The sequence below is a fragment of the Piliocolobus tephrosceles genome, chromosome 5 (genome assembly GCF_002776525.5).
Source record: "Piliocolobus tephrosceles isolate RC106 chromosome 5, ASM277652v3, whole genome shotgun sequence".
NCBI classification, from domain to species: Eukaryota; Metazoa; Chordata; class Mammalia; order Primates; family Cercopithecidae; genus Piliocolobus; species Piliocolobus tephrosceles.
In genome coordinates, this window is record NC_045438.1 from 54,155,210 (window position 1) to 54,227,298 (window position 72,089).

At 37.9% G+C, this 72,089-nt stretch overlaps 3 protein-coding genes across 8 annotated transcripts in view; all 3 read right to left on the reverse strand.

Annotated features, from left to right (window-relative positions):
* Positions 1-19,647: 19,647 nt before the first annotated feature.
* On the reverse strand, positions 19,648-33,285 carry FBXO5 (F-box protein 5). 3 transcript variants are annotated; one of them, XM_023206118.3, is made up of 5 exons: positions 32,662-33,285; positions 24,344-25,061; positions 22,389-22,479; positions 21,292-21,474; positions 19,648-20,439 (listed from the first exon to the last, which is right to left on the reverse strand). In XM_023206118.3, exons 2-5 carry the CDS (start codon positions 25,021-25,023, stop codon positions 20,188-20,190), a joined length of 1,206 nt encoding a protein of 401 aa, XP_023061886.1. In that variant the 5' UTR covers positions 25,024-25,061; positions 32,662-33,285; the 3' UTR covers positions 19,648-20,187. The 3 variants fall into 3 exon arrangements, with proteins under 3 accessions (XP_023061886.1, XP_023061887.1, XP_023061885.1); XM_023206119.2 differs by having other exon boundaries at positions 32,564-33,285; XM_023206117.3 differs by having other exon boundaries at positions 32,285-33,285.
* A 3,374-nt stretch (positions 33,286-36,659) lies between these two features.
* Positions 36,660-52,972, reverse strand: MTRF1L (mitochondrial translational release factor 1 like). 4 transcript variants are annotated; one of them, XM_023206120.1, is made up of 7 exons: positions 52,584-52,972; positions 47,872-47,951; positions 44,473-44,656; positions 43,793-43,956; positions 42,108-42,225; positions 40,459-40,595; positions 36,660-39,371 (listed from the first exon to the last, which is right to left on the reverse strand). In XM_023206120.1, the coding sequence occupies exons 1-7, from the start codon at positions 52,840-52,842 to the stop codon at positions 39,171-39,173; spliced, it is 1,143 nt and encodes a 380-aa protein (XP_023061888.1). In that variant the 5' UTR covers positions 52,843-52,972; the 3' UTR covers positions 36,660-39,170. The 4 variants fall into 4 exon arrangements, with proteins under 4 accessions (XP_023061888.1, XP_023061889.1, XP_023061891.1 ...); XM_023206123.2 differs by having other exon boundaries at positions 36,668-39,371; positions 44,473-44,631; positions 52,584-52,890; XM_023206124.1 differs by lacking the exon at positions 52,584-52,972 and adding an exon at positions 50,157-50,179 and having other exon boundaries at positions 38,690-39,371; positions 44,473-44,631.
* An 8,197-nt stretch (positions 52,973-61,169) lies between these two features.
* The window catches only part of RGS17 (regulator of G protein signaling 17), a 120,572-nt gene continuing 109,652 nt past the window's right edge, over positions 61,170-72,089 (reverse strand). The window contains exon 5 of the mRNA XM_023206125.1: positions 61,170-62,211. Coding sequence (XP_023061893.1) covers positions 62,023-62,211 — 189 coding nt within the window. The 3' untranslated portion in view covers positions 61,170-62,022. The remainder of the gene's footprint in view (positions 62,212-72,089) is intronic.

The window sequence follows — 72,089 nt, forward strand, 5'->3', positions numbered from 1 at the left end:
TCATTTTAAGAAATGCCCTCAAATCTCCATATCTGGAACTTGTCTTTTAAAATTAGGAGAGATCTGGGTATTAGGTTACTATTAGGTTACCATACCATGACATATTTAGGTTTTGGTGCCAGAAAAGACTCCTCTGGTAATTATTTATTGTGTGATCTTAGACCAACACTGTCCAATAGAAACATAAAGTGAGTCATATATAATTCAAAATTTTCCTGTAGTCCCAGCACTTTGGGAGGCCAAATTGGGCGGATCACCTGAGGTCAGGAGTTTGAGACCAGCTGGGTCAACATGGTGAAAATTCAGGAGAATTGCTCGAACCTAGGAGGTGGAGGCTGCAGTGAGCTGAGATCATGCCATTGCACTGGAGCCTGGGCGACAGAGTGAAACTCCGTCTCAAAAAAAAAAAATTCTAATTGCCACACACAAAAAAGTAAAAATAAACAGGTATAATTAATCCTCATAGTATTTTTTTTTACTCCACTATATCCAACATATCGTTATTTCAACATGTAGTCGATGTAAAATTACTGAGATTTTGCTTTTCTTGATTCCGTGTGTGCAGTATGTAGTGTTTATTTTACACTTACAGCACATCTCAGTTTGGCTTTGAAAGAGTCACAGTTCAAGTGTGTGGTAGCCACATGTTGCTACTGCATTGCATAGTGCAGATTTAGACTTTAAATATAAGCAGTGGATAAAAATGTTGAAGAGAAATAAGATTTGTGTCTTTCGTACTCAAGAACAAAAAGCAAATTGTTTATATCTTCCTATCATAGCTTAACACTTCATACAGACTTCAGTTTATATTCTGACAGTATACATTGAATAGAATAGCGGTAATATTGTTTCATCCCTTTTTACAGTCAACTTCACATGAATAGACAAATTCAAAAGTATGATGTTATAACAGCACCATCTTGTGGTGTTGCATTTACATTGCTGAAGCAGAATTGGGGAAAAAGGGAATAATGCCAAATAATCAAGGTAGAATTAGGAGTTTAAGAAATTAGTAGAGGTACTACCATTTTTCTTTCTCTTATACGCAGTCTTTTTGTTTTGTTTTGTTTTGTTTTGTTTTGTTTTGTTTTGTTTTTGAGGCGGAATTTCACTCTTGTTGCCCAGGCTGGAGGCCAGTGGCGCGATCTCGGCTCACCACAACCTCCACCTCCCAGGTTCAAGTGAGTCTCCTGCCTCAGCCTCCTAAGTAGCTGGAATTATAAGCCTGCGCCACCATGCAAGACTAATTTTCTACTTCTAGTGGAGATGGGGTTTCTCCATGTTGGTCAGGCTGGTCTCCAACTCCTGACCTCAGGTGATCCACCCGCCTCAGCCTCCCAAAGTGCTGGGATTACAGGTATGAGGCACCGCACCAGACCTTATACGCAGTCTTTATGGCAGGTCTTCAAGCTGTATATACTGGGTATGACACACTTTCTGGACATAGGACGCGAAAATGCTAATTTCTGAATTCCAGATAACACTCCAACATGAGCCTTGGAGAATGGCAAGCAGGCTTCAGTGCTAATATGTTAATATGGTATTTGTTTCACTGAATTGTGTGAGACGAAAGCTGAGAACACCCACAAAACACCAGTGCATATGAACACATTGAGATTTTAACACTAAAATATAATCCCTGCCACTTATAAATACCAACTGAGCTACTACAGGGCTGCCAACCCTAAACTTTCTTCATTAGAATAAAGGCTTCAATGAAGCTGCATCTGCCATTAAATAATCACTCAACCAATCTGAAATTCTAGTCGATCCCATACTATGTTAGGATGGCCAGATATTACCATGTGAGAATATAGCCTGATAAATGGTTTGATCAGAAGTCACTCCAGAGCTGGCCTTCAAGCTCAGCCCATATTTGGCCAGAGTAGGCTTAAGGATCTTTCTGAATCTTGTCATGTATTCTTGCCACAACGTAAGCCATCTAATGAATCTTTCGAAATAGACTTTATCTAATTCAATCTAGAAAACATATAAGTCTTCTTTGGTTGCTGGAATACAAAGAAAGAAGTTTCAGTAACCTTAAAGCTAGTACAGGGACTTTCTGTGAAGAATGAATAATTTTTAAAAGTAGCATATATATCACAGGAACCATGAAAATACATCTATACGTTATCCATTCTCCCTTATGTAACAGGCTCAAAATAGTCCATTTTTGTGATTAGACCAGTCTTAAACCTATTTTGGCCTGGGGAGAGTGAGGTCTTTTTTTGAAGAACACTCTATACAGCCACAACGTGGCTGTCATTCTGTACCTAAGCCAGTATCAATTACATGTCAAACAATGGCATGTCTCAGAGTCCTGGGGAAGACCTAGTCTTTTCAATATTAGTTACTAGCAAATCAATAGATGTGAGACAGCTGCTCATCTTTCTCTTGCCCAATCCTCCTAGAAGGGTGGGCCCACTCCTATCATTTATTACTGCATAACAAGTTATTCCAAAACTTAGAAGCTTAAAACAAGAAATGTTGGTTGGGCACAGTGGCTCACACCTATAATCCCAGCACTTTGGGAGGCTGAGGTGAGTGAATTACTTGAGGTTAGGAGTTTGAGACCATCTTGGCCAACACAGTGAAAATCCATCTTTACTAAAATTACAAAAATTACCTGGCATGGTGGTGCATGCCTGTAATCCCTGCAACTTGGAAGGCTGAGGTTGCAGTGAGCCTAGATTGTCCCACTGCACTCCAGCCTAGGCAACAGAACGAGATTCTGTCTCAAAAGTCAGGAATTTGGGAGCAGTTCATCTTTGTAGTTCAGGTTGCACTCAGGATGTCAGCAGGGACTAAAGTTGCCAAAAGGCTTGCCTGGCACTAGAGAATCTGCTTTTAAGAAGACTCACAGACCTAGTAACTGGCAGGAAGCCTCAGTTTTTCTCTACTCAGGACCTTCCAAAGACCTCAGTTTCTCATAGTGTGGGCCTCTCCATAGGCTGCTCATAATTGACAGCTACTTTCCTGCAGAGTGAGTGATCCAAAAGAGAAAAAGAGAGGCAGAAATCACAAGGTCTGTTATAATCTAGTCTCAGAAGTGGCATGCCATCCCACAGACCAAACATGATGCCGCATGGGACGGGATTACACAAAGATGTGAATACCAAGAGGTTGGAATCTTTGGAGACCATTTCAGAAGCTGACTGCCACAGTCTCCTCTGGTCCTTAGTGACTCACATCCTTCTCACAGGAAAAATACACTTACCCTTTTCCCATACTCTCAAAGGTTTGGAAAAATATGTATCCCATTAGAGCTTCAGCCCAAAAGGCAGAATCATATTTAAATTAGGTCCTGGCATAGATGAGGCTCTTCGGGTATGTTCCTCACATACAATTCCTCAAGTATGGTTCCTCTCAATTTAAAAATCTATTAACTAAAGGGATAATTTATCTGTCCTTCAAATACCCAATATACAATGGTGGCACAGCCAGAGGAGTGCCCTATGGTCAGGAACAAGTCAAAGATGTCCACTGTTATCACTTAGATTCAACATTGTATTTGAAGTTCCAGGTAAGGCAATTAGACAAGAAAAATAAATAAAACTCATCCAAACTGCAAAGGAAGAATTGGAATCCTTATACATTGCTGGTGGAAATGTAAAATAATGTGCTGCTGTGAAAAACAGTTCAGCAGTTCCTCAAAAACTTAGACAAAGAGTTACCAGATGCCCCAGAAATTCCACTCCTAGATAAACCCAAGAGAAGTGAAAACATATGTTTACATAAAAAACTTGTATATGAATTTTCTTACAAGCAATATTCATAATAGCCAAAATGTGGAAACAAGCCAAACATCTATCAACTGCTGAATGTATAAACAAAATGTGGCATATCTTTACAGTGGACTATTGTTTAGTTAGAAAAACAAATGATGTACTTACAGATGCCACAACATGGATGACCTTGAAGACATTATGTTAAGTGAAAGAAATCAGGCAGGGTGTGGTGGCTCACACCTGTAATCCTAGCACTTTGAGAGGTCAAAGCAGACGGATCACCTGAGGTCAGGAGTTCGAGACCAGCCTGAACAAGATAATAAAACCCCGTCTCTACTAAAGACACAAAAAATTAGCTGGGTGTGGTGGTGCACGCCTGTAATCCCAGCTACTACAGAGGCTGAGGCAGGAGAATCACTTGAACCTGACAGGCGGAGGTTGCAGTGAGCCAAGATTGCCCCATGGCACCAGCCTGCGTGACAGAGCAAGACTCTGTCTCAAAAAAAAAAAAAGAAGCCAGACACAAAAGGCCACCTATTGCATAATTCCATTCATATGAAATGTCTTGAATAGGCAAATCTATGGAGACAGAAAGTAGATTAGTGAATGCCAGGAGGTGGAGGTAGCAAGAAATAGAATTACAATTTCTTTTGTGGATGAAGAAAATGTGGAATTAAGTAGTGGTGATGCTTGCAAAATTCTGTGAATATACTTTTAAAAACCTGGCATTTTGCAATTAAAAATAGTAGATTTTGTGGTAAATGCATTATATCTCCAAAAAATACACACTACTTAACACATAATAAAGCTCTCTGATATAAAAAAATTAACTCATTTATTAGTTCTAATTGTTTTTGAGGGAATCTTTAGGATTTTCTATATATAAGATCATGTTGTCTGCAAACAGAGAAATAATTTAACCTCTTCCTTTCTGATTTGGAAGCCTTTTATTTCTTTTTTCTTGCCTAATTTCTCTAGCTAGTACTTCCAGTACTACATCAAATAGAAGAGGTGAGAGTGGGTATTCTTGTGTTGTTTGTGACTGTAGAGGAAAACTTTCAACTTTTCACCATTGACTCTGATGTTAGCTGTGAGTTTGCCATATATGGCCTTTATTGTGTTGAGTTAAACTCCTTCTATACATAATTTGTTGAGAATTTTTATCATGAAAAGATGTTGGATTTCGTGAAATATTTTTTCAACATCTATTGAAAAGATCATGTAGTTTTGTCTTTACTCTTTAATGTGGTGTAACACATTTACAAATTTGCCTGTGTTGAACCATTCTTGCATCCCAGGGATCAATCCCACTTGATTCACAGTGTTATGGTTTGAATGTATGTGCCCCCACAAAAGCACATGTTGGAAACTCAATTTCCAATGCAATAGTGTTGGAAGGTAGGGGCTAATGGGAGGTGCTTAACTCATGAGGGCTTCACCCTCTTAAATGGATTAATGCTGATTATTAAAAGTCTTGAGGCTGCAAATTGAATCTCTTGTTCTTTCTTCTGCTCTCTTTGTCCTTGGGAGGCTGCAGCAAAAAGGCCCTTGGCAGATGCTGCTACCTTGATCTTGGATTTCCCAGCCTCCAGAAGCATCAGCCAATAAATTTCTGCTTATTATAAACTACCCAGTATCAGGTATTCTGTTTTAGCAGCACAAAGTAGACAAAGACGTAAAATTGGTACCTAGAAGTGGGGTTGTTGCTATAACAAATATTTGAAAATGCAGAAGTAGATTTGGAACACGGTAATGGGTGGAGGCTAGAAGAATTTGAAGGAGCAGGCTCTAAAAATCATAGATTGCAGTGAACTAGTGCATTAAGTGTGATTCTAGTGATGGCTTAGCAGAGGAGAGCTATAGGAGAAGTCTGAAACTTCTTAGAGATTATTTAAGTGGTCGTAATCAGAATGTTGGTAGGAATATGGAGAGTAAAGATCATTTTGATGAAGCCTCAGACAAGAAAAAGGAATATTTTCTTGGAAACTGGTGTAAATGCTATTTTTGTTAACAAACTGTAAAAAAAAAAACAAAACTTGACTGCATTGTGTCATGCACTAAAGTTTTATAAATGGTAGAATTTAAGAGCGATGAACTAGGATATCTGGTAGGAGAAACCTCTGAGCAAAACATTGAAAATGTGTGGCTTCTTTTAAATTCAGTGAAATAAGAGAAGACAGGAAATTATTTAAATATAAAATTTATCATTTAAAAAAAACAGGCCTGGCCCAGTGGCTCACACCTGTAATCCCAGCACTTTGGAGGGCCCAGGCGGGCGGATCATGAGGTCAAGAGTTCAAGACCAGCCTGGCCAACATGGTGAAACTCTGTCTCTACTAAAAAAAAAAAAAAAAATACAAAAATTAGCTGGGCATGGTGGCACGCACCTGTAGTCCCAGCTACTCGGGAGACTGAGGCAGGAGAATTGCTTGAACCAGAGAGGTGGAGGTTGCAGTGAGCTGAGATTGCGCCACTGTACTTTAGCCTGGAGACAGAGCGAGACTCAAAACAAAACAAAGCTTAGGAATTTGTCTCAAACAAAACAAAACTTAGGAATTTGAAGAATTCTCAGGCTGGCCATGCATGTCATAGAGACTGATAGAATATTTTCAGGAAAGGGAACCAAGAGTGTGGCCAAGTAACTGATTGATAAGGAGATCAGTATGGATAGAATGAAGCCAGAGCTATTAATTAGGACAATGGGAGAATAACCTCAAAGGTACTTTGGAAGGCCGGGCGCGGTGGCTCAAGCCTGTAATCCCAGCACTTTGGGAGGCCGAGACGGGCGGATCACGAGGTCAGGAGATCGAGACCATCCTGGCTAACACGGTGAAACCCCGTCTCTACTAACACACAAAAAAAAAACTAGCCGGGCGAGGTGGCGGGTGCCTGTAGTCCCAGCTACTCGGGAGGCTGAGGCAGGAGAATGGCGGGAACCCGGGAGGCGGAGCTTGCAGTGAGCTGAGATCCGGCCACTGCACTCCAGCCTGGGCGACAGAGCGAGACTCCGCCTCAAAAAAAAAAAAAAAAAAAAAAAAAAAAAAAGGTACTTTGGAGATTACTAGCATAGTCCCTCCCATTATAGGCCCAAAGTGTCATGATCTGAGGGAAGGAAATCCTGCAAAAGAGAGCCTAGGGTGCCCTCAAGGTCTTGGGGTTTACTTCCCAGGGCTGCCTCAAGCCTCTGCTTCCCACATTCTGATGCAGAACTCCTTGACCACCCCAGGTATGGTTTAAAGGGGTTCAAGTGTGGCTTTGGCTCCAGCTTCAGAAGGTGTAAGTGACAATATCCACATGATGTTATGTCTGTAGGTATGCAGAATGCAAAAGCTGTGGGGGAATTGTTTCCTCCACCTAGATTTCAATGAATGTCAGGGCAGTAGACTGTTGAGGGTCTGGAGCCACCACGAGAGCCCCTACTAGGGCAATGGCTAGTAGAGCTATAAAGGTAAGTCCACCCCCAAGATACAGAGCTACAATGTGCAACACCGGCCTGGGAGAGCTGCAGTCACCCAACTTTAACCCATATATCCAGCAAAGCCATAGGAGCGGGACTAGCTGAGGCTTTAGGGGCTCAACTCCCACCCTAGTGTGCCCAGAAGGTGGGACATAAAGTCAAGGGGGATTATTCTTGGAGCTTTAAAATTCAGTGTTGTTGGCCTGGCTCAGTGACACTCATTCCTATAATCCCAGCACTTTGGGAGGCAGAGGTGGGTGGATTGCTTGAGCCCAGGAGTTTGAGACTAGCCTGGGCAACATAGCACAAACTCCTATCCTTATATAAAGCAAACAAACAAACAAAAATTGTCGGGCTGAACAGCTTTTTCTTCCGCTGGGTTCGACGTCAGTTGATTGTTCCCCCGAGATTCCCCACGGTCGCTCCACGACGTCAATAGGCGGTCCGCACTTCCGCCTGGGGTTTGTTGTGTTGGTGTGGTTTTCACGTCCCGAAGACATGGTTGTGGGGCTTGTGTTGATGGTGCAGTCGCTGAGTCCCAAAGACATGGTTACTTCCTTGACTACCTATCATGCCTCAGGAATGTCTATGCCATGCCTGTCCCACCACTGCATTTTGGAAGCACATAACTTGCTTGATTCCACAGGCTCATGCCTGAAGGAAATTGCCTCCTTGCCATCCTGCCTTGACTTTCACCTATATCTGATTTAGATGAGACTCTGGGCTTTGGACTTTCGATGTCCAAATGCATTAGATGAAATGCATATATTTTGTGAGAAAGACATGAATTTTGGGGCCCAGGGGCCAAAAAGAATGCTATGGTTTGAATGTGTCCTCAAAAAAGCAAGTGTGGGCTGGGCACCGTTGCTTACACCTGTAATCTCAACATTTTGGGAGGCCAACGTGGGAGGATTGCTTTAGCCCAGGGATTCAAGACCAGCCTGAGTAACATGGTGAGACTCTGTCTCTACCAAAAAAAAGGTAATCGTAACAAAAAATTAGCTGGGCATGATGGTGTACACCTGTAGTCCCAGCTACTGGGGAGGCTGAGGTGAGAGGGTCAGTTGAGTCTGGGAGATTGAGGTTGCAGTGAACCATGATGAACCATGATCATACCACTGTACTGCAGCCTGGATAACAGAGTGAGATCCTCTCTCAAAAATAAATAAATTAATTGAAAGCATTTGTTAGAAACTTAATTTCCAATCTAATAGTGTTGAAAAGTAGAACCTAACAGAAGATGTTTAGTCTGTAAGTAAGGGCTCCACACTTACTTGGATTAAGGTTGATTATAAAGGGGCTTGAAGCTGCAAGTTCAATCTCTTGACCTTTTTTTTGGAGATGGAGTCTAGCTCTGTCACGCAGGCTGGAGTGCAGTGGTACTCTCTCGGCTCACTGAACTTCCACCTCCCAGGCTCAAGCATTTCTCCTGCCTCAGCCTCTGGAGTAGCTGGGATTACAGGCACATACCACCACACCCAGCTAATTATTGTATTTTAGTAGAGATGGGGTTTCACCAGGTTGCCCAGGCTGGTCTCGAACTCCTGACCTCAGGTGACCTGCCCGCCTCGGCCTCCCAAAGTGCTGGGATTACAGATGTGAGCCACCGCACCCAGCCTTTTTGCCCTTTCTTTGCCCTTTTGTCACAAAATGATGCAGCAAAAAAGATCCCTGTCAGATGTCAGCCCCTTGATCTTGGACTTCTCAGCCTTCTGAACTGTGAGCCAATAAATTTCTGTTCATTATAAATTACCCCGTTTCAGATATTCTGTTACAGCAGCACAAAATCAAGTGAGAAACTTGGTGAATAACCCTATTAATGTCTTATTGAATTCAGTTTACTAGTATTTTGTTGAGGATTTTTACATGTGTGTTCACCAGAGATTTTGGCCTATAATTGTCTTTTTTTGTAATGTCCTTGACTGGCTTTGATTTCAGTATAAGTTGCAGGATACAAAATGACATATTAAAATTAGTATCATTGCTATACACTAACAACAAATTATTCACAAAATAAATCAAGAAAACAATCCTATTTGTCATAGCATTAATGAAAAACTTAGAAATACATTTAACCAAGAATACAATTAACTAAATACATTCAGTGTATGAGAGATCCATATACTGAATACTATAAAACATTGATGAAATAAACTTAAGGGAAAAACAAATGAAAATATATACAGTGTTCATGGATTGGAGGAATTAACATTGTTAAATTGCCCGTATTACCCAGTGATCTACAGATTCAACGCAATCCCTGTCAAAATTGAAATGACATTTTTCACAGAAATAGAAAAGAACAACCCTAAAGTTTGTCTAGAAAAACAAAAGATCTCAAATAGTCAAAGCAATTTTTAGCAAAACAAAGCAGGAGGCATCATACTACCTGACTTGAAAATGTACCGAAAAGCTATAATAATCAAAACAACCCATACTGTCATAAAAGCAGACATATAGACCAAGGAAATAGAAAACAGAGCCCACACATCTACAGTCAACTGATTTTCAGCAAAGCTGTCAAGGACATACAATGAGGAAAGGACATTCTCTTCAGTAAGCTGGGAAAATTAGATATTAACACACAGAGGAATGAACTTAGACCCTTACCTTGTCCCATGTACACAAGTCAAATCATAATGGGTTAATGTCTTAAATATAAGATCTGAAACTATAAAACCACTAGGGGAAAACACAAGGAAAGAGCTTCTTAACATTGGATTTGGCAAAAACTTTTGGATACAACTCCAAAAACACATGCAACAAAAGCAAAATTAGACTAATTGGATTGCGCCAAACTAAAGCGCTTCTGCACACCAAAGGCAACAATCAACAGAGTGAAGAGACTATGTATGAGATGGGGAGAAAACATTTGCAAACCGTGCATCCGATTAAGGGGCCAATATCCAAAATATCTAAGAAACTCAAACAACTCAATAGCAAGAAAGCAACCAGTTTAAAAAATGGGTAGGAACCTGTATAGATATTTCTCAAAAGAAGACATGTGAATCGCCAACAGGTTTGTGAAAAGGTGTTCAACATCACTAATAATCAATCAGGGAAATGCAAATGAAAGCCACAATGAGATATCATCTCACATGTGTTATAATAGTCTTTATCAAAAAAAAAAAGATAACAAGTGTTAACAAAAATGTGGAGGACAGGGAACCCTAGTACATTGTTGGTGGGAATGTGAATTTGTATAGCTATTTTGGAAAACAGTATGGAGGTTCCCCCCAAAATTAAAATTAAAACTATTGTATGATTCAACAATTCTCTTTCTCAGTATATAACCAAAGGAAAGGAAGAAATATTCCCTCATCCATGTTCATTTCAGTATTACTCACAACGGTAAAGATATGGAGTCAACCTAAGTGTTTATCAACCTAAGTGTTTGTCTACTGATAAATGGATAAAGAAAATGTGATATATATATATATATATATATACACACACACAGCATGATACTATTCAGCCTTATGAAAAGAAAGATATCTTGCCTTCCACGTGGCAGTCTTGCAACAACATGGATGAATGTGGAAGACATCATCCTAAGTGAAATAAACCAGGCACAGAAAGACTAAAGACAAACTGAATGATCTCACTTTTATGTGAAATCAAGAGTAGAATGGAGGTAACCAGGGACTGGGGTGGGTGGTAGTGAGGTGGGAAATGGAGATATATTGGTTAAAGTAAAAAGCTTAGTTAGACAAGAGGAATAAGTTCTGGAAATTCACTGTGAAGCATGGAGGCAGTTGTGAATAATAACGTATTGTATATTTGAAGACTGCTAAGAACATAGATTTTAGATGTTCTCGCCACACATAAAAACTGGTAAGTATGTGAGTTGAGGGATATGTTAAATCATACTACAGTTGTATGTGTGTGTATATATACATCATGAACCCCATAAATGTATGGAATCATTTGTTAATTAAAAATAAACTTTAAAATGTCAAAAATAAAGATGTTTTCACATGTACAAAAGCTGAAAAAAATCAAAGACCAGCAGATCTATATTATAAGAAAAATTAAAGGAGTCTTTCAAGTATAAGGAAAGTTTTATCAGATAGAAATATATTTACTTCTACCCAAAGGAATAAAGATACCAGAAATGGTAACTGTGTGGGCAAATACAAGTATAAGAAAACTTTCTCATTACATAATTCTCTTAGATAATAAACAAAGAAACAAACAAAAAAAAATGTAGAGTGGGAGTGAATATGTATATATTTGTGTATATATATATACACACACATATATTGCACTAACATGTATGATAATAGCACAAAGCTTAGAGAGAAGAAATAGTATGGCAGTTTTATACTATATATAAATGGATACAATAATATTTGAAGCTAGACTCAAACAAGTTAAAGACAAATACTATAAATCCAAAAGTAATAACTAGAATCACAAAATAGAATTATACCTAATTAGCTAATAAACTAGATATAAAGGAACATAAAAATAATCAAAAGATGGAAAAAAAAAGAGGGAAAAAAATGGAACAAAGAACAATTGGACCAAATAGAAAACAAATATTAAGGAGATAGGTTTAAATCCAAACATATCAATAATCCCATCAAGTGAAAATTGTCTAATTGTCTCAATTAAAAGACAAACATTTTTGAAGTAGATTTAAAAAAATAAATGAATCCTTCACTATATGCTGTCTATAAGAAACACACTATCATGGAAAACTACAAAAAAGTTAAAAGTAAATGGATGAAAAAATATACTATGCCAATATTAATTTCAAAAAAACCAATACTGGAGTGCTTATTTTAATACAAAACAATGTAGATTCCATAGAAAAGCCATATCCAGGGATAAAAAGGTCATTTAAAAATGATAAAGTGTTCATTTTACTAAGAGAACATAATAATTTTAATATTTATGCAACTAATGACAGAGCTTCAAAATACAAACAGCTTCTGACTTACAAATTTTCAACTTTACAGTGTACAGAAGGGATACACATTCAGTATGCTTTTTGACTTATGAAGTTGTGCACAGATAAACACACTGTGAGTTCAAACAGTGGGTGTGTCCAGACATAACCACATTGTTGAGGAGCATCTGTACTTAAAAGCAAAAACTGATAGAATTACAAGAAGAAATAGACAAATCCACAATTATAGCTAGGGAGCTGAATACTTCTCACTCAATAATAGCAGGAATAGATAGACATCAGTAAGGATATAGAAGATATGGAGAGCACTATCAACCAAGTTGACCCAATTGATACTTATAGGTCATTATACCAAAGAAGAGCAAAACACACCATATTCCCTTCCTAGACCATATTATAGGCCATAAAAAAATACTCAATAAATTTGTAAGAATTGAGTCATACAACTGTTTTCTCTGACCACCATGAAATTAGAAATTAATAAAAATATATGTGAAAAATTCCAGAATGTTGCAGAAGTAAATAACAGACTTATACATAACCTACATGTCAAAGAAGAAATCAAAATGAAAATTATAAAACACTTATAAATGAAAAAAAGGAAAGGAAAAAATACCAGATTTAGAGGTATGCTGCTAGAATAGAATTTGGAGGAAACTTTAAGGACTAAATATTTATATTAGGAAAGAATAAGGGTCTGAAATCAATGAACTCAACATTTACACTAAGAATCCAGAAAAATAATGTAGAAAAGGGACAAATTAAAGTCCTTCAGGTACAAGGAAACAGAAGAAATAAAACAAAAAATCAATTATAAGGAAAAATAGGGAAAAATCTGAGACCAAAAATGAGTTATTTGAGATCCATCTAAGTGATAAACCTGTAGTTAGACTGATCAGTATAAGGGGAGAAAAGACAGAATTTATCAATATTGGAATGTAAGAGATGACATTAGTAACAGTCTATAAATATTAAAGATACTAGAATATTGTGATGACTTTATTCCAATAAATACAATAAATTAAATTAAAAATGCATTGAAAGATACAAACTACTAAGCTCACTCAAGAAGAAATAGATAACCTGAATAGACCTTTATCTATTAAAAAGCTGTATTTCAAACACCTTTTCACAAAGAAAATGACAGACTCAGACGGCTCCCTTGTAGAATTCCAGCAATAGTAAGGGAAGAAATAATACCAATTCTACACAAACATCCAGAAAATTGAAAAGAAAATAATATGTCCCAAAGGCATTGCATGAAAACTACAGACCAATATTCCTCATAAATATAAATACAAATTAACAAATATATATGTATACATATTTAAATATATAATATTTTAAAAGGGTAATTAATACATTGTGATGAAGTGGCATTAACCCCAGGAATGCAAGATTGCTTTAACATTTGAAAATCAATCAATATAATTCATGTTAACAAATCCAGAGAGAATAACCACATGGTTGTATGAATTGATGGAGGAAAAAAATTGGCAAAATCCAACAGCCATTTCTGATAAAAATTCCCAACAAGCCAGGAATAAAATGGAACATCATCTTGATAAGAGGATATTTGAAAAACCTACAGCTAACATCATTCTGAATGTTTTCCCCTAACATCTGGAACAAGGCAAGTGTATCTGCATCAACATTTTTTTATTTCTATTTTACTGGCGGTTTTAGCTAGTACAAATTGGCAAGGAAAATAAATACAAACCATATAGATTGAAATGGAAGAAATAAAACTGTATTTATTTGTAGAAGACAAAAATCACCTACAGGGAACAAGACTTTCAATTATAACTGAGTTTTGCAAGGTTGCAGAATACAAGATCAATATGAGAATAAATTGTATTTCAGTACATTAGCAATAAATCATTGAAAATTGAAATTAAAATGCCATTTACAATAGCACAAAAAACAGGGGTAAAGCAGATGTAAAGTGCACAAGACATACAATGAAAAGATAAAACTTTGCTAAGAGAGATTTTGAAATATGGAAATCAGTGGAAGAACTCTATGTTAATGGATTGAAAAACTCAAGGTTGCTAAGATATCAGTTCTCTATAAATCTATAGATTCATTGTAATCCCTATCAAAATCCATCATGTTTCTATAGAAATTGGTAAGCTGGTTATAAATTCTATGTAGAAATGCCAAAAAAAGTAGGATAGGCAAAACAACTTGGAGAAAAAGAGGGATTTTTTTTTTTTTGGCAGAAAAGAAAGAAAGAACTCTCATTACCTGAAGTCAAGACTTACAAAGCTACAGTTATCCAGGCAGTGTGGTTTTGGAGTTCAGGAGGCAAAGATATTAATTAAACAGAATAAAGTCCTGAAATGGTCCCTCATTATATAAAACTGGTTTTTGACCAAGGTGCAAACGTAGTTTGGTAAAGAAAGAACGGTCTTGTCAACAAATGGTATTGAACAAGTAGATATCCACTTAGATCCACATATTCCACTGTATTTCTTAGATACAGCACCAAAAGTATGATCCATAAAGGAAAAATCGATAATTTGAACTTTATATAAAAAAACTTTCAAAGATACTGCTAAGAAAATGAAAGACAGCCAGGCGCGGTGGCTCATGCCTATAATATCAGCACTTCGGGAGGCCGAGGCGGGCAGATCACAAGCTCAGGAGATCGAGACCGTCCTGGCTAACATGGCGAAACCCCATCTCTACTAAAAAAAAAAAAAAAAAAAAAAAAAAAAAATTAGGCGGGCATAGTGGTGGGCACCTGTAGTCCCAGCTACTCTAGAGGCAGAGGCGGGAGAATGGTGTGGACCCGGGAGGCGGAGCTTCCAGTAAGCCAAGATCCCACCACTGCACTCCAGCCTGGGCGACAGAGCGAGACTCCGTCTCAATAAATAAATAAATAAATAAATAAAAAGAAAATGAACGACAAGGCATACGCTGATAAAGCACCTGTATCCAGAATACATACTCTCAAATCTCGACAATGAAATAACACAATTAAAAAAGGGAAATAACTTTTTTTCAAGTTCTCTCATGAGGTTGCAAAAGCAAATAATTTTAACACATCACCAAAATGTACAGAGGCAAATAACATGAAAGATGCTAAACATCGTTAGTTATTAGAGAAACGGAAATTAAAACAGGATACTACTACGCACTCATTAGAATGACTAAAATTGAAAAGACTGACAATACTGAGTTTTGACAAGAACCTGAAATAAATGGAATTCCTACACACTATTTGAGAACATACAATGGCACAGCTACTTTAGAAAACACTTTATTTTCTTAAAAAGCTGAAAATACATGCAGCATACCATTTAACCTTTCTACTCTTATTTACCCAAGACATGAAAATATAACCACTTACAAAGACTTGTTATGAATGTTTACAGCATCTTACTTGTTTTTTTTTTTTTTAAATATATTCTTTAACTTCTGGAGTGCATGGGCAGAACGTGTAGGTTTGTTACATAGCTGTACACGTGCCACGGTGGTTTGCTGCCCACATCAACCTGTCATCTACATTAAGTATTTCTCCTGATGCTATCCCTCCCCCAGTCCCCCAGCCCCAACAGGCTCTGGTGTGTGATGCCACTCTATTCCCCTCATGTCCATGTGTTCTCATTGTTCAGCTCCCACTTATGAGTGCGAACATGTGGTGTTTTGTTTTCCATTCTTGTGTTAGTTTACTGAGAATGATGGTTTCCAGCTTCATCCATGTCCCTGAGAAGAACATGAACTCATCGTTTTTTATGGCTGCATAGTATTCCATGGTGTATATGTGCCACATTTTCTTTATCCAGTCTATCATTCATGGGCATTTGGGTTGGTTCCAAGTCTTTGCTATTGTGAATTGTGCCACAGTAAACACACGTGTGCATGTGTCTTTATAGTAGAATGATTTATAATCCTCTGGGTATACACCCAGTAATGGGATTGTTGGGTCAAATGGTATTTCTGGTTCTAGTTCCTTGAGGAATCGCCACACTGTCTTCCACAATGGTCACACTAATTTACACTCCCACCAATAATGTAAAAGCGTTCCTATTTCTCCACATCCTCTCCAGCATCTGTTGTTTCCTGACTGTTTAATGATTTCAGTTCTAACTGGTATGAGGTGGTATCTCCTTGTAGTTTTGATTTGCATTTCTTTAATGACCAGTGATGATGAGCTTTTTTTCATATGTTTGTTGGCTGCATAAAAGTCTTCTTTTGAGAAGTGTCTGTTCATATCCTTCACCCACTTTTTCATGGGGTTGTTTTTTTCTTGTAAATTTGTTTAAGTTCTTTGTAGATTCTGGATATTAGCCCTTTGTCTGATGGATAGATGGCAAAAATTTTCCCTCATTCCGTACGTTGCATCTTCACTCTGATGATAGTTTCTTTTGCTGTGCAGAAGCTCTTTAGTTTACTTAGATCCCATTTATCAATTTTGGTTTTTGTTGCCATTGCTTTTGGTGTTTTGTTCATGAAGTAAGTGTCCATGCCTATGTCCTGAATGGCATTGCTTAGGTTTTCTTTTAGAGTTTTTATGGTTTTAGGTCTTACGTTTAAGTTGTTAATCCATCTTGAGTTAATTTTTGTATAAGGTGTAAGGAAGGGATCCAGTTTCAGCTTTCTACATACGGCTACCCAGTTTTCCTAACATCATTTATTAAATAGGTAATTCTTTCCTCGTTGCTTGTTTTTGTCAGGTTTGTCAAAGATCAGATGGTTGTAGATGTGTGGTGTTATTTCTGAGGCCTCTGTTCTGTTCCATTGGTCTATATATCTGTTTTGGTACCAGTACCACACTGTTTTGGTTACTGCAGTCTTGTAGTATAGCTTGAAGTCAGTTAGCGTGATGCTTTCAGCTTTGTTCTTTTTGCTTAGGATTGTTTTGGCTATGTGGGGTCTTTTTGGTTCCATATGAAATTTAAAGTAGTTCTTTCCAATTCTGTAAGAAAGTCAATGGTAGCCTGATGGGGATAGCATTGAATCTATAAATTACTTTGGGTAGCATGGCCATTTTCACGATATTGATTCTTCCTATCCATGAGCATGGAATGTTTTTCCATTTGTTTGTGTCCTCTCTTATTTCCTTGAGCAGTGGTTTGTAGTTCTCCTTGAAAAGGTCCTTCAATCCCTTGTAAGTTGTATTGCTAGGTATTTTATTCTCTTTGTAATAATTGTGAATGGGAGTTCACTCATGATTTGGCTGTCTGTCTGTTATTGGTATATAGGAATGCTTGTGATTTTTGCACATTGATTTTGTATCCTGAGACTTTGCTGAAGTTGCTTATCAGCTTAAGGAGATTTTGGGCTGAGATGATGGGGTTTTCTAAATATACCGTCATGTCATCTGTAAACAAAGACAATTTGACTTTCTCTTTTCTAATTGAATATCCTGTATTTATTTTCTTGCCTTATTGCCCTGGCCAGAACTTCCGACATTATGTTGAACAGCAGTGGTGAGAGAGGGCATCCTTGTCTAGTGCCGGTTTTAAAAGGGAATGCTTCCAATTTTTGCCCATTCAGTATGATATTGGCTGTGGGATTGTCATAAATAGCTCTTATTATTTTGAGATATGTTCCATCAATACCTAATTTATTGAGAGTTTTTAGCATGAAGGGCTGTTGAATTTAGTCGAAGGCCTTTTCTGTATCTATTGAGATAATCATGTGGTTTTTGTCATTGGCTCTGTTTGTGATGGATTACGTTTATTGATTTGTGTATGTTGAACCAGCCTTGCATCCCAGGGATGAAGCTGACTTGATCATGGTGGATAAGCTTTTTGATGTGCTGCTGCATTCAGTTTGCCAGTAATTTATTGAGGATTTTCACATAGATGTTCATCAGGGATATTGGCCTGAAATTCTCTTTTTTTGTTATCTCCCTGCCAGGTTTTGGTATCAGGATGATGCTGGTCTCATAAAATGAGTTAGGGAGAATTCTCTCTTTTTCTATTGTTTGGAATGGTTTAAGAAGGAATGGTACCAGCTCCTCTTTGTACCTCTGGTAGAATTTCGGCTGTGAATCCATCCCTTCCTGGACTTTTTTTGGTTGGTAGGCTATCAATTACTGCCTCAATTTCAGAACTTGTTATTGGTCTATTCAGGGATTTGACTTCTTCCTGCTTTAGTCTTGGGAGGGAGTATATGTCCAGGAATTTATCCATTTCTTATAGATTTTCTAGTTTATTTGCGTGGAGGCGTTTATAGTATTCTGTGATAGTAGTTTGCATTTCTGTGGGGTCGATAGTTATATCCTCTTTATCATTTCTTATTGCATCTATTTGATTCTTCTCTTTTCTTCATTAGTCTGGCTACTGGTCTATGTTGTTGATCTTCTCAAAACATCAGCTCCTGGATTCACTGATTTTTTTGAAGGATTTTTCATCTCTCTCCTTCAGTTTTGCTTAGTTCTTATTTTCTGCTAGTTTTGAATTTGTTTGCTCTTGCTCCTGTAGTCCTTTTGGTTGTGATGTTAGGTGTCAATTATAGATCTTTCCCGCCTTCTCGTGTGCATTTAGTGCTATAAATTTCTCTCTACACACTGCTTTAAATGTGTTCCAGAGAATCTGGTACGGTGTCTTTGTTCTCATTGGTTTCGAGGAACATCTTTATTTCTGCCTCAATTTTGTTATTCACCCAGTAGTCATTCTGGTGCAGGTTGTTCAGTTTGCATGTAGTTGTGCGGTTCTGAGTGAGTTTCTTAATCTTGAGTTCTAATTTGATTGCACTGACAGCACCTTACTTGTAATAGCAGAAAATGGAGTAAAGAGCGAAACATCCATCAACTGGTGAACGAACTGGTATAACTAACAGCATACTGCCTCATAACGAAAAGCCCATTAACTACTGATGCACGCACACAGATGAATGTCAAAGTAGCCTTCAGTGAAAGCAAACTTTGACTCCATTTATAGAAAATCCTTGAAAAGTCTAGTGACAAAGATCAGTGACGGCCTGGGAGTTGACAGGAGGGACCCTCTACCTTAGGTTTTTGTTGAGATCAAACGCAAAGCCCTTAAACTTCTTTGGGGCCTAATTGATAGCATCCGAGGCCCACCCTTCAATCTTTGAAGGGTCTGGTCTGAATTCAACCTCTTAGGATTTCCCCATATTCACAATTGAAACTGAAACATAACTTTGGAATTAAGGAATAAAGACATCCTTGTTCTGGGCTCTTGTTACTAGCACATGTGTTTGACTGCAGCCAAGATGGCATCTTGTTCTACACAATTTAAATCCTTCTAGCTTTTTTGGGGGTATGGGGCGCTATTTAATCCAAGTTCAGCTCGTTTAGTGACAAATTACCATATCAGTATTTACCAGTGTCTTTTATGCTCTTCCTGTATTGAATCATCTTGAGATGTTTATCTCAAGACCCAACCCACAACTACTGAATTAAGCTATTAAGTGGGGAAAAACCAGGATCAGGGTACTGTCTAAAAATCTCACAAGCTCCCCAGAAAAACCATCACAAAAATCCATTCAATGCCTTCACACAAACGCAGTCTACTTACTGCAGCTTCCTAATTCAGTTGTTTCCAGGATTACAATGTTTATAAAAGGTATACATTAAGCTTATAACAATTTTATTTAGCAAAATTTATTTTTGTATGTACATACAAAAGACATTTTCTTTGACATATAAAAAATACAGAAATATTTACATGTCTACAAAAATATTAAAACAGATTTCAGAAATAAGGAAAACAAGCATGTTTTTACAAAGGATACTTTCTTGGGAAATATACACACAAAAAAAGCTTTAGAAAGGTGACAAAACATTTAATAGACTCCAGAAGTTGATATTTCTATTGGTATCAATTGAGTAAGATGAGTATAAAATGTCTGAAATGCTAACAGATGGAAAACCAGACTTAATATTTAAATTGTTTGATTTGTATTGAGAATTTTAAACTTTTTCTCATTAAATTGTAAAAATAGTTTAAGAGGTTGTCTATCCTCTTTACCCTCTGCGGGGAAAAAACCTCAGGATACTACACTGATTTCAACATAAAATTGAAAATCACAATACAATTTTTTTTAAGTTAAAACCTAACATTTTCTAACTAACATTCGTGATCAGTAACAATTGATTTAATAAGAGATCACAATCTTCGTAAATTCTTTTTGCTTTTCTTTGTACCAGGCAGGGGACCTATTTTACAACTGGCTTTGAGGAGCTTGCCATCTGAACAGTCTTTAGTAGTATGGTAATTACAGAGACACCTCGTACAATAATCAAATCCACAGCCTTCTCGTTTGCAGGTTGCCCGTTGTAAATAGCAATCATATTTTGCAGGTGAATTACAGCGAACACAGGCTTTGAGGCTTTCGTTCTTTTTCAAAGTCTTGGCAACCTAAAAAGAAAAAAAAAAAAACTATAAACAAATTTCAGCAAGGATTACATGTACTTTAATTAGTAAAACCCAAGAAGGACACCCTTGCACCTTCCCCAATACATGTATGAAATATCACTGTCACACATATGATAACTACTGCCCTAAGTTTTATCTATGTAGTACCTGATAGCAGATGCTCAATAAATACTTTCTGAATAAATTTGTATGTTGCATTACTCATTATGGTATAAAATTTAAGACTAGTTTTGTTATGTAGAATTTACATTTACTGATCAATGTGAATCAGAAAATATTCTATAATTTTGGTAAGTTATCTAAATTAAGCTTGCAAAGTTATCTACAAGTGAGTAGAACTTTTAGCACACATCACTCACTGATCTGAGGCCCTTCAAGTTCAGAAAGCTTGCCTTTTTCCACTTAACTCTCTTCCTCAGTTCTTAAAGGCGGAAACTGCAAAATGTAGTATTGAGTACTTTTATAAGAAATCTAGGTTTTTCATTATTTCCTCAGTGTTTCTAAATTAGAACCCAAAATCACTGAACTTTCATAAACAATGCCAAGCAGTACCTAATATTCATAGAAATACATTTCTGTGTACTTTCCTAATTTCATGTTTCTTTTGTTTTCCACATTATTGTGAGTGAAATGAAGAGGACACTAATGAAATCTTTAATAGTTCTAATTATACTACAATTAAATTTAAATGATCACCAATATCAGGTTTCTTAATGTCAGAGATTAACCTAGTTATTATCTAGAGCCAAGTTACATTTTGACCTTGAAAGTTCTTTTACATTTCTTACTCTAAATCCCTTATGTTTTAAGATTTATGATTAGACAAAAAATTACCTCAGAGAATTCATTGTGTCGACTATAAGTAGAACCTTTCTGATCACCTTGATTGGATACCTTGGTTTGAGCATCTTTTTTGAGAGAAGTCTGGGCTGCTGATTTCTGAACAGAAGCCAGTGGGGTTCTGAACATAACATATTCTCTGGTTGATGCATGTGGTGAAAATTTATTGTTGTTTTCCTAATTAAAAAAAAAAAGTTTTAATAGAACTTAGAAATTATTTCCTGTATCCTCAACAATGAGACATTTTTGTTTGTATATAAAAGAAATGATGGCCAGGTGCGGTGGCTCAAGCCTGTAATCCCAGCACTTTGGGAGGCCGAGATGGGCGGATCACGAGGTCAGGAGATCGAGACTATCCTGGCTAACACGGTGAAACCCCGTCTCTACTAAACACATAACAAAAATTAGCCGGGCAAGGTGGCAGACGCCTGTAGTCCCAGCTACTTGGGAGGCTGAGGCAGGAGAATGGCGTAAACCCGGGAGGCGGAGCTTCCAATGAGCTGAGATCCGGCCACTGCACTCCAGCCTGGGCGACAGAGAGACTCCGTCTCAAAAAAAAAAAAAAAAAAAAAGAAATGACAAGATTATGTAAGAGAGTTATCGAGACTTATCTCTACATGCAATTTACCTGCACGTACTTAAACAAAGCAATACCTAAATACTCATGCATATCAACCCTAACTTATTGACAGAAACTGTGAACCAAAACTGTGAGAAATCACTTTAAATGCAGAGTCTATATGGTACTTAATACCTAAAAAGTAAAACAGCTTTTCTAAATTTTCCAAAAGTTATAAAATACACATACAAACAACTGGCAACTAAGATTGACTAATGGTCAACTCTATCTGAGAATTGAGTACTTCTCCCTTTGTTACTTTAGACATTCTATTTCTAGGAAGAATCTGAGAAATAAATGATTGAGTTGAGATTTCTTTATTTTTGAATGTGGTTTCTAAGTTCTAGTATAAGGCTGAAATACTTTATGAATGTAAAGAAGGGTTTCCAGATTACCTGTTTTTTTTTTCCCTCTATTTCTAGAAGAGTACTAGCAGTGCATTTTTAACTAAAAACATCATCTGCAAACTTACGGTAACTCTTTGTATTGCTTTACTGTACAACTGGAATGCTCCCTTATCATCTTCTAGGATCTTCTTCCAAGTTATGCTCACTTTAGACACACTGGAAAAGTAAAGTATCATAAATGAAATAATTAAAGCATCACAAAGAGCTAAGATGAATACAGTAGAAAAACATTAGCAGTGCAAAAGGTATTTACATTATTAGTAGTGCTTCTCAAACCTGACCACATTACAATTGCCTGGCGGTTTTAACTGGTCTAAAATGGAGCTCAGGGCTCTGTATTTTTAAAAAACTCCCTCCTCATCAAGTAATTCTAAGTGTATTGAGGCTTAAGAACCACTGCTTTGTACAGTATTTTTTCACAATATCTGCAAACATCAAATAGTAGCTACCATTGTGTGTGTGTGTGTGTGTATGTGTATATTTATATATATATGATACCATGTTAGCTATCTGGTAAAAGTAATAGACAAATTTCAAAGTACTCTAGGCAGACCGCTATTAGAAACCAACTTTAGAAACTCACTATGTTAACAGAAAAAGTAGAATCTGTGATACTGATTTGATTGTCCCTCAAGCTGTTTAGGCTCATGCCTGTAATCCCAGCACCTTGGAAGGCCAAAGCGGGCAGATCACAAGGTCAAGAGATTGAGAGACCATCCTGTCCAACACAATGAAACCCCGTGTCTACTAAAAATACAAAAATTAGCTGGGCATGGTGGCACGTGCCTGTAGTGCCAGCTACTCAGAAGGCTGAGGCAGGAGAATCGCTTGAGCCCGGAAGGCAGAGGTTGCAGTGAGCTGAGATCACGCCACTGCACTCCAGCCTGGTGACAGGGCGAGACTCCGTCTCAAAAAACAAAAAAACACCCAAGAAGCTGTTTATATCTGTTTTGCTTTAGCTCTTGTTTCATAAAGACCAGTGTAAACTCATACTTGCAAAGAGTTATCTCCAGATAATTTTTCAAAAAGCCAAACAAAAAAATCCCAACCCCAGTTGAGTCCTATCTAATTCTAGTCTGCATAATCTTTTAGTCTGCATAATCACCTTAATTCTCAAAGTTATTTGACTAAGTGATTTTCCTTGGTAGATTGAGAAAGAAATGGTGGTTAGCACAAGGTTTCTAAGAAATCGTCATAAACAGAGCCTGGGAGGCGGAGGTTGCAACAAGCCAAGATTGCACCATTGCACTCCAGCCTGGGTGACGGGACTGAAACCCTGTCTCAAAATAAATAAATACATAATAATAATAATAATAATAATAATAATAAATCACAAATCCCTATTTGTGGATCTTCATATTTTCATGACTATCAAACCTAGGAGAGCCCTACCACCAAAAAATGGCTTAGAAAGAACAAAAATTACTTCATACTTTCTGGTGTGACAAGTCATAATGCCTATTAGACATGTAGACTGGAACTAGGCTGTTTTATAGTTAAGCCCCAAAGATGTAACTTACATATTAGAAATGTCAAAACTAAAAGGAACAAAGATCCTAATCCAACAGAAACAGTTTTGAAATAGCATGAATATAAAATTTGAAATGACTAGGTTAAATGCATAATTCTAAAGTTTGCTTTCATCTTAGTGGCACACAGGTAGCAAAACACCAGCAAAAGTCATTACTGCAATTAAACAACATTGTAAGGCTACCTACAACAGGTTGAGCATTTCTAATCCAAAAATCTGAAAACTTCTGAATGCTGACATGATGCTCAAAGGAAATGCACATTGGAGCACTTTTGGATTTCGGATTAGGGATATTCAACTGTTTAACCTGTAGGGTATAATACAAATATTCCAAAATTCGAAAAACATCTGAAATCCTTCTGGTCCCAAGCATATCAGATGAGGGACACTCAACCTGTACAACAGCCTTTGCATGAGCTGGTGGTACTGAGCCACTAATAGCAATGTTCAGTGGATTATGCTAACATGTATATTCAAAACAGTACTTACTTGATTAAGTCCATATCACTGAGTTGTGCTAAAATAGTTGCCAAGAGATGTCTGAGTCCCCTTCGAAAGAGTTCACTGAGAATATCTACACATTCTAGTCCCATTTTTCTGCCAATTATATTCTGCAGTCTAAAATTTCCTCTGGCTATAATTTCCTTCAACATCTCCCGATCTACTTTAGGATTTCGTTTTGCATTCTTTTTTAATGTTGAACAAACCACTTTTTCAAAATGAAGAACTGGCAGCAAGTTTTTGTTGGGATATTGGTCTGGGCTTTGTATTTGTAGCAGGCAGGATTGGGGACTGTCACTGAAATTTTCCTCCAGAAGGCTACCTTCTTCATGTTCACTGAGGCCACTTTGTTGAGAAAATGAGGAATAGCCACTGTCTTCATAAAGTTTACTGGTCTCTAGTGCTTCTATTTCATTTGTACTATTAAGTGTTTGTTGCACATGTTGATTTTCCTTGTTATGCAAGGGCTTGCTTTCAGTTTCAAGTTCTACAATCCTAGGGCTCACAATCGGTGACCCAATACATGACAGCCTTTCATAGTCTTTAATGCAGTCTTTACAGGAACCTTCCAAATATGCAGGGGTGTAGGAAACTAGTCTTCCAATGTCATCAGGTTTTACCAGTTTAAGTCCAGAATGAACATGGTTACAATTAAAATCACACTTCATTTTGACAGAAAGGGTAGAACTTTCTTCTTCTTTACAACCTATAAAAAGAACATAACATTTACATCTTAATGGCAAAATTTCCACACATCCCTACTTCTTAAATTGGGATATACAAAGATTACTTTGCAATCTCTCAGCGTTAGGTATTGTCTACATGTACTTGCTTAAACAGCTGTGATGTTATTCAAGTTTAATTATTGATATGACAACAATATGTGAAAATATTACTTAAATCTTGTAAGTATATACAAATTATATTATTCCTGAGAAGGCATTTCAGAACAGACTGCTTTTGGATGGCTGTAACATCTGACTGTTATCTATAACTGATTGAGTAAATAATAGTGGAAAAAGGGGCTATATAATAAACATCTGTGTTTATGGAACAAATGAGGAAATGTGATGTATCAAAAGAGTAGGCTCTATGGTCAAAGTTATCCTTAAAGTAACCACAAATACTTTTAGATTCAGTGTTTATTCCTTGGTCTTAAATGACATTATGGTTCTCTTTGACTTAAGCACAACCCAAGCCATTGACAGCAAAAATGGTTAAGATTAGTACAGGAGGACAATGTATAAGGGTGGGAATAATCTTGATAAAAATAATAAAAATTTTGTATTTCACCATTAGCAATGATTGCAAGCCTTAAAATAACTAATCAAGAAATCTATAGGTAGCGTGGAGAAAAGAACTAATAACACATTTAAACAACTATAAATTAAAGTCTACCTGAATTCCCACAGCTCTTATCTCCAAGTTTTATTCTGATGGGTGCTCTTGGTGACCTTCTAATATATTTAAAGCGTTTGTCTACCTTACTGGATAGTAAACTCAAGTACAGGGACATCTCCCTGTATCTTCTCTAATATGTGCTGGAAACTGCTGTCTTTTAATCACTGAACAAAGACATTCCACCGTAAGAATGAATAGTTCTGCTATCAATCAACAGTAAGAGTTGGTAAATAAGAAAAGAATGACACTCAAATCAATTAACCAGATTTAAAAATATGAGTGGTAGGGCAGCAGGTGTAAATTACTGTTCAATTGCTTTAAATAACTTAAGATAAACTTGCTATTAATGATAAATAGAAAAAAAGGAAAGACTTGTTCAGAGTTTTATTACCACCCTGCTCCAACCCTCAGGACCTAAGAAATCAGTTAAGACACAATGGAGCAGGCAGCGTCTTAAGATAGCTTTAAAGAAAGGTTTCACCATCCCTGTGCTACATTTTGCAGTGAATGCTTCTTTGTTCTCAGGGGTTGTCCTGTGCATTGTAGGATGTTAAGCAGTCTTTACCCATTAGACACCAAGGGCAGCCCCCACTCCCAATATGCAATGTCTCCAGTTACCAGTTATTGCCAAATATTGGGGAGGGGAAAAGGCCAGCTGCAAAATTTCCTCTATTCTTCAGTTGAGAACCACAACTCTAAAAAGTGATTAGGATTGTCAGGCAACAGTGGCCTGGTAAGGGCATTCACAATTTGAGCAATGGCACAATGCTGGGAAGGAATATGGTAGATGAGTTCAGAAACTGTTTAGCATTGTTGAAGGCAGAGAATAAGAGTAGGGAAACAATGCGGACATGAGCCTGAATATTAAATGCCAGGTTAAAATGTGCCCCATCTACCATCCCCACACAAGCCAATCATATATAGCTAACAATTTATCCTGTAAGTAAATGTATATAGCATCAGTATGCTTAGTCTGCACTAAATATTGGTAATGTGTTCACATTAAATTTAACCATTTTTTACGTAGAGCAAAACTTTTCAACTCAAAGTACAAATGGATACTTTCATAGAAAGTAACTTGTAGAGAGAAACTGCTTATAAATTCCCAATGTTAATACAGTGAAAGATACATAGTATGTGCTCCAGGATCCCACTAAACATAAAATTAAGAGTTGAGCTGCATAAAAAATAAAGAATATACAAATTCTAGCTCCCTAATTAACCCTAAATCTAGAACAAATGATTCTGAGTGGTTTACTTTCATTCAGAGGAAAAGTAAAAAATGCCAAGAGATTGCTTTAGTTGATTTGCCTCAAATCAACTAAAGAATTAGGTTTGATTTATAGATGACCACAATTTACATGAGAGGATAAGAAAGCAGAAGCCACTTATGAAGGCACGCTCTGCTTTGTTTAGCTGCCTAAACCAAAAAGACCTGAAAATACTTCAGGAATTCAAAGTCATTCTCTTTCTGCTGTCTTTAGAACAGTTACTGGGAGGTTGTCCTATAGAACCTCTTTCATTCAACACTGTTCTTTGAATATGGACAGTTCTTTAAAATTAGAGCTAATAATGATGCAAATACTTTAAATTTGTTTAGAAGTTTGCAATTTCCAATGCTTACAAACCTTTTGAGGTAGGATGGGGAATTGTTATTTTTACAATTGAGCACACTGAAGTGTAGCTTAGTTTGCCCAATACAGGTAGTTAATTAAATGAGGCAGATTTCTCTTCCTCATTATAATGAGGTGCTCTGGAAAAACAGATCTAATGAATAACATTTATACTGTTTATAAAAATGACAGAAAAGCCAGAATTTATGGTGCAAGCGCACTTAAGGTACTAAAGAAAAAAATGTGTACATTTTTTTCTCATGTGAGCTGGCCCTTTTCAGTCCTTAGTAACAATGACCTTTCCATCCCAGGGGCTTTGTACCTTATGCCTTTCCCTGCTTAGAATATCTTTTCCACTTCCTTTGCCTATTTAGCTTCTAATCCATTACTCATGGAGAGCTTCTTCTTTTTTTTTTTTTTGAGGGAACTTTTCAGACCTCATCAAACCCTACTTTAAAGCACTACCAAATTGAAATTTTTAAAAGTACTTTTAAGTTCCTTAAAGGCCAGACATGACTGTTACTGCTTATGACAAAATCCAAGCAAATAGCAGTGCCTGACACAATGAAGACATATGATATAAAAATGTGTTTCCCATTTTTTTTGTTGGCTAATACCAACATTAGAATCTGTACTCTTCCTCACGAAATTAACTTAAGGAGTTAAAAGGACTACCACATTCCTCTTGCAACAACATATATTTTCACATGAATAATTAGATTTAGTATTTAGGTCAGGTGCAGTGGCTCATGCCTATAATCCCAACACTTTGGGAGGCTGGGATTGGGAGATTGCTTGAGCTCAGGTGTTCAGACCAGTCTAGGCAACATAAAGAGACTCCATCTGTATAAAAATTAAAAAAAGAAACTAGCTGGGCATGGTGGCATGCACCTGCGGTCCCAACTACTAGGGAGGTTGAGGCGGGAGAATTGTTTGAGCCTGGGAGGTTGAGGCTGCAGGGAGTTGTGATCATACCACTGCATTCCAGCCTGGAAGACAGAGGGAAACCCTGTCTTAAAAAAGAAAAAAGAAAGAAAAGGTTTGGTATTTTAAAAGAATTTTAATAAACTTATTCTGAATTTACAGAAAAGTTGCAAGAATAGTGCAGAATTCCTGTACCCCCATTGCTCAACTTATATTACTAACATGAATGCATGTCACAACAAATTAACCAATATTGCTGCATTATTAACTAAAATCCCTATTTTATGTGGACTGCTGTGGTTTCTACCTAAAGTCTTTTTACTGTTCCAGGGCCTTATCCAGGATACATTACATTTAGTCATATCTCCTCAGACTCCTCTTGACTATGACAATTTCCTTGTTAATAATTACCTTGACAATTCTGAGAAATACTGGTTATTTTGTAGCCTATTCCACAATTAGGATTTGCCAAGTTTTTCTCAGTCTTAGTCTGGGGCTGTGGGTTTTTAGGCCACAGAGGTAAGGTGCTATGATTTGAACTGATGTTAACCTTGATGACTTGGCTGAGGTAGTATTTCTGAGCTTGCTCCAAATGTAAAGTTACTCCTTTTTGTTCTTTTTCCATTTGAAACTTTTTGGAAGTTACTATGCACACCTCACACTTAAAGGAGTAAATTTATAAATCATTTGGAATTCTTCTGTACAGCAGATTTGTCCATGAATCTCCTATTTATTCATACTACCAATCATTTATATCAGTATAAACTCATAGACTTTGGGTTATAATCCAATACCACTTAATGTATTGCTCAAATTGTTCCAGCGTTTGCTATTGTGAGCTCTTTCAGTTGACATTGGTGTCCATTTCACATACTTAAATCATTTTGTGTTTTGAACATCCCTTACTTTCTGGGACTACAAGACGCTCTAAGCGCATCTTCTAATTTCCCTGTTCCAGCCCTAGAATCAGTCATTTCTCCAAGGAACTCTGGTTTCCTTTTTTTTTTCTTTGGAGAAAGGTATTAAATGAAAGTGAAATCTGGATGTTGGTTTGTTGATTTAATTTTAAAACGTGAAATTAATGTATTTTTCATTTCCATAACAATACTGCAGAAGAAACAGATTAGCATAGCATGATGTTTTATAAAAAAGGAAGCTGAAGCAACTGTTTGCAAAAGGTTAAATCCATTCCTTTTAACTAGCTAAGTGTTTTCCAATGACCAGGCCAAATTTGGGAAATATGTGAAGTATTCATATAATTAACTTATTATCCAGAAAGACAGAAAATATTATATGGCTTCATAACCTCTTGAATTAAACAGTTGAGGGCTAAGAGTTCAGTTGAACCATTTCACTTATTTATCCAACATCCACTCAGTGACAGGGTAGGGGGAGAGAAAGATACTAATTAGGGATGATCTTTTAGCAAAGCTGACATTCTGAAATCTGAACACCTTATGGAAATCTAGTGGAAGCGTTCCAGATGGTGGGAAACATAGGAAACAAGGAAAAATGTGAGTGCTCAATAAAGAGAAATATCTGTAGGGCTGAGTTGGGGGAGGTTATTGAAAATTATAGTTGAAGAGGTACAATGATCTGCAGATTTGTGGGGTAGGCTGGGTCCTATGTGGAGGAGAGAAGTTTGGTTTACATTTTTAGAAGATCATTGGCAGTTGTGGAGAATGAATTGCAGGAAGGTAAAAGTAGAAGCAGAGAGAACATAGTTAGAAGTGTTTATCACAGCAGTACAGAGTGTGGGAAACTCAGACTAGAAGGATTGTAGCGGAAATGAAAATAACTGCATAGATTCAAGGTCTGTTATTTAGGAGGGTAAAGTCAACTTGCTGCTAATCTACTAGATGTGGATATGAAGAAATGGAGAGTAAAAAAATACCCTGGGGTTTAAGGCTTGAGTATCTAAGGTGATATAGTGCTATTTACTGAGTTATGGAAAACTGATGAAATTAATGCTTAAAAACCTCAGTTTCCTCATCCATAAAATGGGAGTAAGACAATAAAACAGGACTAAATGCAAGGTAAAGTCCCTGTCACAAGGGTCTAGTCAATACAATCTATTTTTAATCACATAAGCCAAATCCCTTCATATTCCTTACGTTGCCAATCATTAACATTTAAAAGTAGTAAAGCACATTTCACAAAGAAGTATATATTTCAGAATAACACGTACTTTTCCATTAGAATGTATAGAGTTAAGAATCAGATCCAAGTTTGAATGAAAATCCTGGCTTAACCTTTTGACTAGCTTTGTGAACTTGGAATGTCCTATTCCTACTTTTCCCCTAAGTGCAGATTGTAATAAGACTCATACATGGCATTGTTTAAACTTCTCATTTACCGACTCCCAGCCCAGTCATACAGAGAAAAGAAAATTTTACAATGTTTGACTTTACATTTAATTTTCCAATATAGACCTGATCCTCCATATTAAATATCATAAATAAGGCCGCAGTCCTTAAAGATCTTTGTAACTCTTCTGTTAACTAAAATAATTAAGTTCCAGTCTCTAATACCTACAGATAACTACCATGTGGTCAACGTTAGGCATGGCCATTCCTTAAGAGTTTAAGAGGCCCAATGCTTGTGACCATAAAGTAATCTTTAAGAGAAAATTTTAGAAAAGCCTACTTTCAAAACTATTTGGAGGTAACATATATGTATTTTTAATTTCATCTTCTCAAATCTGTAAACTGGGGAAAAAATTCCAACAGGCAGTAAATTCTTTCTGAGGAGCAAGGTAGTAAAGACAAATGGAGTTATCAAAAAAGAAAAAAAAAACCCTCATAAAGCCATCAAGCTTCAAAATTTCGATGGTAGACTGATGATCCAGGATCTTCTAGAAATATACTGTCTATTAAAATTAACATTAAGCATTTTTTTTTCTCCTGAGACTTCTAGAGCTCTTTTTTAATGAAAGAGTCATTACAAAATAGTACAATGCCGAATTGCTAATTTTTTTCATTTTGGGTTATTTCTCAGGTAAAAATAAGGGCATATGGATTTTATTTAGAGGTAGCAACAAAGAGGGTAAAAATAAGCATTTGAGTGCCTTCCATTCTCTACAAGCTTTGAAATAAAGGACTATCTAGTTCTTCATGAGTTATGGGGGAAAAGTCACCAATTCTTCGATTCTCACAAAATCATCTTAACACTATGGACAAATTCAAGGTTTGTAGTAAAAACTGCTTTTTAAAAACTCTTCCCTTTCCACTCCAGGCCCTGAGACTGGGTTAATGGGCAAAGGGAGAAAAAAATGGGGAAAAGTAACGTTTTTGTTTGGATGTCCCAGTTGAGTCTGGTCCAATGAGGTGGGGGGGGGGGGGGCCACTCCGTTTGGCGGGAGGGGGGAGGGAGACCCTAGAACTCCTGAGAGATCGGTGAGGCTGCCCCACAGGGCGCAGGACACGCGGAGGAGGCGGGAGATAACCGCGAGCGCAATATCCCGCGCCCGCCAGTGAGGCTGGGACCGCGAAAAATCGGGGAAACTGCCTTTGGCTGTGAGGGTGCGGGGCAGATGTAGAAAAGGGGCGCAGGGGGACGAAGGTGAAGCACCTGGTCAGGCCCTGGGGGCTGCCTGCTCGCAGCCCTGTCACCGCCGGGGGCCCCGGGGTGGGGGAGGGGAGGGGCATTTGGCGCCTATTCAAGCAGGGTGGGGTTGGTGGGTCTTCCGAGAAGGAAAAAGGGCGCCCTGGGATGCCACGACCCGCACCTCCGGGGGTTGGAGTCCAGGGTCAGCGTGGGTGACGGGACCCCGCGGCCCGCCATCCGGCCCCTGCACATCTGGCTTCCCCAAGATCCCCAGCCGCCCTCCTCCTGGACCCAGGAACCGCTGCCGCCGCCGCCGGAGGCCGGGCGTGTGGCGTGGCCGCGCGCCCAGGCTCCGGGGGATGTCGGGTCAGGGCCTCAGGCTGCGGCCCTCCCCATGCACCCCTCTGGCGTGCGCGCCCCCCTCGCGCCCGCTCCCCTCACTCACTATCCGAGGGTCGAGGGCGCCCGGCGGCTGTCACGGCGCTGGGGCTGGCGCTGCAGGAGCAGCGGGGTGGCCGTGGGGCGCAGCTGCAGTGGCGCCGGCTCATGCCAGCCGACGTGGAGTCCGCCTCAGGTAGAGGAACCGCTCCGGGAGAAGCTGAGCAACCTGCCTGCTTCACAGACCTGTATCTCTTAAAAGGCGCCAGCTGGTACTTTTAAAATCTTTGAATTTGGTGCCTAAATCCGCGCGGTCCAATGAGGCGCGTCGCTCGCATGCACGCACCAATAGGAGGGCGGTGGGTGGGGGCGCCCTCTTCCGAGCCCAATTGGACGCTGCCGAGGCGGGGCCGAGCCGCGAAGCCCAGCCCCCTTCCAGCTTACCGGCTACCCACGCCCGGAAAGATGCTACGGCCGGGGGCGGGACCTCCGAGCGCGGGGAGGCCGCGGCCCAGCCACACGTGTGGAGGGCCTACCACGCATGCGTGCGCCCGCCAAGCTTCCCTCCGCCGTCTTCCGGACCGGCCTCCTGCAAGTCCTAATCTCAGCCCAAATTCAGCGCCGGCTTCCATCTGGAGATCTTCGATGGGTACAAATGGTAGCCGACTTTCTTCGATCATCTCTCGAAGGGCAGTTCGGTGAGCGGCAACTCGGCTCGTCCGGGAATCTAGACTTTCCGGAAGACGGACCCTCCCCCAAGCCCAGCTTAGCCCGCCTCTCTAGGATTTAAGCGCGCGCTCCGCTCTCCCTCCTAATTCGCCCCTCCCCTTGACCCACGTCTCTGCGCAGGCGCCTTGGCGGGTTGTGGCTGCAGAGTTGGCGGGTCGGCGCTTGCGCACCGGGGTTCCCCGCGATTTTTTTTCCCGGGGCTGGGTGAGGGCGGGCCGCGTAGAGAGGCTGTGCGGCTCTCCCTGCGGCAGGCTGACATCAGCTGTGGGAGATCTGCGGCTGCGTCTCCCAGGGCCTTCCGGCGGGGCCGAGGGTGGGATCGAGGCACTTCTTCCTTGCGAGCGCATTTATTTGTATTTTCAACCACCCTTCAGACACTTGGTTTACGCTTTCCTGGGTTTTTGTTCCTTTCCTTCAAGGACCAAGCGTAGGAGTCCTGCTCCCAAAAAAAGAATAAATAGAAGTCCCCCCTGGACCCCCCTGGCCAAGGGAGTTTTTAGTGATGGCTGGCATGGACATCAGTATGAAAGTGTACCGGAGTATTAGTGATGCTCAACTTTTCACAATTTGAATATGCACTTAAGTAGGACAGTGCATTCCCTGAACTCAGCTTTATGGCTACAGCCCAGTGAAGCAACGGGATGTGAACTCCAAAAAGGCGAATCCTCGTTTGCTGTTTCCCTCTGGTGCCTTTCTGCAGCCTCGGAGTGAGTTCTTGGCTGTAGTCAGTGTTCAGTACCGTTAGTGACGAGTCCTGTGTGGCGCGGCCAGGATTAGAATGAATCATACAAGTGCTGGGTTGATCCTGTCTACCTAAAATTTGATAATTAGTTCATTATGGGTTTTTTGTCTTTTCCATTCAAAAAATGTTACATTAAAATAGTGTCACTCTTGATGACTGAAATTTTTTTCATCCCCGTAAATGCACCTGAGGCCTGTGCTTCCTTGCCTCACCCTAGCCTGGCCCTGGGGCTAGGTCCTGGAGCTTCAGGGTTGAAAAGACAAAGTCCTGTCCTTCAGGGAGTTTACAGAGACCAATGGGAAAGAAGTTGACAGTGAACAATTTCAGAACACGAAAAAGGATATGAAATAATGTATTGGGGCAGAGAATGCAGATTAGTATAGGTTAAGGATTTTGGATGGTCAGGACGCTTTCTGAGGCTTTGAACCCGGATGTGAGTGTTGAACTGGCCATGCAGAGCTGCATAATAAACAGGGAATAATAAGCAGAGGGAATGCCTGACTACAACTTAGCAAGAAAGAGAGGAGATGAGGTTAGAGAGGTAGGCAGAAGCCAGATCCTGTGGGATCCTTGTGGGTGTTCCATGTGGAGTTTAGACTTTCCTCTGATTGCAGTGGTTAGTTGTTGGAAGAATTTTGGCAAGGTAGTTATTTGTTGATAGAATATTAAAACTATAATAGCTTTTTTATGTAAAAAATAATGTAAATGTTAGCCTTTCATTCTCACAATAGGTTAGCATTATTTTCAGTGTATAATGGTTGTGCTTCTCAGTTTGAGTTAATTCTCACTGTGGCTACCAGAACCACACAGCTAGTAAGCAGAAATTCTAGTGCCAGTCTGCAGGATTCAAAAAGTCCATGTCCTTTCTGCTTATGCTGTGCTAGCCTATAACGCTGTCTGCTGGAGCCCTGGTTGGTTTTAGTACATTTCACATTACTTCACAATTTGACCTTAGAGATAACTGTATTCACCTCTTTTATTTTCAGATGCTGGCAGAAATACAAAATTTGAAGCAAGCAAGGGTTCTCATTACATTATTTTTTATTTTTATTTTTTTGAGACCGAGTCTCACTCTGTAGCCCAGACTGGAGTGCAGTGGTGCGATCTTGGCCCATTGCAACCCCTGCCTCCTGGTTCAAGCGATTCTCCTGCCTCAGCCTCCCAAGTAGCTGGGATTATAGGCATGTGCCACCACGCCTGGCTAATTTTTATATTTTTAGTAGAGACAGGGTTTCTTTCACCTTGTTGGCCGGGCTGGTCTTGAACTCCTGACCTCAACTGATCCGTCCTCCTTGGCCTCCCAAAGTGCTGGGTGGCATGAGCCACCGCGCCTGGCTCATTAAATTAGCTGAGCATCTGGAATACAACCTTTGGATCTTATCCTTAGCTTAGATTTGTTCTCCAGCAGTTTTTTTATTCTCCAGAAAAAGGCTGATAGATTATTGGAGAAATCAAAATTTCTGTCATAATGTAATATAAAGAACCAAGCATGTTTTGCTGCATGCTAGAATAATTTTTTTTTTTCAGCTTATTGGGTTACTGAATCATTGACATTAAGTGATGTTTGAGCTTTAATTATATTATTCATAACTGTCAATATGTTCGGTTCACTGGCACCTGCTAATTCTCATCTAAGTGAGAAACTTAGGGCCACTCTGGCGGGGTATGGTGGCTCAATCCTGTAACCCCAGCACTTCGGGAGTCACAGGCAGGAGGATTGCTTGAGCCCAGGAGTCAACATGGTGAAACCCCATCTCTATCAAAAACAAAAAAAGCAAAAATTAGCCAGGCATGGTGGTGCACACCTGTAGTCACAGTTACTTGGGAGGCCGAGGTGGGAGGATGGCTTGAGCCCAGAGGCAGAGGTTGCAGTGGGCTGAGATCGCATCACTGCACTCCAGCCTGGCGACCAAAAAATAAAGGGCAGGGGGACATTCTGAATTTTACTAGATGCCAATAGATGTATACATCTCATTTTCCAAATTAGCATCAATCTAATTGGGTGTTTAGGTGGAACATGAAGTGCAGAGAGAACTGCCCTCATTCTTTCATAAAATTCTTATCGCAGACCTACCACATGCAAAACAGTGGGATATATGGAAATAAATGGGACATGATACCTGCCCTTGTGCTTATTATCTGTGAGCTTGCTACATAATAGCTATAATAGGTGTTCAGTAAATAATTTCTGAATACGAATCATGAGGCATGTCTGTGGGGTAAGGTGTATAAAATAAAGCTATGTGGAACACTGGATGAGTCAAATACATTTAAATTTGTAGAAATTTTGGCCAGGCGTGGTGGCTCACGCCTGTAGTCCCAGCACCTGGGAGGCCTAGGCGGGCAGATCACCTGAGGTCAGGAGTTCGAGACCAGCCTGGCCAATATTGTGAAACCCCATCTCTACTAAAAATACAAAAAATTAGCCAGGTGTGGGGGTGGGCGCCTGTAATCCCAGCTACTTGGGAGGCTGAGGCAGGAGAATCACTTGAACCCAGGAGGCGAAGGTTGCAGTGAGCTGATACCACGCCATTACACTCCAGCCTGGCCAACAAGAGTGAAACTCCATCTCAAAAAGAAAATTGTGGAAATTTTCATAGAAAAAAGGAGTTACTTCTGTGTACCAGGATAAGGGAATAATCTGTAGGACAGGGCTTCTTAACCTCAGCACTTTTGGGCCAGATAATTGTTGTAGGGTGTTTAGCAGCATCTCGTTTATTCTGTCTTCCAGTTGTGATAACTGTCTCTAAACATTGCCAGATGTCTCCTGGGGGCCAAAGGCCCTCTGGATGAGAACCATGGCTGTAGGGGATGTCTTCTGAAGACACGGGCACAAAGGAGGCCTTCTACAACATAAAGAACAAAATAAGGGAAAGGGTAAATGCAGTTGCATTTATTAAGATAATTTGATGTGGCATGGGGGGTGGTGTGTAAAGTGAGCTAATACAAATGATGCTGGATACAGATCATGGATGAATACACAGTGGAGAGCTGATTTTATTTGGGAGGCAATGGGAGCTTTTACATTGTTGAGCAAAGGAGTGACGAGATCAGTCTTGCTTTTTAGAAAGATTAGTTTGGCAGTTACTTATTTGTAATCAGAATTAGACAGCAAATAGGATGCAGGGGAGAAGTCAGATGACTATTAAAGTAGTCTGAGAAGTAATTCTGGACAAGAGCAGTGGTAATGGAACTAAAAAGGATTGCAGGTTTTAGCAATATATCCAACGCGAGGAAGGGGAACTTATGATGACATTTTACATTTGAGAGTGGTAGTACCATTAAAAACTAATGAATTTTGATTAACTAGTGCTTCAGGCCCTTTGAAATTAAGTTGAATTTTGGTTCTTTCTGAACAATACACCAGATTTCTAGACAAATACTTAAGGTATGTTTTTAGACATCTATTTAGTGACTATTATAGCATGGTGTTAGCTTCCAAAGAGACAAGAATGACAAAAATACAGTCTTATATACCATTAATGGCATTGAGAGGTCTAGCAGTAACTTGTTTATCGTATGCCCTGATCCACCCTTTCTCATTTCCTTATTAAGCACACAATACTGAGACCAGAATAAAGCAGTACATTTACTACCTTGTGAAGAATGTTCAGGTGTTCGGGTATGTTATCTTCATTTTGTGCTGCTTTAACAGAATACAGGAGACTGGGTAATTTGTAAAGAACAGAAATGTATTTCTCACAGTTCTGGAGGATGGGAAGTCTAAGATCAAGGAGCTGGCACTTGTTGACTAGGGCTTTCTTGCTGTGTTCTCACATACAGAAGGCAAGCTAGCAGGATGCTCCCTGAAGCCTCTTTTATTAAGGGCCTTCACCCCAGTCCTGAGAGAATCCCTCATGGCCTAGTGATCTCTTAAAGGGCCCACCTCTTGATGCTGTCACATTGGCAACACTTGAATTTGAGGGGACACATTCAAGCCATAGCAAACTGAACATTTCTCCCATGCCAAATAGCACCATGTTCTTTGTCAGAAGGTGTTGGTAGAGGGGCACTGCAGAATAAAGGGGCTTCTCTTGCTTCTAAGATGATATTGTGACAGTTAATTTTATGTGTCAACTTGGCTGGGCCACAGGGTGCCTAGCTACTGGGTCATACTTTTTTTTTTTTTAAGAGATTTAACTTCTGCTCTGATTTTCCAATTATAAGGTCAAACATTATGCTAGGTGTTTCTGTGAGGGTGTTTTTACATGAGATTGACATTTAAATCAGTGAACTTTGAGTAATGCAGACTGCCCTCCTCAATGTTAGTGGGCTTGATCCAGTCAGGTGAAGGTCTGAAGAGAAAAAATGACTGTCCTCTTCCAAGAACAAGAGAATCCTCCAACAGATACGTTTGGACTGGACCTGCACTATCAGCTTTCCTGGGTCTCCAGCCTCTTGCCCCACACTCCAGCTTTTGGACTTGTTAGACTTAATAATAATCACACAAGCCAATCCTTTTAAGGGAGTTTGTCTGGAGAGTCTTGACAAACACAAACATCTACTGAGAGTTCCTGTCCAAGTTTTGCTCACACCCTGGCAAGAGGCTTCTGGCTTACCAGTAGAGGGTGAGAGATTCTTTGCTTCTAAGACCGGATCCACCAGCTGTACACCAGCTCTGGCCCAAGGCAAGAGAGGGAATTTCCCCATCACTGAGGAGGCTATAGCCAGTCTCTCTCCATGAGGCCGGACTTCACCATGGGTAAGGGGAGCCCCTTTCAAGGGTATTCTTAACTTGGGTACTCTCAGTCCTAGAACATCGTAGCTCTCTTTCATCCCTCTTAAAACTAATACCATTATCAGTTAACAGTTTTTTATATTAAAATTATCCCTGTTCAAGTTAATGGTCTGGTTTCTGTCTTCTGACTAGATATCAGGATACAGTATTTACTGTCATATTTCTACTACTTTGTCTGAAGTTTTTCATAATATTTAAACTGAATTTTTGATCATTAAATACTTACATAGAACAGGACAAAAGATGATTTTCCTTTGTCTACTTATTGTAAGGAAGTGTCCAAGATTTACCACTACGTCATGATTACAGGTGGTCACCAACTTATTATGGTTTTAGGATTTTTTGACTTTATGATGGGTTTACAGGGATGCAGCCCCATTTCAAGCTGAGGAGCTCCTTAGGACTTACGAATCATGCCTCTTTCATACCACGGTAAAGTTGGAAAATTGTTACGTCAAACTGTCATTAAGTAGGAGGCTGCTGTGTTGCTAAGGTTATATGCTTTTTTAACTTATGATGGGTTTACTGGGAATTAACCACAATGTAAATCAAGGACCATCTGTATATTGTATGATTTTTGCTAATGCATTGAGAGAGATCTGTGTAAATTATGACTTCAAAATATGCATATTACCTCCAACTGTGTTAACTCATGTTTTTTAAGAGAATAAGCGTATTTTCACCCTATGTGGATGTGCTGTAGAATTTTTCAAAGCTACGAAAGTCTATAAATAACAAATCAACTTAAACTTTTTGGGAAATAATTTCTACTAAAGATTCATAATCGGCGTATTCCTTCAATGACTGTACAAGTTCATCCAGTAGATAATCTCCCTGCATAAAAGTTTCAAGATCATGCAGTGTCTTGCTTATTCTGTGATCTGTGACCCGGTTCTGTGGAAAATTGTATGTTCTTATTTTCTCTGATCTTCCTTTACTTCCAATCTGTATATAGAAAAAAAGATGAGATACAGTTAGATTCAGGGCAATTTAAACCTACAAATTTAACTGATCTGGAGACTTACGTTCTTGATTTATAACATGAATCAAAATGCGAGAATCAGGTTTTAAACACTTAGAATCCCCAAATGACATGGGAACATGATATAGAAAAAAGAACATGTGCTCTAAAATTAGATTAATATCTGAATCCTGCCTCAGCCACTTCAATGTTCTATGACCTCGGGCAACTTAGTTTCCCCATCTGCAAAATACAGTGTCTGCTACACAGTGATGATGGCTATAGAGCCTGGCACATAGTTGCTATTCCTATAGTCGCTGAATACGTATTATCTCTGTGAATTAATGCAGTCATCTTCCGTGATAACAAGGCGGTGAGTTTCCCATATTGAGGAGTTCTTAAAGGGTCTGTAGTTATAAAATTAAATACTGGCAGGGCACGGTGGCTCATGCCTGTAATCTCAGCACTTTGGGAGGCTGAAGTGGGTAGATCACCTGAGATCAGGAGTTCAAGACCAGGCTGCCCAACATGGCAAAACCCCGTCTCTAGTAAAAATACAAAAAATTAGCCGAGTGTGCTGGCGGGCACCTATAATCCCAGCTACTCAGGAGGCTGAGGCAGGAGAATCGCTTGAACCCAGGAAGCAGAGGTTGCAGTGAGCCGAGATCACGCCACTGCACTCCGGCCTGGGTGACAAGAGTGAAACTCTATCTCAATAACAAACAACAACAACAAAAATTAAACACCAAACAGGAAGAAAGCCAAGTTGAGTTAGATTTCAAACTTCCTTGCATATTACAATTTCAAAGGATTAAAAATGAATGAGGACTCAGTATATATCTTTATTTTTAGTAACTGATTAAAAGTCTGAGAAAAATACCTTTGAATATAGAAAACAGGGCAGAGGTGTAAGATTACTATCAAACAAGGAGAGCCCTTAGACTACCTGAATTGTTTTCAACACAGGTTAAAACAAATATGGTATGTAAAAACTGAGTTATTTTAAAAAAAAGCTGAATTATATAAAAATATTTCTATCCTTTAAAAGCATTTTTAAAATTCATTTTTTACCTGAATTTTTCTAGCATTCTGTCTTTTATTTGCTTCTTTTTCTAGATGCATGCTGTACAGTTTTGCACGTAACTTTGTCATAGCCAGCTCTCTGTTTTTCAGTTGAGATCTCTCTTGTTGACATTCAGAAACAACACCTGAATAGTGTTACAAGAATTAAAAAGTTTTAATAGAAAAATCTTCTTTACTTATTATCAAGGAATACTCCTTTTCCTCATCATCCTTTTTCTTCTTCCTTTATGAGGGGGAAAAAACAGGACTCTAATAAAAAAGGGAGAGACTAGAGACTTCACTTTTGCAGAGTTTATCAGAAAACTGAAAATTTCAGTTTGAGCAATAGCACAAATAGCACAAAGTACTTCTTTCTTTTTTTTTTTGTTTGAGATGGAGTCTCACTCTGTCACCCGGGCTGGAGTGCAGTGGTGATATCTTGGCTCACTGCAAGCTCTGCCTCCCGGGTTCAAGCAATTCTCCTGCCTCAGTCTCCCCAGTAGCTGGGACTACAGGCACCTGCCACCACGCCTGGCTAATTTTTTTTGTATTTTTAGTAGAGACAGGGTTTCACCATGTTAGCCAGGATCGTCTTGATCTCCTGACCTCGTGACCCGCCCGCCTCAGCCTCCCAAAGTGCTGGGATTACAGGCGTGAGCCACTGCGCCCGACCTAGCACAAAGTATTTCTATACTGAAGGCATACATACTAAACAATAAGCATAAATCATTTAATACGGATTGTTTCCCCTCAGCTAGCCACCATGTTTTAAAAGTAACAACTACTTACAGAAATGAAGATAAATGAGAAATCCTATTACTAGAGAAAATCACTTAATTTTTTTAGGCTATCCATTTTTTCCCCCCAATTTCTGTTTTGTATTCTGTATTACCTAAGACATCATCCAGTTTAACATAAGGATATTCCCATACTTAAAAGAACAAAATCATAACAATCCAGTACTGGCCTCAACCATTATTAGTTAATAGGGATTATGCCCCTTTGAAATCAGTCATAGTAAGAGATTCTTGTTTCCCTTCTAGATAACTGAGATTTGCTATCCGTATGCTTTATCACATGTGAATCACTGTGGTAATACTTGTGAAAGACGTTTAGTGCAACCTACAGTGTACTAGAGACTTAAAGATTTGGATGTAGTCCCTTTGCCTAACTATCTAGAATCAGATCCCCTGGAGGTATGTGAATGAAGTTAATGGAAAGAAGCCCCTGCAGTTATATACAAAACTGTACAATGCTTTCATATCATTTTTTCAAAGGAGGCCATGTTCCCCTCCCCCGCAAAAATGCTCAGAACCAATGATTTAGAGCATTTTCTGATAAAGAACCCATGATAATAACTTCATTGTGAGAATTTTCTTTTTAAGTATAAACCTCAGAACTCCACCTGGAAGGACCATCCACACCTTCTATAAATCATTAATACAGACATTCCCTGAGTTTGGATCCCTCCCTCTTCCTGGCCTTGCAATTATCCCCCAGAGTATCAGGTAAGGCTTCTAAGTAAATCAAGTATTTAATAACAGTCCTTAGTAGTATACATTTCTCTGGTAACCGAGGATCTATTTCAGTGGAAAATTAGTCAAATTATTCCAAAATTGATTTCTTTGGTGTCATATGTTGAAGGAATAAGTACACACCTGTTGGAAGATGAACTATCCGGACAGCACTGTCTGTGGTATTTACATGCTGCCCCCCAGCTCCACTGGCTCGCTTAGTGTCAATTCTCAAATCTTTCGGATTAATCACGAGATTAATCTATACAGAAGAAAAACTGGTATTTTAAAAGGTTATATGTACCAACTTTATAAAGGCAAGAGTGACCCATTTATAAATACACAACATGAACAGAATTCATATATTTGGGAGGTCTAATTTTAAGACTAGAAAGTAGCTAGAAGGATACCAATTTAAAACTGCTTTGCTTTTTGGAAGAGTAAGGAATCGAAATAGTACAGGATTGTACAGTTTTGAAAAACAAATCCTTTCTAGTTCTCAGAAACCTAGCTTCTCTTTACCCATTTCTTACCAAAGAAACAGTAGAACTTGATACTATTCTGCCTACTTTTAGAACTGAATGTGTGAGCTAAGGAAAGGTTTTTTCAAATTTTTCTGAGTTTAAAGAGCCTAGAAGCAAGAAAAAAAACCACACACACACACACACACACAATGGTAGCTTCAGAACTGTGGGAAGGGTCTGTTTCGTTTTATTTCAAACATATTTGGAGGCAAAGATGAACCAAATGGAAATGGGAGTGACCAAGAAATCATGGGTCTCAATTCCTCAACACACTGGGATCTGAGGTCAAGGTAATGCTTTGTCCTGGGAGCCACCATCAAAAGCACTGTTTCATAAACAACTAAGAACCATTCTGTGACATGTCTGCAATGCTGGCGGTAAGAATCCTACCATTCCCTGGGCCTTCCACCTCTATGTTTCCCTGTGTGACTCCCTCTTATGGTTGCTAGAAGAATTAAGATGATACATGGACCTCAGTGTCTCACCTTTTCCTGAAAACTTCCACCCCAAGATGCTTAAACGTAAGTGACGAGGTTGCTAGGTGTGGCTCCTGCCATTTATTCTACTTCACTCTCTCCCTTAACTGTTTAGTTCCTCATCTACGCTTCACACAAAAATTACATCTGAAGAAACTATGAAGACCTAAAGAAAGGAACTCCATGAAACCTATTACAGAGTCAATAGCACTTTTTCTCAAAATTAGCATAGGAACCACTGAGAGTTCCTTCTCAAAGCATTCACACTTCATTCTGAAAAACAAGACAGATATCTCCTATCACTTTTTAGCAGAAAGGAAATGAGGCAAAACAGAACTCCTACACTAAGTTATCTTAAAAATATAGACTGAGAATTTGCTTTGTGAGAAAAAGTATACTCATTATGAACAGTATAACAATATATTTTAATTTTAATGTAACTGGGTTATGAAGCAGCAATTCTGTTAATTACCTTTGTTAAATAGGATTGTTGCTGTTAATACCCCATAAACCAGTCACACAAGGCAGAAGTCATTATAAAGGCAACCAGTCCATATTTAAATAGGTTATTATTTCACCCACAGAGATGATCTCACAGTAAGTACTTATTAGGAAAATATTAATACACAGACAATGCAACATTCTATCATTTACAAATCCTTGATTTTTAACATGATAACATATTTTTTAGACTGAGATAATATACAACTCAAAATACACAAGCTTCGAAGACCAAATAGATACTCAATTCAGTAAACTCTAAATGTTACTCTGGGGGCAAGGCACTGTGCTAGGCCCAGGATTCCAAGGAGAAGGGCTTATGCCTTACCTCAGTAGGCTGGGGTAATATCGCTACAGTCATGGTGCTAGTATGGATGCGGCCTTGCTTTTCTGTCTTTGGCACTCTTTGTACTCTGTGCACACCTCCTTCAAATTTCATGTGCCTATAGGCTTCTGAACCCCCAATGCTGGCAGACGCATGTCTAAGGCCACCTTGAAAATACAGGGAAATAGAATTATTTTTATTATTCCTGCCATTTATAAATAATTGATCATCAATCACATCTACTATCTTGAACTATATTTTTAAACTCATAAAAGGAGATAAACATGGAGACTGTAAAAATCTTGAGGTATATTTTTAAAGTTATAAAAGGAGATAAACATGGAGACTGTAAAACATTAAAATATTTAGTGTTTTAATATTTATCTTTACTGCTTACAAGTACTAAACAAAACATGTATGAGGCTAATCAATTGACATCAGTAACATATCTAAGACTACTTTTAAAAACTGTTAGCAATTCAATGGTTAGTATTATTGAAAGACTCTCCATGAGATTTTATAGGTCATTTCAAAATTATTGTATTTGCATTCAAATTTATTAGGTAAAGGATGAGCATAAAACTACATAAGCATCCTTACAGATAAGTTCTAAAGCCTAGTCACGGTCTTTCCAACTCTTTTCCTAAACACTTTACCCAAAACAAAACGAATAGTTTACTGACCTATTTCACTTGGAAAATATTCCAGGGTTTCAAAATGCCATCTTTTAAATGTGGCATATTGTTGATACATATCAAATATCTCTGAAGTAAACAACATTGCCTCCTGACCTCCAACTCCTGCAGTTACTTCCAGGATCAAATCATTTTCATCTGTTTCTTCTGAGGGAACCAAAAGTAAGATAATCTGTAAATACAAAAATATCACCCCTCCTATAATTAAGATTTAAATTTTACCAAAAAATAAAAAGCTAAATGATTAGATTCAGGAATTTTAAATTTTAACAAGTTTCTCCAAGCAAATAATTTAATATTGCTGAGTACTGTTCAACCATCTTGCCAATTAGAACTGTATAATGTGTAACTTCCATAAAGTATTAATGTTACAACTATATTATAAATGCTGTAAGATTCAGCTAAAACTTCAGGCTTGTTTTATTTTCTGTTGGAGTTCTTGTATGCTTTATATCAGTTCTCTCTTCTGTTAATAAGAACTAAGTACTTGCTGTGATTAGGAAATTACACTGTTGTAGAAAGCAAAAGAAGATTCTGGCTCCTTCCTGTTGAAATTTAAGGCCTAGTATGGCAGAAAACCAAAAGCACTCAAAACTGCATTTGTATTATTTTAAGATTTCTTATTATGGAAGATAAACTTGTAATTTTGAAACTAAAAAGGCCCTTAGAGATTATCTGGTCCAATTCTTTAATTTTACATGTAAAGGAAACAGAGGTTAACAGAGATTAAATGACTTGTTTAAGGGCAAAGTGTTAGTTACTGACCAAGCAGGCACAAGAACACAAACCTTTGTGCCTAGATCAGTCTTCCCTGCATTACAATAGTATGTTTCTAATCAAGGGGATCTAGAATAAAGACTTCTTAGATTAAGTTAATTAATAAGAAAAGCTACCAACATTTTATTGGTTCTTTAATATATGGCAGGCATTCTAAGCACTGTACATACTTTAATTCTTAAAACAATCTGGGGTAAGTATTATTAACAGTTCTACCTTAAGATGTGAAACTAACTTTACAGAGGTTGAATAATCTAGTGGCTCAACATTACCCAACTCGAAAGTAAGTGGAAGAGCTAGAATTGAACCTGAATATACCCGAGTACACTGCTTTCACCCTAGACATTGGTCAGAAGCCATGCTAGTTACTACTTTTCCATCTCTCTAGCCGATGCCAATACAACATTATCATTCAAATTTTGAACAAATGGATTTTACTTCTGTTTGTTGATTACTACACATTGAACAGAAACCTTTAATACACATATCCTTCTTATTCACACAAAATTTAATTTAGAAAATGGGTAAAACACGAGCTACAGTACACTTTTCACCTTATAGTGGAATTCTCCCCTTCTAACATAGGTTATAGGAACATTAGTTTTTAGTAAATTTCACATTTGGCTAAAGGGAAGGCAGATTCTCAAAAATAAGTACCCCCTTTCCTGGGTCCTTCCTTACCTAACACATTCTTTCACTTATCCCCAGAGGTAACTGCTGTCAACCTTTAGTCTCTGCTTTACAGAATTAGCAGAGTGGCTCTAATTTCATATAATTATTCTTCATTAACTCTATATGTTCTGTAATTCTCCTGGATGTATAATCAAAGCAGTGTAATCCAATTCTTAAAATCCTGAGGGCTTACTCTAGGTCTGACATTCTAAATAGTGTAAGAGATGCAAAATAAATATTCCTGGCCCTGAGGCTCACGGTCTACTATCACTGTACCAGGGGACTTCAAGAAGTTGTATTTCAAAGTTATTTTGTAACAAAATAAACTCATGCTAACTTGTTGTAAGAAGTTACAGGTTCTAGTTTAAGGCACTAAAAAGGGCATATCAGTTCTGCTAAAACTGAAGCAAGAAGAAACATTAAATTGCTGGTGAAGCTTGGGTGGAAGAATGGTGAAATCATTGATGCTTTATGAAAAGTTTACGGGGACAATGCCCTGAAGAAATCAGCAGTTTACAAATGGAGAACTCGTTTTATGTAGAGACAAGATGATGTTGAAGAAGTAGTCCACAGTGGCAGACCATCCACATCAGTTTGTGAGGAAAAAAATTAATCTTATTTGTGCCCTAATTGAAGAGGACTGATGGTTAACAGCAGAAACAACAGCCACACCAAAGACATCTCAACTGGTTCAGCTTATAAAATTCTGACAAAAAAATTAAAGGTGAGCAAACTTTCCTCTGGATGGGTGCCAGAACCTTTGCATGCAGATCAGCTGGAGGCAAAAGCAGAGCTTTCAATAGAAATTTTAAACAAATTGGATCAAGATCCTGAAGCATTTCTTTGAATTGTAACCACAAGTGAAACATGGCTTTACCAGTATGATCCTGGAGACAGAGCATAATCAAAACAATAGCCACCAAGATGTGGAAGGGGTCCAGTCAAAGCGAAAGCAGACTGGCTAGGGGCAAAGGTCATGGCAATAATCGTTTTGGGGATGCTCAAGGCATCTTCGTTATTGACATTCTGGATGGCCAAAGAACAACAGTATCTGCTTACTAGGAGGGTTTTGAGAAAATCAGCTAGAGTTTTAGCAAAATACTAGGGACAGCTTCACCAGAGTCCTCTCCTACACCAGTGCTCCTGCTCATTCCTCTCATCCAACAGAGGCAATTTTGAGAGTTTCAATGGGAGATCCATAGGCATTCATGTTACAGTCCTCATTTGGCTTCTCCTTTTTTTGTTTCCTAATCTTAAAAAATTTGTAAAGGGTACCCATTGTTCTTTAGTTAATAATATAAAAAAGACTACATTGACATGGTTAAATTCCCAGGACCCTCAGTTCTTTAGGGATACATTAAATGCTGGTGTATCACCTTTTTGCTTACAAAAGTGTCTTGAACTTGATAGCTGGTGGCACTTATGTCAATACATTAAAGTTTATATATATATATATATCTTTTAATTCCAGTTTTCCAAAAACTTTTGAAGTCCTTTCATATAACCGCTTCTGCCCCATGTCTACCTCTAACCTTCTTTAAAAAAAAAAAAAAAAAAAAAGAGGGAAGATACGTCACTATTTCGCTGCCTTTCCAGAAAATACTATCACTGTGACATTTACCTTTCTGTGAGAGCTGTACAGTACTTTTTGTATGATGAAAACAGGACCACGTGAAGTTTGTTCTTTAAAAGCCAGTTTATTGATAGTCATAATCATTTCAAAATGTATGCATATATCAAAACATCACATCATACACCTTAAATATATGCAATTTTGGGGGTCAATTTATATCTCAATAAATCTAGAAAATAAATTTTAAAAACCCAATTTATTCTAAACAGTAACAAGCTAGTCACTTCTTTGTTTTTATAAACCTTTAATAAACTTTAATGCCTAAGAATAGCACAAATGCTTTATTCTTTGCAGAAATACCATACCTGATGCTTCAGCTGAGTTATTTCTTTTTGACACAGAGTTATTTCATTCTCTGCAAGTTTCCTTAAATCTTCATTCTCATCTAGGAAAAAAAGGGCAGAAGTTAAGGTTTTCCTTAATTAGTGTTAAACTGCCAGCAGACTTCTAGGAAATAGTTTTATGGTTATTATAGCTGAAGAGAAAAATAAAATGTCTATCTTGTCCTTTCAATAAATGCCATTCAATAAATGCCTTTCAATAAATGTCCTTTCAATCCATTTCACCATTTGATATATTAGTTTTCATAAGCATGTAAGTATAAATTTTTTTTCTGACAAAAGTAAAATAAAAATTTCTATAAAAATATAAAGAAGCTAAACTCTTCCATAATTTCATCCCTGTGAAATATGCACTTTAATAAATATGCTTTTAGGCTTCCAACTTAGACTGTACAATAACCAATGAGTGCATTTAGCTAATAAGATGGACAGAAGGGATACAGAGGTTTACATCAGTAAAACTAAAATTCAATTAAAAAGTAGAAAGTTATTTATTCTCTTATAAGCAAATGTTTCATTAGTATTTTAGTATCCACCCAAAAACATTTATTAGACTCTGCCTAATGTACACAGAATGTTTATATGAAGTACTCCTCTCTCTCTCTGGCTTTACCCTTATTGTTGTTTCATCTTTAAATTTTCATTTTTATCTTATAAAACATACTTTCTCATTCCTGTACCCTATAGATGATATGCAGCCTATATAAAGGAGGAGGAAAGGGAAAATTTCTGGCTATTAATAAATTGTTCTCTCTATGGAAAGTTCAAACCCTTACAAAGTATCTGTATGCTTCTCTATTAAGAACCAACCGTGCTGGGAACTGGGATAATACATATGTAAGACCTGCCCTCAAGAAAGCATTATAGATAATTTTAGTTTCTTTATATTTTTCTAAAAGAGGAAAACAAAAAAAAACCTAAACCACTATGTGATATGGTTTGGCTGTGTCCCCACCCAAATCTCATTTTGATTTGTAGCTCCCACAATTCCCACCTGTTGTGGGAGGTAACGGAATCATGGGGGCAGGTATTTCCCATGCTGTTCTCATGATAGTGAGTAAGTCTCACAAGATCTGATGGTTTTATAAAGAAGAGTTCCCCTGCACAAGTTCTCTCTCTTGTCTGCTGCCATGTAAGAAGTGCCTTTTGCCTTCCACCATGATTGTGAGACCTCCCCAGCCACGTGGAACTGTGAGTCTATTAAACCTTTTTTTCTTAAAAATTACCCTGTCTTGGGTATGTCTTTATCAGCAGTGTGAAAACAGACTAATACACTATGTGATTAAATATTAAAACAGTTGCACCTTGAAGGAATCTGTTGATTTTGGAATGGGCAGAAAAAGGAAAGAAAGATTAACTCAAGGAGAGAATAACAGCAAAACTGAAATAAGCAAGTACAGGAAGCACTGCTGAAAATTATTTTGGCACGCATATGGTATGGAAGAAAATCTGGTAGAATGGAAAATGTGTTGAGTTAGGAAAAGCAAAAATGAATTCTAGCCCTAGTTTAATCGCTAAGGTACTGTTAGGGCAATAGGCTCAACTTCTCTCAGTTATGACAAGAATGAAATGAAAGTTCTGAGCTGGATGATCTCTAAGGTGCCTTTCAGTTCTGCAAAGATAAGGAGATTGGAACTGGAGTCTAGAAGTAATTTAAAAACTGTATTTTATTTAACCCAATATGCTCCAAATATTATTTCAACATGTAATTAACATAAAAATATTACTTTCTATACCAAGTGTTTGAAATCTATATGTATTTTACACTTAAAAACCTCAATTCAGACTAGCCACAAATAGATGCTCAACAGCTGTGTGGCAACTGGCTACTATACTGGACAGCGCAGCTCTAAAGGGTTTAGAATGAGGAGTTACTCACAGCCAATGGTAATACGCTACTTCTTTAATTTCTCTTGAATATTATAAATCAACATATGTTTACTGGACACCTACCATGTGCCCACCTTCCCCTTTCCCTACAAAGATGTTTATGGTTTCCCATTCTAAATGGATCCCATTCTTTTCAACTCTTTGAGTAGCTGCTTATTGTCACCCCTCTTTTCCCACCCACATTTCTGGAGATAAAATGCCATTTTTATTACTTTTCTCCTGTTAACTCTAATTTACCTTTCAAGCTGTTACATTGGATTCTATAATCATATCAAGACTATTTTTATTCAAATTACCAATGACAAAATTGCGAAATCGAAAGAGTTATTTCAGTGTGAGCTGAAAAGGTTGAGTTTTACCTTTCTATGTCAGGTACTGAGGAATTTTTTTTTTGAGGCAGGGTCTTGCGCTGTCACTCAGGCTGGAGTGCAGTGGCACCATCTTGGCTCACTGCAACCTCCACCTCCCGAGTTCAAGCAATTCTCCCACCTCAGCCTCTCAAGTAGCTGGGACAACAAGCACGCACCAGCATGCCCAGCTAATTCTGCACTGTTTGTAGAGTCAGGGTTTTGTGATGTTGCCCAGGCTGGTCTCGAACTCCTGGGCTCAAGTGATCCATCCACCTGGGCCTCTCAAAGTGCTGGGATTAGAGGCGTGAGCCACCACGCCTGGCCAAGGATCTCTTACTTCTTGAAATTTTCTTTAATTGGCTTCTACAGCTTCATTTATTTATCTACTTCAAGATCACAAAGCTCTGGCTGTTTTTTTCTTAACCTTTTATAACCTTCTTCTCTGCCTGCTCCTCAAATACTATGTATTTCTGGCCTTTTTAGACTTGTTTCTATCTTAATGAATTTTCCCTGAGTGTTCTCATCTACTTCTAAGGTTTAGTTTACCACGTACTGTATATCTCAAGAGCTCTCATGATTATTTGGGCTCAATTTTTCTCCTATGTCAGTAATTTTTTCTCCTAGACTAGTACAGATATCATTATTGGAATTCCTTTTCACAGGTATTTTTAACTTAATATGGCATTCAGTGCAACACTCATCTTTTGAAAAAAATTTGGTCCAACTTTTATACTTTCGTCTTAATTAACAGTACCACTCGTGTGCTGAAGCCAGAAACCTAAGACTTTTCTTAGAATTAACTCTCTCTCCTTCATCCTTCTGAGGACATAAGCCACTAAATCCTAATTGGTTCCTCAGAATGTTTTGTGAGTCAGACCTATTCCTATCACCATTTCTTCTTTGGATTGTTTCAACTGCCTCCTCCCTGGCCTGTCAGTCACCAGGGTTTCTGGAGAATACTCCAATTCATCCTCAATGCATGCCACCATTAACTTTTCTTTACAAAGACGTGACTTCTCTGCTTAAAAACATATGCAACTTTCCATGGTCTATAAAAAACAAATTCAAATTTTTTGTCTTGCAAGGTTCTTAACTGTCTTTCTGGCTTCATGTTTCTATGACATTATCATCTCCCACCTATTCTATACTTAGGCCATATTGAGTTTCCCAATTTAGTACCTTTACCTAGGTCGGTCACCTCTCTGCCTTCAATCTCTTGCACCATCTGACAGACAACCTCCTGCTTACCCTTCGAGATACACTTAAATGCCAGCCTTTGTTTTTGATAACACTCTGGGGTTTATTGCAGATGTTAAACACTAATCTTTATAACTATAAAAGTCACTTAATATTTTTACTTCTTACACATCTCCCTTACTAGACTGTAAGCGCCTAAAAGCTATTTCCGTAATTTTTTTAGTAATTAGTGGTGTCTGACTAAACAAACCCTGGAGTACAGTAAGGGATCAATACAAGTTAAACTATTATTATATCCTGTATGGGTGGGCCTTTACACCTCCCCAGTGTTTAACAAGTGCTTGCTCTCCTAGGTCTTTATTCATACATTTATATCTATTCTTACTTCCAGCTATATTACAGGTAATTAATTATGTCCCTCACTAGACTGCGAATCTCTGTGGAAGCTTGCTACCCAAAGTGGTGCCTGGACCAACAGCTTGGCAGGCCTGGGAGCTTATAGTAATGCAGACACTTAAGCCTCATTCCAGAATCACTTGGGAAACTTGTTAAATGCACGTCTAGGCCGGGCACGGTGGCTCACACCTGTAATCCCAGCACTATGGGAGGCCGAATCACGAGGTCAGGAGATCGAGACCAGACTGGCTAACACGGTGAAACCCCGTCTCTACTAAAAATACAAAAAAATTAGGGCGCCTGTAGTCCCAGCTACTCCGGAGGCTGAGGCAGGAGAATGGTGTGAACCTGGGAGGCGGAGCTTGCAGTGAGCCGAGATCGCGCCACTGCACTCCAGTCTGGGCAAGAGAGCGAAACTCCGTCTAAAAAGAAAAAAAGAAAAACACGTCTAAGTCTGAGATTCTGAGTCCTAAGTCTGCTATTAACAAGCACTGCCCCGATACTACTGCAGATGGGTCTCCACACCACACTTTGAGAAACACCGCTGTGGAACCCATCACAGGGACAGTGCCTTATTTATCCTTGCTGAGCTAATGATCTCTTGCCCGAATACACAACTAATAAGCATGTAAAAGGGGCAGAGCACCGTGGCAAAGGAGCACAAGAGAGCCCACAGGGGAGGATAGGATCAGAGAGCACGTAATGATGTCCTTACCTCTGATCCAAAATAAAAAAGGCTGCAAGTGAGTAAGAGTTTCGAACTCGGGTAGTGTGGGTAGTGGAAAAGACAAACGAAGAGTCAAGAATGTGCTTTGACGCCGCTCCCCCGGGCCCGGCTCTTACCGTGCAGCAAGGGCTCAGTCTCCCGCAGCTCCTGCTCCTTCTCGTTCAACTGTTTCATCACTGCCGCCAACCCCGGCCTCCTGACCTTCAATTGGGCTTCAGACCCCGCCTGGCGCTCGAGGAAGGTCCGCAAGGGCCCGCCCCGGGCGAACAGCTCCTCTAGCGGCGGGCTACTGGAGCTCAGGGGCCGGCGGGCTGGGCCAATGGCCCCGCGGGGCCAGAGGCACCGGGCAGCGCCCCACAGAACCCAGGACCGCATCACTAGGCCGAGACAGCGGAGCCTGACCGGAGCCGGAAGTTCCGGACAGGCCAGCCCTCGCGACAACACCCGGAACTTGGAGATAGGGGTGAGAACTCACCAAGCCCCGCCCAGCGCACGCGCTGTTTTTTAAAGGATTTTCCGGCAGCCTTGGCAGGAACTTCCTGCCAAGCGTGAGAACTTTGCGAACTTCCTGGAGGCTAAAAGTTGAGGGGGCTGAGCGGAGCGTGATTGGGGCAGGGCGGGCCTGGGAGACCTTGGGAGCCTCTTCTGAAAGCCTCTTCGCAAGGACCCTGTTGATGGGTGTCGGGTTGGGCCGGAAAGGGAGAGCAGCAAATTGCCCCTCTGTTTTCTGATAGTGAGGATTTCTTTCCCATGCCCTGAGTCGGGACCTCCAGAGCCGCAGTGGAGGGCAATCGAGGGTCTAGACGCTGCAGGGTGGAGGTCACAGCCACGCAAGTCGTCAAGTCTCCAGTGCACGGCTGGCCCTGAGTCTCCAAGAGCGAGTTTTATTATGGACACGCGTATGTGTATTCCTCTTCCTTTTTGCTGCTTATGTTTCTCTTGTCCACGGTGGGTCAGGTTCGTGTTAATAAGGACGTGATAAGTGTATTATGAGATAACCACTGAATGAATTTGCACAATAGACATGCGTGCCTTTCATTGCCGTGTCATTTACTTGCTTTCAAAGGACTTTGTTATTCACCTGCCCATTCATTTTCACTTAGTCCCACTTATCGTCAGCTTTTAAAGAAGTGATTACGTGTTACAGTAACAACAGCCCAACAAAGTCTTCAGCTATCTGCCTCCAGGAGTCCAACTCTCGTCCCTTTCCAAAAACCTGGTAGCGGATAGGTGCCAGCAATACCGACATTTATTGGCACAATACTTTGCACTTTTCAAAAGACCTGTTCACAGCTCAACGGAGAAATAGATATGAGGGAATAAACACAAGCAAGACAGTCCTGAGAATGCGAGGGCTAAACGCTCAATCTGGGAATTGCCACCACTTAACTGGTTGCGGCAGCGTCTACTAAGTGGTGTTTCACTGTTGAGAGAGGTGATATATTAGAAGAACGCAACTTCTAATTTATTCATAAAAAATAAAATAGTAAAAAATGGGAACCCTTATCAAGGTTAAAATATCCTTAGATCATCTAATCGAAACTCTTGAGGTCGAGTATAAAATTCTTAGACAATACGTTTGCATTGCCTCTCTCTTTTCATCGTTTAGCACGATATGCAATGCAAATGCAGAGTAAGTGGAAGAATGAAATGACTCTTCAACAGGAAGCAAAAATAATTTTTTGCTACTTAAAAGCTCCAACTAATTACCTCAGTTCATTTCCCTTTGTGTATTCAGGCTACACAACTTTACACAATCGTTCTGCTGTTGAAACCCGTTTTATTTTAATCCTGATCTGAGGATAGAACAGGACTGATCAATATGTTTTCATCTCTATTAGAACAATTGTTTCCCAAGTCTGAACTTAACTTTGAATTTATTTTAACCATGGAAATGGTGAGAATCACTTGAACTCAACATGGTATATCTCTCAGTTGAATTCTCAGAACATAAGTCATTTCAACAATATATTTTATTATTTATAAAAGGTGCAAAATTTTAATTAAAACATTAGAGAACAATATAAAGCATCTAGCCAGAATTTATTTTCCCCCAAGTGCATAAGAAATTTAAGTAACACATAGAAGTGTACCTTTTATTCCTATAGTGTTATACCAATGAGGAAACAGTTAAGTTTCTAAGGATACATTGTTGAATTCTTTATTAATTCAAAACATTTTAAGAAAGTCAGTGTAATGCATATGCATTTTACAATAACATCCATAGGTTTCCACAATATAGTAAAATGAAAACAGCTGTATTTTGTTTACTTTGAAAACTCAAAGATATCTATAGTTTGAGACTTCTGAATATTTTTACATTATTGTCATGCTCAAATTCTGTTACATGGTGAAAATTCTAGCATTTTCCAGAAGTATATTATTTTACATAGGTAAAATGATAAAATTGATTCTCGGAAGGGGAAATAAACCCAGAAAAACTTAAATTGGAGGAAACATAATCTGGATTATCTATTCAATTTATGAATACCCACCGTTATTCCGGCATTGCAAAATAACCAAGTGTGGTGCCTCTTAAGTTGTATTCATGCATTCAAAACTTCTTTATTGTCCACTAATAAATATTGGTGGAGTACAATATATGGATATAGATTAAGTGTGATGAACATGGTAGTAAAAATTTATACACATTCGATATGTAATTTTACAAAACCAAACACATTGAAATTCTTAATATTTAGCAAACATTTAAAAATCATATATAAGAAATATATTTATGACAAATCGGTTAAAGCCAGCAGGAAATATATCAGGTCTTTTACATTATTTCACTATTCAGTATTCATTGATTAGTGGAGGGCAGTATAGAAATGCAATAAGCAAAATGGTTAGTTTAAATTGAAATTACCTCTTATGACGATTAGTAAGACTAAGATCTTTAATATCCAAAGTATGTGGATGATTATTGTAATTAATTGCACAGATAGTTCAAGGGAAAAATTCACTTTCACCTCTATTAGGTGAATATTCAGGCTAAGACTTTTGGAGTTTTATTTTTTCCACTTCACTGTATTTTCTTTAAAGCATTTATTAGCAATCAGTTAGTGGAACCTAATATTAGTGTTTAGAATTTGTTTAGCTCCGTGTAAATGTCCAGAAAATTTATCAATATAATCTCTTTTAAAATGTGTTACTTTACAGTGGAGAAACATAATAGATGCTACCTCAGCTAGGTGATCAAGGTTAACATCAACATCTAAGAGTAGCCTAAAGTTGAGAAAGTGTCACAGCTAAGAGGAGTCCCAATGATGGCATGTACCTTTGATATCATGTGATAAGCATGGCACTTTACTGTTGTGTTCTTCCAAAAACCAAAAACCTGTTGTCTAGTCATGAGAAAAACATCAGACAAATCCCCACCGAGGGACATTCTCCAAAACACCAGTTTATTTCTCAAAACTGTCATCAGAAACAAGGAAAGTTTCAGAAATTGTCACAGCTAAGAGAAGCCTAAGGAAACATGACAACTAAATGTAATGTGGTATCCTGAATTGGATCCTGGGACAGAAAAAGGACATTAGGTTACAAACTAAGGAAATCTGAATAAAGTATGAACTTAATGATCAATATTGGTTCATTAATGCCCATAGATGTATAAGGGACCTCTCTATTTGCAGTTTTTCTATAAATCTAAAACTACTCTAAAATAAAAGGTTTAATGGGCACATTACTATTTTAAGTTTTATACATTTTATTTTTTCTTTAGAGTCAGGGTCTCACTTTGTTGCATAGACGAGTCTGGAACTCCTGGGCTCAAGTGATGCTCACACCTTAGTCTCCCAAAGTGCTGGGATTCTATGTGTGAGCCACCGTGTCTGGCCCATTACCACCTTTTAATAAGTTTTTATTTTCATTGTAAAATTGTTAAAGAAAATCATACCACCTTAATATTAAAAAGTGTTTTCTAATTGTCAATCTCTTATAACTTAGTCTTAGCCCTATAATTCATTTATATATTTAGCAAGTAACTTGATATTATTTCTGTCCTTGGAAATGTTGTTTTATTTCCTTTGGAAATAAAATTTTCAAATGATTTATCTTATTTAAACTTTAATTTTAACCTATAATTGTATATCTGTCTATCTGTCTATCAATCAATCAATCATCTATATGTCATTGAAAGAAACATTTCTATAGATTTGAGGTGATGGTGACCTGAAAGTAGTGATTTGGGATCACATTACTGAGAAAAGCAATAACATTGATATAGTGTTCCATCTTAAAATATGATTGTATGTTTTAAGGACTAGCTAAATCAGATGTTTAATGCATGTTTTGGAAGAAAATAGGGGAAAGTGTATTAAAATGACATTTAGTACAAGTATACAATAACAATTATTGATGTGAAGTACTTTGATAAAATAATATACTTTGATAAAATAATAATGTATGCCACACTTTATTCTTTCCATGTTTGTTTTATTTAATGCTCGTAGCAATCCTGCTAATTACATATTTTATTTGTCATTTGTAGATGAGGAAATGAACTCAGAGAAGATAAATGATTTGACCAAAGTCACATGAGACAGAAATATAACTTGAAATCAAATTTGTAATTTTAAGTGCCTGATGTTTTTATACTATCCTACCTAAGTGAATCTGTAGACAAACATTTCCATTAGTAAGCACTGTATGTGGCATTCTTTTAATATAGCAATAAAAGCTAAATCTTTAGAAAGGACATGTATCCAAGCTTAGGACAGAAACACAATCTGTTTATTATTCTAAAATCTTTATTTCTAACTGTTTAAAAGCTGTAATGCAGTGAGAGCAGTTAGGTGTAAGTCAACAGTTTTAAAATTCAGAAACTTCTGAAACGAGATGTAACATGAGAAATAATGAGGGAAGAATGAATTTCATGTTGCACATATCACATATTTAAGAATATTATATTTGGTTATTGTTATCAATGCTTAATAGTGTTCCTTTTCAGTTCCCATACTAGGACCTTCTATCACTTAGGGTAACATTTTGCCTCTTGTACTGTTTTCACTAAAGTCAAAGTCTTGACCACTCCCTTGAATTCATCGGAAAAAATGTCACTTGGGGCTGGAGAGGACTACACCTATAAGAGTAATAATTTTAAAAATACTTGTAAAGAAATAAAATCTGGGTATTTAGAAATAGTATTGGTCACTGTGCATGGTCTTGTGTTGCAAGGATATTTTAAGCATTGCAGAGAAAATCTGAAGCAAGTTTTGTGTTATCAGTTTTATTGATAAATATTTGCAGTTGTAGCAAGTGAAGAATTAAAAATTTTGGCAGATTGGATGTTGTTTTCACAGGAGAACAAACCCATTGGTCAGGAATTTGAAGACAGAAAACACAAAACTACATGTTTGAAAAATATAGTTAGAAAATTATGGTCGTAAACTGTCAATGTAAATAGGCAAAAATATTTTTTGGAAATATCTTTACCGTCTTTCAAAATAATTTGGCAATGTGTCAAGATCAAAGTATTCAAAATACATGTTTGATAGACTTCTAACTATAGGCATTTTCTATCTCTTTAAGACTTAAAAAATTATTATTATTATTATTATTATTATTATTATTATTATTATTTTGAGATGGAGTCTCGCTTTGTCGCCAAGGCTGGAGTGCAGTGGCATGATATCAGCTCACTGCGACCTTTGCCTCCTGGGTTCAAGCGATTCTCCTGCCTCAGCCTCTCGAGTAGCTGGGATTAAGGGCACCCACCACCATGCCCGACTAATCTTTGTATTTTTACTAGATTTGGGGTTTCACCATGTTGGCCAGGCTGGTCTCGAACTCCCGAGCTCAAGTGATCCGCCCTCCTTGGCTTCCCAAAGTGCTGGGATTACAGGCTTGAACCACTGCACCTGGCCAAGAAATTTTAGGTGGTTTTCCAATACGTTTTATTTTTTTACTTTTTGATTGTATTTTAAATTCCTTCTCTTTTCATTTTAACACCAAAGCATCTAATAATTGGTATTTTTTTGAGATATAATTTGTCACCATTACAATATGATTTTTAAAAGTACAAATAAGTTAAAGGTATAGAAAAATGGATAAACTCAAAAGTAAAAATCAGGCATTATTTTAAATCAGCTTAATGGGATGAAAATGTATTTTTGCTCCTAATAAATAAACATTATTCACTTATCCCTATGGTACTTTGGCAAAACTGAACTATCAGGTAAATAAACAACACATACTTCATTCTGTAAGTCAGAACCTAGGCAGCATTAAAGGATACTAATAAACACACCATGCACTATGACCACATATCAAAACTGGTCATTCTATGTACATATTTTAAGATTTCAAAAAAAAAAAAAAAAGATCACATTATGGTCTTGAGTTCTGCATTTAATAACTTCAGTATCAAAGTTGTGTTTTGCTCTTGTGGTTCATGTGCACACTCTAACACTGTCAGAGCATCTATACTACCTTTGGATAACATCATAACAGCCCGAGTAAAGAAGTGCCATCCATCCATCACTGGTGTGATTAATGTACAAGATCAATCTCTGAAGAAATCTGGCTCTCCAATTTATTTATATATACATAATCTGTATCCTCTACTTTCTTTCTTTTATAGATATATCTAAAGTTAGGCACTATAGAAAGTGCATTAATCTCTTTCTGGGTGCATCAGCAAATTCTAACAGTATACAAAGATACCTTGACAATTGAAAACACAGAGTGTCCATTTTAAAGTGCTAATTTTTCCCCAGGGAGGAATTTACTCACTAGGAAACTCAAATTCTAATAAAACAAATATTGTGCTCTTGGAATGGTAGCATAGACACCAGTTGAAGGCTTTTTTGTTTATTTATAATAGCTCTGTAACTTAAACGAAGGAATTATATCATACTTAGAAAATTAGTAGAGTTGCAAATATACAGACATACTCTTAAATGAGAAACCCTCCCTCACCCAAAAATAAGAGTTTAGCACAGAAATGCTCACATAGCATATGGTTATCAACATCTGATGTGTAAATCTGCTCTAGAATCTTTCTTAGCACAACTTCCTAATCAGGTTTCAAAAGGATATATACCAACTTTAAAATCTGTGTTCTACAAATGCCCAGGTTAGAGATTAGGACTCTTTATAAGGGCCCTTATCTTTTACATTTGGTAAAATATTAAAGATATTGTCAAACAGACAATTCATCTAATAGTCCAAAGTATCTTATAAAGATAACTTATGACTAGCAGGTCACCATCATATATAGTAACAACAAGAATATAAAGTCTACATTTAAAAAGATGGATGCATGCAGTGTATCACAGTATATTACATATTTTCTAGTCATGTGCACCAATTTGTTGTGCCTCAAACACAGAAACAAATATGATACTACACCATACATGTGTATATATCATAGTAGCATAATAAACTCAATTCTAAGCAAGAAAAAAAATTAAATAATTTAGGAACAATAGAACTTCACAATAGAAGTGATGATTCTTTTAGGTTTTTCTTTACTCTTTAGGAAAAAATATGACTTTTGTAAACATCTTCATAGCTATCTTTTTTCAACATATTACTGAAAACTATTATTCAAATAGTATTTAAATGACATGAATAAAATATGTCAACACACTAACACTTTCAGAAAACACAGGCATTTGTTAAAAGAAATGATTATTACAAATATTTTCTATCTTGCATTTTAACTACATTTCCATAAATAACGTATTTAAAAGTGCTGAATATGGTAGGATAGTCAGCAACGCCAGTGTAAACAGAATATTTTGTTTTCTACTCCGCAATTTTTTAAAAATCCCATTTTGTCAAACACTGCAACAGTTAAAATATTTGCATAGGGAATAGATAATAGCCCTTTTATTCATGTCTCCTGAATTTTATATAAATTAGAAAATCATACTTGCTTAAAAAAACAATTTTTGAAATGTTTTAAGTTTATGGAAAAAGAAACTTATGATGCCAACCTTTCAAGTAAAATAAATTTAAAAAGAAACCCCCACACTCGTTTTTTTAAAAAATATGCTTAATAAATTAAAAAATGAGAGGTAGTTAAAAAAATGACAAAGAAAACCTGTAACTGTAATATCATCCTTAATATAAGGCCAGTGTTCTCAATGGATATAAATCTTTTTAAAACTTTCATTTTAGGTTACTCAGTATTATATTCATTCACTTTAATATTAAAAAAATAGTCTTCAGGGGATATTAATATTCAAATGCAACACTTTGATATAAATATGACACTGATTATTTTAATTATCACTTTTCTGCATGACAGAATATTGTTTCCTTGAAGGTCAGAAGTACATGACAATGTCAGGCAAGTGTTTTGTCATAAAGATTTAGTGTACTTATAAAAAATAATATGGCAGCTGGAAAATTTGAGCACTCTACTGCCTTTTAATTATGGATGAAAACTAATAGTTTGGTTTAAACATCTTTAAAATGTCATCCTTAAGATACTCTGTGAAAACAGTTAAGGTCTGAAGTAGAGAATTATTTTCTTCATAACCCTTATAAAACTTTTCCTGGTAAAAACAGCTTTTCACTGGATTTCACTTTCAAGGAAAATATGCCACAGGACAGATGCTATTATCAAAATGTTTTACAGTGCTACATGTAGGCATTCCTTTATTAAGTCCTTTTGCTTATATTCCAAAACTAAGTTATCAAGCTTATTATTATTTTTTCTTGCTGAATTACATAACTTTACACAACCATTTTAAAACTGGAGAGCCAGTCTTTAATAAATTAATTACAGTATTGGACATCTGATATATACATAAATTCATTTTCTTCTATTACAATTAAAAGCAGTATCACTCTTTGATTTGTCATTGAGATAGGATATCTTCAAATTGTTTTGTGCTTTTTTTTCTTCTTCTTTTTTTTTGTTTTTTGTTTTTTGCTTTTAGCATAGTAAACTCTCCTGTAATGAAAATGCCACAGTTTTGGCAGTGAACAACCAGAGGAATCCCCATTAGGATTTTCCAACAAACAGATAAATAGCTCTTTTTCATGTACAGAAATATTGGCTTCAAAATTAGTGTACTAAACACAGTATATAGAATGTTGAATACCATTGTTACATTGTAAAAATTGCTTTTTTCTGTCTTAGATTATGTTAAAAAATGCAAACCATGGCCGATTTTTTTGGCAATTATTTCTTAAGACCATATTGCACAAAAGTCCTTAAATACAGATATAAGTTATTCTATTGGATTAAATATTACAACAACTACGTGGCAAATGAAGCAGTTTTACTTTGCACATGCAGTCTCTGGAGATACACGAGGAGACTGTTCATAGGACTACAAATACACTTTGCTTGCAAGTAGAATGAGTGTTGAATAAAACAAACAATTTGGCAATTCATTGTTTTGTGTGGTATTTTCTCCAAACTTAACCATGGAAAACCTTGATAAAAATGGAGACAAAGACCATAATGGTTGTGTTTTCACAGTAGCCTGAGGAATGCTAAACTGTAGTTCTCCAGGAACTCAGTTTCTGATGTTATTTAACTACTTTTATTTCCCATCTCAGCCCTCCAAAATGATTGTTTTTAAATGAACATTAAGATTCAGAAGAAGAGCCAGCAGTACTTTCAACAAATGACTTATAAATTTGAGAGTTCAAAAACCTTGGAAAGGAATCTCTGTGCATTAAAGTATATATCTGAAGTTGGGCGTCTTCATACATGTGAGGATTAGGATCCAACAGATTTCTATTGATCACCTCTCTAACTCGAGAATCAAGACTGACCTAAAAAGAAACAAGAGCAAATACATTAAATAACATTTTTTTCAAAAGACCTCAATTCAGTAACTGTAAGTTTGTGACATTTTAGAGAAACTTCAAAGAGCAAATCCAACTACCAGAAGTCTTGAGTTCGTCTTTTCACACTACAAAACCTTATGTACTTTTCTCCTTCAAAATTTGCACTAAACAACAACAAAAAAAGCAAATTAAGTCTTTTAAACCAGAAATTTAGTTTACAGATGTCTTCGCTTACTTGGTTTTACGGTTTCTATGCATTCATTCAGGAGTTTCTGACAATTTCTAATCATGGTTGAGGTATCCGAAATTTCCTAGCTAGAATATGAATTCACCTCCTCCTATTCTGTGATTGGTGGAGGCTGGCAATATTGATAAGAAGATAAAAAATCTACTGGCAGAAAAGAGTTCCCTGGCAAAAATTAACATGCATATAAAATGCCAATTCCCCACAGTTTTGTATCCCAACGAGTCCTACTGTGTCAAAAGTAGGAAACCAAGAGTGTAGCAGGGCATGCAATGAGCAGGTATGCTTCATGTCTCACATTTGCCTGGCAAGGACTAGCAAACATTCTTATACATCCAAAGACCTCTTACTAACGATGAAGCAGATCAATTGCTTGGAGTGAAATCTTTGAGAGGAGATATAGGAATAGGAATGCAGAATAAACATTAAGATAATCAATACAGTGTTATTTGAAAAGTGTACAGAAATTAAATTCTGCAATGATTTAAGATTTTCCCTCTTCCTCACTAAATGCAAATCCTCTTGGAACTGGTAAAATATGTTGGAAAGGGAAATGGGGAAAAATACTTGGCAATAAAGGCATGGTTGGAGGAACAGAACTAAAGCCCTGCGCTGAAATACCGTGTTAGAACAACCCCACAAGTGGTAAATAACCAGAGTCCAGATTGTTTTCCTCGATCCTCACTATTTAGCAAGGAATAGGACTTGTGAACCATAGTTATTTCATGATATATTCACATACAAACCTTCCATATTTATATTTAAACATGTCATAAGCATTCTGCAAATGCCTTTTAGTTCTGGCTTCTTTTCCCACCACTGTTTGGACTAAGTCTGGGAACTAATACAGTCTCTTATTGAAGCCTCTCCTATTCCATCTAGTGTCCCCAGGTTCCTGAGCTCAATAGACCACATGGAATTGGGTTGATTTGCTACACCCCAGGGATGGCTACTAGATTTGTTGGGAGATGGCAATCCAGACTACATTTCTGTGGTTTAGCTAGACCAACTCATATGGGGACATCTCATTTTTCTGCGCTTCCCTTTATTGTTTTTTGCAGATACTGTGTTTGCTACAGATTGAAGGCTTGTGGCGATCCTGTGTCAAGCAAGTCAACTGGCACCATTTTTCCAATACCATGTGCTCACTTTGTGTCTCTGTGTCACATTTTGGTAGTTCCCATAATATTTCACAATTTTCATCATTATTATATATTTTAAGGTGGCCTGTGATCAGTGACCTTTGATGTTACTTTTGCAATTGTTTTAGGAGGCCATGAACCATGCCCATGTAAGACTTAGTTAATCCTTAATTGATGACTATGGTGTGAATACTGACTGTTCCACTGACCTGCCATTCCCACATCTTTTTCCCTCTCCTCAGGCCTCCCTATTTCCCACGGAGAAAACAATATTGAAATTAGGCCAATTAATAACCCGCCAGTGGCTTCTAAGTGTTTAAGTGAAAGGAAGATTCACACATCTGTCACATTAAATAAAAAGCTAGAAATGGTTAAACTTAGTGAGGAAGGCATGTCGAAAGCAGAGACTGGCCAAAAGCTAGGCCTCTTTTGAAAGTTAGCCAAGTTGTGAATGCAAAGGAAATGTTCTCAAAGGAAATTAAAAGTGCTACTCCAGTGAACATGTGAGTAAGAAAGCAAAACAGTCTGTTGCTGAAATTTAAAAGTCTGAGTGGCCTGGACAGAAGATCAAACAAGCCACAACATTCCCTTAAACCAAAACCTAATCCAGATCAAGGTCCTAACTTTCTTCAATTCTGTGAAGACTGAGAAAGGTAAGGAAGCTGTGTAAGAAAAGTTTGACGCTCACAGAGGTTGGTTCATGAGGTTTAGGGAAAGAAGTCATCTCCATAACATAAAACTTCAAGGTGAAGCAGCAAATGGCTGATGTAGAAGCTGCAGTAATTTATTCAGAAGATCTAGCTAAGATAATTGATAGAGGTGGCTACACTAAACAGTAGGTTTTCAATACAGACAAAACAGCCTTACATTGGAAGAAGATACCATCTAGGACTTTCAGAGCTAGAGAGAAGTCAATGCCTGATTTCAAAGATTCAAGGACAGGCTGACTCTGTTGTTAAGGGCTAATACTAAGTGGTAACTTTAAACTGAAATGAATGCTTATTTACCATTCTGTAAATCCTAGGGCCCTTAAGAATTATGCTAAATCTACTCTGCCTGTGAACTATAAATGGAACAACAAAGCCTAGATGACAGCACATCTGTTTAAAGCATGTCTTGCTGGATGTTTTAAGCCCACTGTCAAGCCCTACTGCTCAAAGAAAAAAGATTCCTTTGAAAGTTTCACTGCTCATTGACAATGCTTCTCGTCATCCAAGAGCTTTGATGAAGATGCACGAGGAAATTAGCACTGTTTTCATGCCTAACACAACATCCATTCTGCAGCCCGTAGTCAAGAAGTAATTTCAACTTACAAGTATTATTTAAGAAATACATTTCAGAGGCCAGGTGCGGTGGCTCAGGCCTGTAATCTCAGCACTTTGGGAGGCTGAGGTGGGTGGATCATGAGGCCAGGAGATTGAGACCATCCTGGCTAACATGGTGAAACCCTGTCTCTACTAAAAATATGAAAAATTAGCCGAGCATGGTGGCAGGTGCCTGTAGTCCCAGCTACTTGTGAGGCTGAGGTAGGAGAATGGTGTGCACCCCACAGGACGCGGAGCTTGCAGTGAGCCAAGACCACGCCATTGCACTCCAGCCTGGGTGACAGAGCGAGATGCTGTCTCAAAAAAAAAAAAAAAAAAAAAGAAAGAAATACATTTCATAAGGCTATCACTGCCATAGTGATCGATACCTCTGATGGAACTAAGCAAAGCAAATGAAAAATCTTCTGGAAATAATTCACCATTCTAGTCATTAAGAACTTTTTTTTTTTTTTTTTTTTTGAGACGGAGTCTCGCTTTGTCCCCCAGGCTGGAGTGCAGTGGCTCGATCTCGGTTCACTGCAAGCTCTGCCTCCCGGGTTCACGCCATTCTCCTGCCTCAGACTCCTGAGTAGCTGGGACTACAGGCGCCCACAACCACGCCTGGTTAATTTTTTGTATTTTTTAGTAGAGACGGAGTTTCACCGTGTTAGCCAGGATGGTCTCGATCTCCTGACCTCGTGATCCGCCCGCCTCGGCCTCCCAAAGTGCTGGGATTAGCAGCCACCGCGCCTGGCTGTCATTAAGTGAGCCACCGCGCCTGGCTGTCATTAAGAACATTTGTGATTCATCAAAGGAGGTCAAAATATCAACATTACCAGGAATTTAGAAAAAGCTGATTCCAACCCTCCTGGATGATTTTGAGGAGTTCAAGACTTCAGTGGAGGAACTAACTGCAGATGTGGTGGAAATGGTGATAGAGCTAGAATTAGAAGTGGAGCCTGAGGATGGGACTGATTGCTCCAATTTCATGATAAAACTCTAAAGAATGAGGACTTGCTTCTTATAGATGAGCAAAGAAAGCGGTTTCTTGAGATGGAATCTATTTCTGGCAAAGATGCTGTGAACATTGTTGAAATGACAACAAAGGATTTAGATTATATAAACTTAGCTGATAAAGCAGCAGCAGGGTTTGAGAGGATTGACTCCTATTTTGAAAGAGGCTCTTCTGTGGGTAAAATGCTACCAAAAAGCATTACATGCTATAGAGATATCTTTTACGAAAGGAAGTCAATCGATGTGGCAAACATCATTGTTGTCTTATTTGAATAAATTGCCACAGCCACCCCAACTTTCAGCAATACCAACCTCATGAGGCAGCAGCCATCAATGTCGAAGCAAGATCCTTCCTCCACCAGCAAAAAGATTATGACTCTCTCAAAGCTCAGATGATTGTTAGCAGTTTTTATCAATAAGGAATTTTAAAATAAAGGTATGCACATTTTTAAGACATAATGCTATTGCTATGCTATTGCTAAATATTGTTTATACTATGACTACAGTATAGTATAAGCGTATCTTTTTTTTTTTTTTTTTGAGACGGAGTCTAGCTCTGTCGCCCAGGCTGGAGTACAGTGGTGCGATCTCGGCTCACTGCAAGCTCCGCCTCCCAGGTTCACGCCATTCTCCTGCCTCAGTCTCCCTAGTAGCTGGGACTACAGGCACCACTAAGCCCGGCTAATTTTTTGTACTTTTAGTAGAGACGGGGTTTTTCCTTGTTAGCCAGGACGGTCTCGATCTCCTGACCTCGTGATCCGCCCGCCTTGGCCTCCCAAAGTGCTGGGATTACAGGTGTGAGCCACCATGCCTGGCCAAGCATATCTTTTATATGCATTGGGAAGCCAAAATATTTGTGCGACTTGTTTTGTGATATTTGCTTTATTGAGGTTGTCTGTAACTGAACCTGCAGTCTTGCTGAAGCAAGTCTAAAAAACATTACTTGGCTGAACTACACATTTGTCTTTGTTGGGAATTCTTCAAAAATAAAAATGTTCCGGAAATGAATTGTTCAATTTTTATTTTCTGTTATTACCACATGAGGTCACTATCAAGTACAAAGTAATTTAAAAAAGTACAGAATATTTTTCTCCAACGTTTTTATTTTATCTAAAATTATATTTTTGCATTTATATGCCAGAGGGAAATATTGACACTGGAGTTTAAACTGAGATAAACTCATTTATCTTATTCTAAAACATCATGTTATGGTAAGGTAAAATCTTACCAAACACCTCTGTTTTTAGAAATGGTGCTTTCTTTCAAACTTAAGAGAACTTTTTGTTTCAACGGAGCAGGAAACTTTACATTAGTGATTTTAAAAAAGGGGGTCATTTACTTCTTAAATAATAGTATCATTAAATGTAGTGTAAAACTTCTCAGTAGATGGACTCATATTATCTTAAGACAAATAAAATAACAAACTATTAAATGTCTTATGTCCTCATTAATTTTTAATTTTGCAAGCTAAAAGCAGTAGTGAAATATTGTAAAGTCATACAGTTCAATATTTAGTAATCTATAATGAAAATGCATTTGTTATTACTATTTAAAGAATAAAATATTTACCTTAATAGCAGGTTGTTTGCCTGAAAAGGCTGTCGATCAGTCAAAAGAAGTGTAGCGAGGTCAAATAATAAGGATAAGCCCCATGGGGATAACAATCTATTGTTTCATCTTGTAGCATCTTTGTGCTTCAGAATGTGGATCATCTATAATACAAGGTATTGGTGGTGGATCCCAGTTGGGCCTGGGCCACAGTCACCCTAGGATTCAGGTGTGTCTGGATGGCTTCTAAAGCCATCTTATCTGGGCTCCATTGCATGAGGGACTGAGGAATTTCCTGCATAGAACTCATCCTAAGGGAAGAGAAAGTTGAGTAGCACAAGATAAGAGCTATCCTCAGGCAATGCACGTCTCCTCTTAACTCAGGCCACGTAGACTCATACCGAGGTGGTGTCAGGGGAAGAGTGCATTCCAGCAATAACAGAATTTATAGCACAATAGCACCACCATTGTGACACAGGACACAAGACAGCATGATAGGTTTGACCGCATTTAACTGGCAGTTCTAGCAGTACTGAAAAGTCCGGCAATGTTGAGACACAGCAACTGAAGTTTTAAAGACACAAGTGACTTTGCAATAGGTCTCCGTGAACTTGGAAGCATTCATTCTCACAGGGAGTAGGAGGCAGGGAGGCAGAAAAGCAAGGGACTTGCAAGCAAATAGTCATGAGAGTGAACTGTTCAACAAGAGTATGGAGGTAAAGCGGGGAGAATGAAGACAGAGAAATCTTGTTAGTGTGGCTTGGGAAAATCTGGGCTAAACTGAGTCACATACTCTAGTTAATCTTACTAGATTTCCTATTCATTGAAGGAGGATATGAAGGTAGGTTAGCATTGCTGAAAGGCAGTACACCAACTTTTGACCCTGCCTTTTAATTCTAGTCATCAAGATGCAAAGGAAAATTTGATCCTATGGACATTTTTGGCATAAATATACAAGAATCATGAATTTTCACTGAAAGTCTTTTTTTCCGTAGAGAATCCTTCTTTACGTTATTTAATTCCCTGAACAATGTTTTTCATGTATCACAACCAAGAGTTTTCTCCATTTTTCTCTCTTATTTTTACTGTTACTGAAGTTTCTTTATTTAGAATTCCTTTCCAAGTACAATTCTGATTAATTTTTTCCCTTTATAAGTCCATATCAAATTTTACCAATGATAACATCTACCACTGGAAATTTTCTTTTCTGTTTTTAATTCAAACTAAATTTGGTATTCCTATGTTAAATTTTATAAATCGAAAGAATACATGATCCTCCTATCAATTTTAATAAATTTTTGCTTTGTGTACATTTAGTCACGTTTTATTTTGTTTGAATTTATCCCTTAGAACAAAGATGATTGGTAGGGTAAACTGTAATGTAATATTCTTGGTGGTGTCTGGATAATAGGAGAGTATATCCTGCTGGTCTAGGGGGAGGGTTCAGGCCTGTGGTTAAGGTTGCTATTTCTCATCATGTGTGAAGTTCTACAGTTGGATTTATAGAAATCTATGGTAACATCAGGAAGAAAATAATAGGCAATGCAAGAACTAATCAGCATGGTGTAGTTGGAAAAGCACCACATTTGGAATCAGAAGATCTTGGGCTAGCATTCTATCTCTACCAGATATATTTCTAATGTCCTCAAACATTCATTTTACCTCTTTGAGAATCAGTTTCTTTTGCTATAAAGTGGTACCATCTGTCCTCGTGGCTGAAAGATTGCTGTGAGACTCAGACTGTAATAATATATGTAAGACCACTGTGCCAATAATGAAGCTAATGTAAAGTAATTAATAATAATTGATCATAATTATGACATCATCTTGATCAAACCCAATGTGTTTGGCTTTTGCATCAACTTGAATTTTACCTTCTCAGAGTGACTTTTCCTGACCACTTCTATTCCATCTAATTCAAGCTCCAGCCCATCACAATTTTTAGTTACTTGTTTCAACAAGATTTGTCTGTCTTTCTAACATGTAAGCTCATTTAAGAGATCGGCCAGTGTCTCTTGTTTATCATCATATCCCCAGTATCTAGCCCAGTGCTTGGCTCATAGTAAGCAGTCAATAAATATTTTTTGAATGATAATATGCGTGCATAAAAAATACATTTAGGAAAATACAGTCAAGTGAGTTCTGTTTAGGAAAACTGAATTAAATCATTGAATGTGCTAAATTGTGTATTAAAATATCTACACATTCATGTAGATATTAAAGACATATCTACATGAACACACAGAATCTGCATGTCTATCACATAAGCATTATTTTTTAGATAATTCTGGTGTTTAAATAGGTCTATTATTGTTTTTTCTCAGACGGTAACTGGGAATTTAGAAAAATCAGAAAAAGCAAACTCCTACTACTATTACAGTTACCATTCCCCAGAGCTTGAACGTAACAGATTTCGTGGGTTGTTAGGCTTTCTCCATCCATGCCTTCATTCATAACACTAGGATGTGGAGGTTCCAGCGCACTAAAGTGAGTCACTAAGTGGCTCACAGACAGTAAGTGACAGATCCAGTTTATAGTCCTGGTAATGACAACGCCATCATTAGGCAGATTTCTACATAACTGGACCATAGTTTTCTTCAATTCAGATAAATGTCTTATATTTGTTGAAGGATTTATAATTATTTCTTTTTTCAGTAGCTTAATGCTGTTTACAGTTAAGAGCCTTTAAATATATTTTTTATTCAAGTTATTTATTTTGCTAGGTTTGTCTTTTGATATACTTTGGATGTTGGTTCCCACCCTAATCACAGGTTGAAATGTAATCTTCAGTGTTGGAGACGGGGTCTGGTGAGAGATGACTGGTTCCTGGGGACAGATTTCTCATGAATGGTTTAGCACCATCTTCTTGGTGCTGTCCTTGTGATAGTGAGTGAATTTTTGCGAGATCTGCTTATTTAAAAGTGAGTGGCCCCTCCCAACCCCTTGCTCCTGCTTTGCCCATGCAATGTGCTTGCTCCCCCTTCATCTTATTCCATGATTATAAGCTTCCTCAGGCCTCTTTAGAAGCTGAGCTGATGCCAGCACTGTGCTTCCTGTGAAGCCTACAGAACTGTGAGCCAATTAAACCTCTTTTCTTTATAAATTACCCAGTTTCATGTATTTCTTTATAGCAATGCAAGATTGGCCTAACACATCTTTTCAATAATAAATATAAGCTGCCACCAAAATCTGCTACGTGGAACAAGTCTACTATTAGACTTAAAGGCTTCTTTATTATCTTCATGTATTTTGCCCTTGAAGACATCACTTTCAAAAAATTTACTTTTTAAAACAAATGTGTAAATTTCTAGTTTTTTTTTTTTTAGTTTGGCCTTTTCCTTCATAAAATGTACACTATACTAAGAACAGAAGTTATATCACCTCCTAATTGCAAATATCTTTTTAAAATATATATATATATACACACACACACACACATATATATATATATATATATTTTTTAAGACAGAGTCTCGCACTTTTGCCCAGGCTGTAGTGCAGTGGCACGATCTTGGCTCACTGCAACCTCCGCCTCCCAGGTTCAAGTGATTCTCTTGCCTCAGCTTCCCAAGTAGCTGAGATTACAGGCACCTGCCACCATGCCCGGCTAATGTTTTGTATTTTTAGTAGAGACAGGGTTTCACTATGTTGGCCAGGCTGGTCTCGAATGCCTGACCTCGTGATCCACCCGTCTTGGCCTCCCAAAGTGCTGGGATTACAGGCGTGAGCCACTGTGCCTGATGATATTTCTTATTTTATAACATAATGCTCAAATTACTACAAATGCATAAAACATGTTCTTAAGGTAATGTAATTTTTAGCACATTGACTTCAATAGTTTCATTAAGGGAAAAAGTTATCTATACATAAATAATTTTTTAAATGTAGTTGTTTTTCTGTATTTAACAAAGAGAAACACAACACTCAATCAAATTAAGGTAAAATGAAAGTCTAGTGAAGAAAAATGGCTTTCTGTTTAATAGTAAAATCATCACAATTTTTAATCATTACCATTTTATAATGATTCAAATGTTCATGTTCTTTAAAAATATTCTGAATAAGTAGAAACATGCATAGAATTTCAGAAGTAGAAAGCCCAGATTGTCTAGCCCCAAAATGAGAAATAGGAACTCAGATTGGTATTAACTGCCTTGAGTACTGTGTTTAAATAGATTCTGAGGTTCAGTGTGGGGACAGCAGTAAGGAGGACCATGACGGACAAGCTATGCCATTAGGTGGAGAGGAAGAAGTAGTAGCACAAATACTCTGAATAAATAGAAACCTGTATAGAATTTCAGAGGTAGAAAGCCCAGAGCAGCCTAACAGACCTTTTCAATAGCTTCACAGCCTTACAGTTGCCATTACGCATTTGGTTTATTAGTTTCTGTGCTTATTTTTATTGCCATTTTTGTAAACAAATGAACTGAATGTTGAGACTCAGAGAGGTAAAGTGATTTATCCCAGGCCACACAACTGGGATGTAGCAAAGGCAGGATTAAAATCCTGTGCACCTGAATATTAGTCCAGTGCTCTAATTCCTGTATAATCAGGGCTCTCTCAATCTGACATGTACTCTCTCCAATGTCAGAAAACAAAATTTGAAGAGTGATA

Bases quoted from the DNA above. Each gene is read 5' to 3' on its own strand.
- FBXO5 (XM_023206117.3), bottom strand. From the start codon at position 32,387: ATGAGCCGGCGCCACTGCAGCTGCGCCCCACGGCCACCCCGCTGCTCC. The intron at 25,062-32,284 runs GTGAGTGAGGGG...TTCTTTTTATAG, and splicing joins GCGCCCTCGACCCTCGGATA to GTTGTAAAGAAGAAGAAAGT. The intron at 22,480-24,343 runs GTAAGTACTGTT...TTACTTTTCCAG, and splicing joins AGTGATATGGACTTAATCAA to TGTGTCTAAAGTGAGCATAA.
- MTRF1L (XM_023206120.1), bottom strand. From the start codon at position 52,842: ATGCGGTCCTGGGTTCTGTGGGGCGCTGCCCGGTGCCTCTGGCCCCGC. The intron at 43,957-44,472 runs GTCAGTAAACTA...TGTATTTTCAAG, and splicing joins ATATTTTCCAAGTGAAATAG to GTGGCCTTAGACATGCGTCT. The intron at 42,226-43,792 runs GTAAGGCATAAG...TCTTCTGTATAG, and splicing joins TATTACCCCAGCCTACTGAG to ATTAATCTCGTGATTAATCC.